The sequence below is a fragment of the Pyrus communis genome, chromosome 10, assembly GCF_963583255.1.
Source record: "Pyrus communis chromosome 10, drPyrComm1.1, whole genome shotgun sequence".
Lineage (NCBI taxonomy): Eukaryota > Viridiplantae > Streptophyta > Magnoliopsida > Rosales > Rosaceae > Pyrus > Pyrus communis.
The window spans coordinates 21044980-21117068 of NC_084812.1; the positions used below are offsets into that span (position 1 = coordinate 21044980).

General features: G+C 37.0%; 5 protein-coding genes across 6 annotated transcripts; 2 read left to right on the forward strand and 3 right to left on the reverse strand.

The window, feature by feature from the left end:
• Positions 1-14693: 14693 nt before the first annotated feature.
• LOC137747981 (uncharacterized) lies at positions 14694-15512 on the reverse strand. Its single transcript, XM_068488100.1, has 2 exons — positions 15213-15512; positions 14694-15122 (listed from the first exon to the last, which is right to left on the reverse strand). The coding sequence occupies exons 1-2, from the start codon at positions 15510-15512 to the stop codon at positions 14694-14696; spliced, it is 729 nt and encodes a 242-aa protein (XP_068344201.1).
• Positions 15513-15666: 154 nt separating this feature from the next.
• On the forward strand, positions 15667-28663 carry LOC137747982 (uncharacterized). Its single transcript, XM_068488101.1, has 8 exons — positions 15667-15850; positions 24504-24542; positions 24658-25352; positions 25734-26456; positions 26824-26961; positions 27318-27800; positions 27927-27995; positions 28119-28663. The coding sequence occupies exons 1-8, from the start codon at positions 15667-15669 to the stop codon at positions 28521-28523; spliced, it is 2736 nt and encodes a 911-aa protein (XP_068344202.1). The 3' UTR covers positions 28524-28663.
• An 867-nt stretch (positions 28664-29530) lies between these two features.
• On the reverse strand, positions 29531-30226 carry LOC137747983 (E3 ubiquitin-protein ligase CIP8-like). Its single transcript, XM_068488102.1, has one exon. It carries the CDS (start codon positions 30224-30226, stop codon positions 29531-29533), a length of 696 nt encoding a protein of 231 aa, XP_068344203.1.
• A 12779-nt stretch (positions 30227-43005) lies between these two features.
• LOC137748289 (protein BTR1-like) lies at positions 43006-47904 on the forward strand. Of its 2 annotated transcripts, none has more exons than XM_068488419.1 (8): positions 43006-43330; positions 43799-44037; positions 44144-44250; positions 45476-45669; positions 46617-46681; positions 47122-47217; positions 47297-47358; positions 47446-47904. In XM_068488419.1, the coding sequence occupies exons 1-8, from the start codon at positions 43243-43245 to the stop codon at positions 47540-47542; spliced, it is 948 nt and encodes a 315-aa protein (XP_068344520.1). In that variant the 5' UTR covers positions 43006-43242; the 3' UTR covers positions 47543-47904. The 2 variants fall into 2 exon arrangements, with proteins under 2 accessions (XP_068344520.1, XP_068344519.1); XM_068488418.1 differs by having other exon boundaries at positions 43008-43330; positions 46554-46681.
• A 3379-nt stretch (positions 47905-51283) lies between these two features.
• LOC137747984 (glycine-rich cell wall structural protein 2-like) lies at positions 51284-51868 on the reverse strand. Its single transcript, XM_068488104.1, has one exon. The coding sequence runs from the start codon at positions 51866-51868 to the stop codon at positions 51284-51286; it is 585 nt and encodes a 194-aa protein (XP_068344205.1).
• Positions 51869-72089: the final 20221 nt, after the last annotated feature.

Genomic DNA, 72089 nt, shown 5'->3' on the forward strand with positions numbered 1-72089 from the left:
GTTTGCTTATAGAAAAGTAACATGTCTGCCACTGGTCTATAAAATCTAAAGGTTAAGGCATGAACAAAAGAAGCGAAGATGAAGAAAAACGAATGAAGTATGTTTATAAACAACTAGCAAAGGTCGAAGGAGTTCAAGAAAAACAAGAGCTACAAGGAAAAACAAAGAAAATCCTAAAGGCTACCTAGAAGACTACACTTTAACAGCTTGGACATCCCATGACTACTCAGTCACCACACATTCAGCAGCCGTGACGCTCTTAGCAACGGTATCATCCAGCGCTTCACCCTCGGCTACCCTAGCCTGGGCACCAACTTCTTCAACTACTTCACTAATAGAAGCCTCAAAAGTAAAAGCAAGCAAGTCTTTTGGAGAAATAAAGAAGGTCTCGAAACCTCGAGCCCATCATTCTCACCCTTCAGCTGCCCATTTTCCTCAAGCAGACTAACACGGATGCACTGCAGCTCATCCATTTCATTCTTCAGACTTTTGTTGATCTTCAATACACGTTGAAGTTCCAACACTTGGGGTTCAAGCCTATCGACGATTTTCTTGAAGTAGATCACTTGATTATAAGCAACAATCAAACTCTTCATCCTTTGCATAAGCAGTGAAACAAAGCTCAGAAACTGCAAACTCAGGATCTTGAATCTGAGGTATGTAACATCCAATCTCCTTCTCTGCACTTTCATACTTAACTTGGATCGCGTTAAGCCTAGTATTCAAGTCAACGATCTTTTGACGAGTGGTCTCAAGCTGCAGAGATGTGGAGGCAGAAGTATTAGACCCATTCAAAGCAATGAGCTCAGAATCCAGCCTCTTAATCTCCTCGGCCGAGGAATAAGCTCCAGCTGCCATAGTCTTCTCTACCTCCTTGGTAGCCTTGCTATATCTATATCATAGCAAGCAAAGTAGTCCTTCTATATTGGGTCGTATGTTTCGCAAATGAACTTGGGCAAACAAACCTTTCTAACGCCATCAACAAACTTGGCACAAATGTCCATGTCTTCAAGCATATTTGGTTTCAAGAGCACACAGATCTCAGCAGCCTCCCTAGAAGTAGGCTTAGTGGATTTCTCATAGCTGCTCATATGAGCAGTCTCCTCATTCCCAGCAGGCGAATCAGTCTCAGCAGCAGAGGGAGTAGGCATTGGCCCCACTTTAACAGCAAAGTCCACCTTATCGCTCTTCATAATAACAAGTCTCTCCAAAGGTGAACCGGACTTGGCTCCCAACGGACGACTTGGTACAGACCTCGACACTGGGGGCATTATAGGACCTTTACGCTGAGCAATCTTATCAGTAATCGTACAAGCCATTCTTAACATGGCAGACACCACATGCTTAAATCTAGCAGCCTTATTTTTCTTCCCATTAGAAGAAGTCATGTCAATCACAGGCCTCTCGACAGCAGGCAGACCCTCACGAGCAACGGAGGAAGTTTTCAGTTTTTTCTTAACCAGCATCTCTTGAGCAAACAGGGAAAATCTCTTATTTCCACCTTCATTCACAGTATGCTCAATGACAACGATCAAAATAGCCAAAGTATCTGCCTCGATCCTCTTTACCTTTTCTCTTAAGAGCAATCCAGATTTCTCCTGCTGAAGATAACTAAGTAGCCAACGTTATTCATAGTACTCAGCAGTGGAACTTAAACCATACTGGTTTTTCCCTCATTTTTTTTCTCTCGGACTAGCAGGTAAAAGGCCTGCATGCCTAACATTTTAGCAGCCTATGAGGCCCGCAACCTCCTCATTTCTCCTAATCACCGCACTGGCCCGTGTTAGGTCCAAGAGCCCAAAGGACATAAGCCATGTGGCTCGCCTAGCACTGCGCCTTAGCGCCACAATCCACGGCCCCAGACACACAAGTTGCCTTTGGCTCTAGTAAAGCCGAGCAGCCTAAAGGAGTGGTCTATGCCATAACACATCATCGGCCCATGCCGAGCCGACTCTCGGCCCCTGTTAGCCGACCTGCCACACCACCCCGACGGCTGCCCCGTGACAACACTATCCAAGAAAAAGACAAGGAAAATTAAATTTTTCTTACATCGGTGCAGCACGGAGAAGACAAAGAAAGAAATGAAAGATGGTCATTTACACGGGTAAGATGTAGAAGATTGCTAGAGGAGGGGGAACAAATATCCTCTAAGCTCTCTCTCTCTCTCTTTCTTGTAGGGTAAAATAAATTGCTCTCCAAAGTTGATTTAATAACCCACTTAAGGTGGACTTAAATAGGCTTTGATAGAAATTTATTTCCCTTTCCTAGAAGGATCTAATTTCCTATTAAAGAGGGAATCTACATCAAAATAGGAAACAGTCCTCAGTTTCCAAAAGTAGGAAGATCTCTACACCTGCTGCCCTTTCCTACGAGCAGCCCAATAGGTGTGGGAGCATTTGTGGAGTAAAAAATAATCATAAGGCAACACGTGAATTTTTGGATAAAAGAGGACAAAAATACCCTTGAGGCATACCGAGACTCCTACGCATGAGTAGCGGGCAATCATCCCTCAACCAAGTCAAAAGTGCCCAAAATAGGTAAAAATTCAAAATCTATTTCATCCATCCTCATCCAATATTCTCCACAAGGTAACTCGCAAAATCTTCCATTTTTATTATATTGATTAGCTAATCAATTAGGTAATTATTCTATTAATTAGCTAATTGATTAGGTCATTATTCCATAACTCCCAAATTATGCCACTCTCCTATTTAAACATCATTCTTTTCCTCAAAGTTCACTTCCAATTCTCTTGCTAAAATTCTCTAAAATTCTAAAACACTTTCTCTCTAAATTCTAATTTTGGCATCGGAGGTTCTTCGGCCAAAGCCCCCCTCACATTCATCGTGGGCGCGTGAGGCTCTTGGCCTTGACCAAAGGTGTTAATTGTTTTGTAGGTGCAATTTTTTCCAAGATCAAGGAGGAAGAAATTTGCATCCACAATAATCTGTCGAACCATCATAAAACCTACATGAAAAAAGAAATCAAATGAAAATTAGTATAACAATAGCGTCAAAAGATAATCAACATAAATAACAAAGTAAGTTAAAAAATATTGCTTGAATAACAAAAGAAGTTGCAGTTAACACTCTGAAAATGTCACCATTGTTTTGTTCTATTAAAATAAAGGAAAACTAATGCAAATGTCACCATTGTTTTGTTCCATTAAAATAAAGGAAAACTAATGAAAATAACTTGAAAACTTTGAGTTTTAATGATAAAGACAAAATAAAGGGTAAAGTGAATAATACCGGGATTGACTTTTTAATATAAAAATATGATTTTTCGTTAAAATAAATGGTACTGAAAACTTTTCGTTAAAGTTCTTTTATAATAAATAATAATAAAAAAAATAGAGAGAAGGACTGCAACAATCTCCTAAAAAAGTGTGGGAAAAAAAATTAAAGATAAATCAAAAGACAATGATTTTGATATTTCATAGGCAAAACATAAAATCATAAAAAATGTGTGTGGAAAGCCGTAATACAAGAATAATTATTTACATGTGTCCATTAACGTATAGACAAGTTGTCCGCCGCTCAATTACTGACATACCATTCTCTAGGGTTTCAACAACGAAACTCCATTTCCAAGAAGGCCGAAAATCATTTCCTCCACCACACTTTGATCCTTGGAGTTATCCAGGCACGGACCATGTCTAAGAGAAACTTTCCGGTATAAGCTTGACAAGTAGTATTTTTCACTAATTACTTATTAACACCTATAACAACAACAATCATCAAATTTTATCTCGATACGTAAAGTAGATTGTATAAATTTTAGAACGTAATTGCGCTCTATTTTATACCATATTTTTCATTAACCTCAAATACTTTATATCAAAGTCACTTATTAACACTTGTAAAATAAAAATTAAACAAAGTTAACTCTTACAAAAAATAATAAAGAAACGGGTCACAATACCATTCCGGCAGAGGTAGATATGAGGGTGCCGTGGATCATTCATCGGGTTCCTATGTCGAAGAATTCTGGTTATTCAACCAAAAAAAAAAAAAAACAACATAGAAGACACGTGGCAGATTTTGAAAAAAACTTGCAAAGTTAAATAGCCAGCTGTCAAGATTTTATTCGTTGGAAACTCCATTGTCAGCTTATGTTCTAGGTATTTGTAAAAATTTCTCCCTTGCCCTGGGTTGGTCTTCCATGGAGAATAATTGGGTCAGAATTTGTTGCTTGTTTGGGAAACAAAATCACATCGCAATCCCACAAGGATTGTTGTTTTTTTAAGAGGGATTTAGAGGTGGGAAGGGATAAGGGATTAGAATCCTAGGTTTTGGATGGAGATTTTGGTGTCAAACTTGAAAAGAGATTATGTGAGGTTGGGTCCATGAAAAAATATTTCACTTGTTTGTTTGTTGCTGTCTAGTTATGTTCAAGGGAATATGCCATGTATCTCTGTTACCCCAACTAAAACCAGTCACTTTTCATCAGGTTGTCTTGAGGATTCTTCTTTCTTGTTTTCAAGTGGGCAGAGCCGCAGATGCATATATAATGTGCTCGGAGTGGGATAGTCTCATCTCCTAGTCTCCTCTCTTTTTATCTCTTTCTCTCGTACTTTTCCTTTTGTTTTTATCTCTTTATAAAAAGATCAATATAAGATGTTGATGTGATTTAATCGTAATCGTTTAAATAAGAAAGGAAAAAAGGGAAGAGAGGGAGGAAAGAGAATCTTACTTCCCTATAAATGATGTGCACGTGGTATTTTTTAGGAACGGTAACCTAGAAACTAGAGGAATATAGAAGGTTAACAAAAATAAAGGTTGTAAAATTCAATTGAAGTGAAATGGAAAAACACAATCCATAAAAGCGAACAATTACTGAAATAACACTACAACCAAGCAGAAAACTAAACTTATCAAAAACCTAGGCATCAACCACAAATCATACAAGTATCAAATTACAATTCGGTAAACAAAAGAACCTAACTGACTTGTAGAAGCAGTAAAAAAAAGGAACTATAAAATTCCAAAACAGAGCACCTTTCTCTATAGAGACCGAAGATAATGAAATCATCAATCTTCTATAGCAAACCACCTTCTCTCTGACAAAACCTTCAATGCTCAAATCAATAATAGGCCTTTGATTCAATGTAGAGTGTGTGTCTTGCGAGATCAGAGGCATGCTATATGTACGCATTCAATCCACTTGTCTCTTTTATTAGCATTCAAGTGGAACACTGCCAAGGAATCTTTGCCCAACAATGAGTGCAAAAACTAGGATGGAAACTGAGTTTCAATCCTATAATGTCTAGAAAAATTCAAGATCTCTTTCCATTAGACTTATCTACACGAAATTGAATCATAATAGTCGGCTATAATATACATTACTATACTCATATTCGAACATGTTTGACTTTGTCCCATCGAAGTGGTATGAGCTATGGGTTTTTCGATGTTTAAGTTAGACTTTGAGAATGACTATGAATTCAAAAGCTCGAGTTTCTTGGCAGAGGAATAATTGCTTATTTCTGGTTGAAGATCATGTCCTAATGTACTAGTAGGATTCAGCTTGAAGATGATTCAACAAGGCACAAGTGACATTTTGTAATTGGTTGGTTTAGTTCTTATAAAAAATGTTATCATGTTCAACAAGTCAATTAGTAGTTTGGCTCTGAAATGACATCGAAGATCATATAGTCTATGAGGCCCCATCATTGATTTTGCGTGGTCATTTGTGATTTGAGCTTTGTTAAGCCATCTGAGCCCAATAGTTACTTAACGAGTTATAGACCCACGAATTGGATAAGGCGTATTCAACAAGCTAGCTCAGTGGGCCTAACTTGGCGTGTGTAGAGGGAGATTTTTCGCGTTCACCTATTTTTATTTTGGCATGTTTAATTTTCACTAATTGTTACTTTTTTGTTACCATAGTATTTAATTTTTTTTATATACAACTCTAATGTTTGTGGTATATCTAAGACTGTTGGAAATGGAGGTGTAAATGTCCATAGTAATGAAATATGATCGTAGCTTTACAATGTTGTCAAAAAAAAAAAATGTCTTGATAAGATTGTTAGATTGAAAAACATGGCCAACCAAATATGATCAAGGAAGAATGAAAAACTCTCTTTATACCAAAGCACAAGTCTATTCTTGCGTCGTCCTTCTATTCCCCAATTGAAGAAAAGCTTAAATTTTTTCCACTCTCACCACTGATTCTACTGAAAGTTAAGTCATAACTAAAATTGAATGAACTAATAATTCAATTGATTTGACTACTTTTATCTTTTATATGAAGAATGGATAATGTATGACGAAGTCTCAACAAGAATTCAATTAGTCAATTTAACCCCATTGTTTATAATTTTTTTTTTCAATTATAACTAACATAACATGGATAAATAAATACGAACAAACAAGTTATTTTGAATCTCTATTTTCAAGTAAGAAAAAAAAAAAAATCAAAAGGAGCCATCCTTCGCGGGCTAAGCCGCTACTCAACATGACTTTTCTCCCAAGAGAGAACCCCATTTTCAAAAGTAGGTATTTGCATCTTTGAAAAACACTACATAAAATGTGGGAAACGTAAGGAGAAAGGGGAACGGAGGAGCTCTGTTATAAATTGGTCCGGCATATATACAGTTTCTCCTCTGATCTCTATCTGGATCTCTCTTTTGGTCTATCTTTTCTTTCCTTCCAAATGACGATTATATCTATAGATGCTTCAATCGGTTGGAATTCTTCCTTCTTATCTCATAGCTAGGACCAATAAGAGTGCTATTCAACCATCCCAAAGTGTTAACTTACACCGACTAGAAAATTGAAGATAGCTAATAATATAACAATAAACATTTAGATTTTTAGCTCAAATAAGTAATCTAATAAAATGATTATTAATCAAACGAAAATAGTTAAAGAAATTAATCACAATACTTGATATACAAATTTCATAAAGCAGTTTTAAAGAATATTGGTCTTCACGATATACCCTTCTTAAAAGAAATTTCATCCTCGAAATTTTTAAGACCTTGCTCAACATATAATTGTAGTTGAAGAAAATTATTACCTTCCACTTCGAGTGGATTGCAATTCTCTATGTATTTGTCCTTCCAACTCTAGCAATTATTCTCTTTATATAGTTTTATGCTGTAAAATTCATTGAATAATGAAAATAATTTTTTGTTTTTGAGTATATCGATATTTTTACACTAAAGAGAGGGGGAGTTTGGCTAAGTCATGTGGATGAAAATTTCTGCCTTCTTCTTCTTGGACGAAAATGCACCAGCAAAACAATTAACACCTTATATCAAGGCCAAAAGCCTTACGCGCCCACGATGAATTAGGGGGGGCTTTGGCTGAAGAACCTCCGATGCCAAAGTTAGAATTTAAGGGAGAAAGTGTTTGGAAAATTTTGGAGAATTTTAGAAGAGAATTGGACTTAGGTTTTTGGAGAAATGAGGGAGTATATATAGGGGTGTGGCCGGCCCTATTAGGAGAATTGGGACTGGCCACATTTTGTTGTTTTGTGGGATTGATTGCAAGATATTATGGAAATAATATCTTGCAATTACTTTAGGCAATTAATTAGATAATTAATTTAGGTAATTAATTCTAATTTGAAAAGAATAATTGAGAGTTACCTTGTAGGTGAAGATTTGATGAGGAGTGATGATAAGGTTTAAAATAACACTATTTTGATCACATTTGGCCTCAATTGAGCCGTTATTGTCCATTGCATGTGTGTAGGAGTCCCAATGTGCCTCAAGGGTAATTTTATCTTTTTAACCCCAAAAATCCACGTATTACCGCCATATTTTTCTTGATTATTTTTTGCTCCACAAATGCCCCCACACTTGTTGGGCTATTTGCAGGGAAGAGCAATAGGTGTAGAGATCTTCTTGTTTTAGGAAATATAAGATTGTTTCCTATTTTGATGTAGATTCCCTCTTTAATTAGAAATTAGATCCTTCAAGAAAAGGGAAATAAATTACTTCTAAAGTCTATTTAAGTCTACCTTAAGTAGATTATTAAATCAACTTCAGATAGCAATTTAATCTACCCTATAAGAGAGAGAAAGCTAGAGGATATTTGTTCCCCCACCCCTAGCAATCTTCTACACTTGCTTGTGCAAATGATCATCTTTTGTGGCTTTCCTTGTCTTCACATCGCACCAAGGTAAGAAAGAGTTGATTTTCCTTGTCTTCTTAATTTTTGGGAGCCTTGGGGCTTGAAATTTGGCTCGACGAGGGTTGAGGATGGGTGAAAAGTTGGTTGAAGAAGGCCACGGCATAGTTGACGTGGGGTTGCTTGGCATGGTAGTGGTTGGTTGGGCCAGGAATGGCTCAGCTCGGGTCGAGCTGATGGGAGCATAAAGGCGCTGAGCTGGGCTTGGCGCGGGCCATGCTGGTGAATTGGGTCTGGCCTTTGGCTCATATGAGAGAGGGAGAGATATAGGACGTGGGGTGCCAGGCCTCTTTTATTCGATTCAAACAGTGAGGCCTACGGGCCGAGAAGGTATCAGGCCAGGCCGTAGGGTTTGGTATGGTTGCTGGGCTCCTGCAGCCATGTAGTGGGGCTCCACTTAATGCCTTATTTCACCCCTACTACTTCGTGCTAGGATTCACTTTCCCCATGCCTCATTTCTTCCAAGAAGTACTTTGCTCTATGAAGTGCAACCATGCTCAATGTTCTCTGAATACGGTCCATGTGATGGTGGGGTTCCTCAATCTAAGCCAATTATTTGACTTGGACTTGGTTGTCAATGAATTTTGGTACTTCTTTGACATTGGCCATATTGAAGGTGTTCGGCAACTGCGATCTCGCCACAGGCTCTTTGACCACTCGAGCAAAGGAGACCATGACTGGGCCAATGAAACTTTGGAGATTAGCGGAGAATGGGAGTCTAATTCCTTCCCTGAGTTGCGTGTTCCAACAGTTTTCATCTCTAGTAAGTAGACTGCTCAGTCCCTCGGCTGCTTTGTACTTTTGCTAAGCTGTTCTCTGATTTATTGATCATCTTCCTCTGCTCTTGTAGACATGGAATTCGGCTCGACTCCTAAGACTTCTCCAGATATGAAGAAGATGCATATTGTACTAGGCATTCCTTCTGAGTACTATGAACGTCATTGGCTGCTTAGTCCTCTTCGTTAGGAGAAAGGTGGGTTGCCTCCGAGAGAGGAGACAAAGCGAATCAAGGCTGAGGCGTTGGCACGTCTGATCATTGTAGTGGAGTTTACTGTGAATAAAGGAGGAAAGATGAGATATTCCCCGCCTGCTTAAGAGATGCTGGCTGAGAAAAAGCCAAATACTTATTCTGCTACTCGCAAGGGTTTGTTGGCAGCCCTCAGGCTTGTGATTGACGGGACTTCTTTTAAAGGTGAGAAAAATGAGGCTCCTAGATTTATGCCAATGACGTCTGCAATTCCAAAAGTGGCTGATTCGATTTCTGATAAGATTGCTCAGTGTAGAAGTTCCGCCGTGCCTTTAGTGCTGAAATTTATTCCAAAACGTCTGTCGAGGGCTAAGTTTGGTTCACCTTTGGAGAGACTTACTACCATGAAGAGAGATAAGGTGGACCCTGTTGCTAAAGTGGCGCCAAAACCTACTCCCCTCACTGCTGAGACTGATTCCCTTGCTGAGAAGAATGAGACTGCTCATGTGGGCAATTGTGAGAAATCCACTAAGCCTGTTTCTGGGGAGGCTGCTGAGATTTATGCGCTCTTAAAACCAAGTTTGCTTGAAGACATGGATGCGTGTGCCAAGTTTGTCGATAACGTTAAAAGGATTGTCTGCCCAAGTTCCTTCGTGAAGTATACGACCGAGTATAGGAGGGCTGTTTTGCTTGCTATGATGCAGAAAACGGCGATTCTGGCAGTCGAGTCTATGCCCTTTGACCAAAAGGATACTAAGGCTGCCAATGGGGTGGCAAAGACTATAGCAATTGAAGCCTATTCCTCAGCCGAGAAGATCAAGAGGTTGGAATTTGAGCTTGCCGCTTTGAAGAGGTCTAATATCTCTGCACCCACTTCTCTGCAGCTTGAGACCGCTTGCCAAGAGATAATGGATTTGAAGACTAGGCTTGACGTGATCCAAGTTAAGTATGAAGGTGCAGAAAATGAGATCGAGTGTTACATACCTCAGATTCAAGACCTTAAGTATGTTGTCTCTAAGCTCTACTCTGCTGCTTACGCAAAGGATGAAAAACTGATCACTGCTTATAATCAAGTGATCCACTTTAAGAAGGTCGTTGATAGGCTTGAACATCAAGTGTTAGAACTTCAGGGTGCTTTGAAGATTAACAACGGTCTGAAGAAGGAAGTGGAAGAGTTGCAGCGCGTCTATGCTGGTCTGCTGGAGGAGAATGAACAATTTAATGGTAATAAGGTTGGGTTTGAGGCTTTGCTTGCTCAGAGTCAAGTCGATTTCTATAAGCTGGGTTATGCAGATCATCTCTTTGGGAGGCCATCTGACTTTGAGTTTGCTGGTAAAGACTTCGAGACCTTATCTATTTCTCTAGAAAACTTGCTCGTCTTTGCTTTCTAGGCTTCCATTGGTGAAGTAGTCGAAGGAGTTAGTGCCCAGGCTGGAGCAGCTAGGGGTGAAGCGTCTGATGGTGCCCCTACTAAGAGTGTCACGGTTGTTGAAGGTGTGGCAATCGAGTAGCTGTGAGGTGTCCAAGCTGCTGAAGAGTAGTCTTCTAGGTAGTTATTAGGATTTTCTTCATTTTTCTTGTTGCTTTTTGTTTTGCTTGAAATTCTTCGGTCTTTGCCAGTTGTTTATCGATTTTGCTAGAAAATTTAATAAATTTGCTTCCTTCGTTCTTGCCCAACCTTAGATTTTTTAGACCAATGGTAGACATGCTACTTTTTATAAGCAAACAGGCCTACGTAGCCTATGCAATCATAGGTGTTGGTGTAGAACTTTTGTAAGGTCATTAGCCATATGGTTGTTAGCTAGACGCCTTACTTACAGAAGCAAATGAGTTCGCGTGACCACTTGGCTGTTAATCTTGGCTTTCTTCAATCTTTTGAGCTGTGTGGCTTGCATCACAATATACTTTTTGTAACCAATTTTGTGGGTTGCGTAGCAAGTATCACAACACTTTAGGAATTGGTGTAGATCATTTTGTGTTTTGGCAGAAATAAAGGCAATGGATGAAGCTTCGTATATATGTGCTAACTTGTTTAACCTTTCATAGAAACGTGCGGTTGTATAAGTTTAACACGACTTAATGCTCGAAGGGAAAACCGTAGGCAATATTCTGGAAACCGTATGCTACCTTAGTGCAGTCGGTAACAACTTTAGGCTTCTAGAGTAACCGTCCATAGAGCGTACTATATAATGTGCCTCATCCATCTCTTGGGCCCGGTTTCCTGCGGATTAGGCCAGGAAACCCAAAATCCTTCAGTTAGCTAGACCTTGAAAAAAGACCATTGTGGCTACTTCTAGGAATTCCGGCGCAAGCCATCGTGCACCTAGTTATACCATGGTAGCCTGGCTTAACCACGTCTAGATATTTGGAGTGTAAGTTTATCCTCCCGCCTTGGAGAGCAGACCCATGTGGGTGTTGGGGAATTAGTTTACCCTATCGCACTAGAGAACATGGTTGGTCCCTTAAGGGTTGCAATTTCTGTGATGAGTCTCTAAGGAAGGTGTGATCTTCTTTTGAAGTGCATAAGTGATCAGTTGTTGTAAGCATGTGGTTGAGCCAAGTTGTAAATTACTTCTGTATTCCTCACTGAACAACGAGTGAAACGAACGAAAATTTAGCTGTAAAGTAGAGACTGCATAACAATTGGATAATCCTTGGCTCGCAAGGTGGTGCCTGTTGAGCTGATTGAGTCTTCAAACTTTGGTGTAGTAGGAAGTCACACATGGTACTTCCTCAGATTGTAGGCGTTCCAGCTTTTCGATCTTTTTATCATTCATGGTGTCAATGGTGTAACTTCCCTTACCATCTATTTTGCTGATCTTGTATAGACCTTCCCAAAAGGGATCCATCTTTTTGGAGCCTTCTCTGCAGGCAGTGATGAAGGCTTTTCTTAAGACTAAATCTTCGGTTTGGAACTGCCGGATTTTGGCCTTTTTGTTGTAGTTGGAAAGCAGTTGCTGCTGATAGGCTGTGATGTGGGTGATGGTCTGCTTGCGTTTCTCTTTTGCCAGATCTAAGCTTGTGGCCATCTTTTTACTGTTCAGCTCGACATTTGCCAGTAGAGTGCTGATACTTGGCATAATGACATTGGGATGAATGATTTCTTCAAAACCAAATGCCAAAGAGAAAGAAGTCTCATCAGTTTCTCTTTGTTTGGTTGTGCAATATCCCCATATACATCCGGGGAATTCGTCTGGCCACTTTCCCTTCTTGTCGGAGAGGGATTTCTTGAGGTAGTCGAGAATCGTCTAGTTGAATGCTTCAGCCTGCCTAATACCTTGAGGATATCTTGGTGTGGACATGTGTTGCTTAATGCCATACTTTTGGAAGAATTTCGCCAAATATGTGCCTATGAATTGCGGATCATTATCTATGATGATGGATTAAAGGATGCCAAATTAGCAAATGATGTTCCTCCATATAAAGCGCTCTATGTCTGTCTGAGTCGTGATCGTCATGGGCTTATCCATTTGGTGAAGTAATCGGTTGCAACGATCATCATGCCTCTGCCCTTAGTAGAGGGCGACAATGGCCCTACCAAGTCAATTGCCATTGCATGAATGACCAATGACTTGTCTGCGGATGTAGTTTACTGGCAGACAGTGTTGGTATCGGCTTGTAACGTTGGTAATAGTCATACTTTTGTACTAATTCCTTATCATCTTGGTGCGTGGTAGGCCAATAATAGCTTGTGTTAAGAGTCTTATGTGCTAAGGATCGGCCTCCGGAGTGATTTCCACAAACGCTTTCGTGGATTGAGCTTAGAACCTTTAGGTCGTCGGGACGCGTTAGGTAGCGGAAGTGTAGTATGGTGTAGGATCTTCAAATGAAAATGCCGTTTCACATGTAGTAGCAAGCCACCTTTATTTGGAGTCTTCTAGACTTCAATCTTTTCGTGGGGAATGTGTCATTAACCAGGTAATCTATAATGGAACTTTGCTAGTTTGGAGTTATATTAACTTATGACACATTGGTTGCTGGCTTTGCCTTTATGCTTGGCTTGTCTCGGTATTCCACCAGAATATAACGTTTAAGTTGGTGGTTAAGGCTGAAGCCTAGACTGGCTAGTGCATCTGTGTGGGTTTTGTCTGCCCGCGAAACGTAAGTGAGGTTATAAGTCTGAAATGCCTTAAGTTATTTTCGTACCTTTTCTAGGTATTGCGCAATCTTTGGGTGTTTTTCCGTGTATTCCCGAGTAGTCTGGCTGGTGATTAGCGGAGAATCGGAATGAATTGCAAGCTTTTTTGCCGCCAAGTCTTTTGCCATTCGGAGGCCTACTAGAAGCGCCCCGTACTCCACTTCGTTGTTAGACACCTTAAAGCCTAAAGTGATCGCCTGCTTAAGCATCGAACCGTTTGGGGTGACAAGGACCACGCCTGCTCTCAAACCTTTGTAGTTGGATACGCGTTGACATACAAATGCCAAAAGTCTCCATCAGGTGGAGCATACATGGCTAAGGTGTGCTTGGCTGCCTCCGAGACGTTGTTGAGCTACTCTGTTGCATTACCTAGGGCTTGGGCCTTTATTTCTGTGCAAGGTTGAAAAGCTAAACTTTATTGGCCAAGTTCCAACCCCTATTTCATCACCCGTTGAGAAGCGTCTGGACCATGTAGGATTGATCGTAAAGGATATTGAGTAATGTCGATGACTGTATGAGCTTGAAATTATGGTCTGAGCTTCCGAGCCCCAACAACTAGCGCCAAAATTAATTTCTCAATATTTGGATATCTAGTTTCCGCATCAAGAATACCTTTAAAAGTGTAGAATACCGGTAGTTGGGCTTCCATCTCTTCTCATATGAGGACAGAGCTTACTGTTACTTCTGAGACTGCCAAATAGATGTATAAGTCTTCCACTACTGCCTGCTTGGATAGTAAGGGAGGTGATGTGAGGTACTTCTTCAGGTATTGGAAAGCTCTTTCACACTCGTCATCTTATTTGTCTCGTTGTGCCCTCTTAATGGCCTTGAAAAAGGGTTTGCATCAATCAGTTGACCATAAGAGAAAGCTGTTAAGGGCGGCTGGTCGTTCAATCAAGCTTTAGATTTCCTTCAAGGTGGTTGGAGATTTCATCTCTATGATTGCTTGGATTTGCTTGGGATGTGCTTCGATTCTTTGTTGGGTTACTGGGTACCTTAAGAATTTGCCTGAAGATACTCCAAACGTGCATTTGGCGGGATTAAGCTTCATCTTGTACTTTCTAAGGATGTTGAAAGTTTCCACTAAGTTGCCGATGTGGTCTGACTGCTGCTTGCCTTTTACCATGATGTCGTCGACATTAAGCTCCATGGTTACTCCAATTTGCTTCTTGAACATCATATTCACCAATCTTTGGTAAGTGGCTCCCATGTTCTTGAGGCCAAAGGGCATGACATTTTAGGAATAGGTGCTTTGCTAGATCATGAATGCGGTTTTCTCTTTGTCAGGCTCGTACATGGCTATTTAGTTGTAGCCGGAGTATGCGTCCAAGAAATTGAGCAGCTGGTTCCCAAAAGTCAAATCTACTAAAACATCAATTCGGGGAAGTGGATAAGGATCATTTAGGCATGCTTTGTTGAGGTCAGTGTAATCTACGCAAACCCTTCATTTGCCTTTCTCTTTATTCTTCACTAGCACGACAATGGCAAACCATGTTGAGTGCGCTACCTTTTCTATGAATCCGGCCTTCAATAGCTTGTCAATTTCTGCTTTGATGATCGCTACTCTCTCGGGTGCGAAATGTCTTCTCTTTTGGATTACCAGTTTGGCAGCGGGGTTGATGTGCAACTTATGACAAGCTATCTTGGGGTCAATGCCAGGCATATCAGAAGGTGACCACACAAAGACATCATGATTCTCCTTATGGAAAGTCGTGAGTTCCTCATTTTCTTCTGGTCTCAGACGTGAGCCAATTTTAGTCGTCTTATCACATTGATGGGGATCAAGAATGATGTGCTCGGCATCCTCTTTGGGTTTCCATCCCGTCTCGTCTGTCGGCACGTTGGTTTGGACACCATATTTTTGATCTGTTTGCTATAATTGTTATTTGGTAGCTTCGTCATCCTCTTAGACCTTGGTTGCCTCTACGGGGGTAAACTTCTTCTTTTTTTATTCCGTCAATACTTGCACAGTGCATCGTCGAGATGCGGCCTGGTCAGACTTTATTTCTCTGACTCCTTCTCCCGGGATGCGGAACCAGAGTTTTTGATACTTGATAGAAGTGACGGCGTCCGGTTTTATTAGCCAATGTCTCCATAGAATACCATTGTAAGGAGATAGGTCGCTTACTCTTATGAACGTCTGCTTTGAGACAATTGGTAGTGTTTTCACATCAAGTATGATGTGGCCAATAACAGTCGAGATATGTCTGTTGAATCCGGTGCGTACCTTCGCTCGGCGTATGATTGTGCTTTCCAAGCCCATCTTCTGAATTACTAAGAGTTGAAGTAGGTTGATTGTACTTCCATTGTCCATCATCATTCTATTAACTATGGCATGGGCTAGTTGAACATATACTAGTAATGCATCGTCTTGAGGGAAATCTACGCATTCAGCATCCTATTTTGTGAAACCAACAATGGGTCCAGGTTGGGTATTAGCTGCCTGGACTTGTGAGACTAATAGTGCCTGCTGGATCTTCTTCTTCTTAGAATTATTGGTGGCCCTCAAGTGCTCAGATTCGGCGAAGATGCCATTGATCAAAATCATATTGTTGGACGGTTCTTCGTCGATGTTCACGTTCCTTCTAAGCTGCGTAACTGGTTTGTCCAAGTATCTGTCGACTTTGCCTTCCTTTATGAGCTTCTTTAGGTAATTCTTCCAAGTGTAGCAGTCGTCGGTTGTGTGATCGGAACCTTGGTGGAATGTGCAGTACTTGGTGTGGTCTAACTTGGAAGTATCTTATTTTGATTGTTTTGGCAGCTCGAAGGATTTGGTGGATCGGGATTGAGAACTTAGAGTAACTCTTAGGTGTTAGGCCTCATTTAGTTAGGGATCGGTCCCTACGCTTGGCCTCCTGCCTATTCTTATTGTTGTACTGTTTTCCATCCTCTTTCTTTTGAGCTACTACCGATTCTTTCCGAGGCTGCTCAGGTGTCTTGTTTGCTCGTCGAGCCTTGTCCCAAAGTGTATGCTTATCTGCCAGAGTGAAAGAGTCTGCCAGAGCTAGATCTTATTTCATAATCAACTCTCTGAATAGCAGGTGGTCTGCTGGGAGTTATTTTTGGAAGGTTGTACTTGTTATCCAGTCGTCCCATTCGACTATATTCGCCTTCTTTGCTTTGAGCATCTTCACATAGTCGCAGAACAACTCTTTTGGGTTCTTCTTCATGTTAAACAAGTGGTCCAACTTCTTGACGAGTAATATTTGGTGAAAACCAAAGAAAAATCATCGAAACTCTAGATGAATGGTGGCGGCAAGGTGTGGAACCAATCTTGTGCCTCACCTTGCAAAGTGGTAGTGAATATCTAGCACATAAGGCATCATTGTTCCGACAAAGGACCATCGTGCTTCGGTAGTGCTTTAAGCGTTTCTCCGGATCTCTATCTCATTTGAAAGATGTGAAATGTGGTATACTGAACTTGCGTGGAGGCTCTGCCTGCTTGATCTCGTCTATGAAGGAGAACCTGTTCATATTGGTCATATCTCAACGTAATGGCTCATCAGTAACCTCGTTGCGTTGGAAGTCACCCAATCGCTCGGTCAAAAGCCTTTCTACTTCTTCATGATTTTGCCTTGTTGGGGGTAGTGGAGCTCTCGGCTGCCTCCGATCTTGACCTGCTGGTATAGGCTGTTTTTCTATATGTTCAGCTCATCTATGCCGCGGCTGCAGTGCATGTGGTACATCGTTAGCAGACGAGTGAATTTCTTGCAAGCTACCAGTTGTACTTGAGTTGGATTGAATGATTGCTCTTCTTCGTCCGCTGTGCTACTTACTCCGATGTGAGATGGATAATGCTCTTTGCGGGCCTAGCTATAAATGAACACTTTACCTGGAAGGTTGCTTATGTATATCATCGGAGTGTGGCCCCAACCACGAGTATATGCTTGCCTGTGGGCCTAACCGAGAATGCACGCTCCTTTGCACGCTAAGATGAGAGTATACGCTATCTCGAGGGCCTAGTTGGGAGTGTACACTGCCAGAATGCTCGGTTCGTGGCTAGTTGAGTAGCTGCTTACCGGGACACTACTGGAGAGATTCTTCGTCTGCCCTTGTCCTACTTCGGGACACCTCGTCAGGGGTGCATTGCATCTCAGTCCACTATAAGAGTTGATTCACCAAGGTCGTCTGCTATGCGAGGGCGCTCGTCAACTCTATAACTTGTCGAGACAAGTGTTGCTCTCCATTTGGGTTGAAAGAGTTTGGACGAAATGCGTCTCCTTGAGTAACGGAAGTGTAGTGGACTCCAGGTGTGAGATTTGAGTTGAGAAATGTCAAATCTGCAGAGAAATAGGGTGAAAATGCCCCCGGTTCAATCGTCGGCCTAGAAATATGAAGCTGGGACGGTTGAACCGGTCTTGGACCGGTTTGGGCTGCTTGGGGTACCACGGGAGTGGGCTGGATTGCCTGAGGCGCACGTGGGTACAAGGCTTGGGCTCGGCTCGGGTGTGCGTTGAGCTTGCACCAGGTCATAGCTTGGCCCAGTTTGTCCCGGGCTTGGGCCCGTGTGACTTGGAAAGGCGTGAGGCATTGGGCCGTTTTTAGCATAGCTTGGGCCTACACTTCTTGGGTTGTGCGCTGTGCTTGCTACCCACCATGGGCTATGAGTTTGCCAAATGTTGCCATGGTGATGGCTACCGTGATGACTGCCACGGTGGTATCCCATGGGGGTGGTGCCGCTTCACTTATCATCTCGTTGAGCCTTGTAGACCGCCGTGGTCCTAATTCTTGAATGTTGGAATTTTTGTTCGTCATGGTTTTCGGATCTCTTGCCATTGTACTTTTCTTTTACGTTTATTCAAATTTCCGCATTCTTCTTCTTGGACGAAAATGCACCTGCAAAACAATTAACACCTTAGGTCAAGGCCAAGAGCCTCATGCACCCACGATGAATGAGGGGCTTTGGCCGAAGAACCTCTGATGCCAAAGTTAGAATTTGAGGGAGAAAGTATTTGGAGAAATTTGGAGAATTTTAGAAGAGAATTGGACTTAGGTTTTTGGAGAAATGAAATGGTATATATAGGGGTGTGGCCAGCCCTATTAGGAGAATTGGGACCGGCCACATTTGGTTGTTTTGTGGGATTGATTGCAAGATTATGAAAATAAAATCTTGCAATTACTTTAGGCAATTAATCAATTAATTAGATAACTAATTAATTAATTTAGGTAATTAATCCCAATTTGAAAAGAATAATTGAGAGTTACCTTGTGGGTGAAGATTTGATAAGTAGTGATGAGAAGGTTTAAAAGAATACTATTTTGATCACCTTTGACCTCGATTGAGCTGTTATTGTTTGTTGCATGCGCGTGGGAGTCCCGGTGTGCCTCAAGGGTAATTTTGTCTTTTTAACCCAAAAGTTCATGTGTCACCTCCATATTTTTCTTAATTATTTTTGGCTCCACAGGCCACACAATGGGCATCCTAATTTAGAATCGAATTCACCATCTACGAGATTTCAATCTAAGACCTCTCAATTCCAAGCGAAGAAGAATACCACTAGACCGTATTACTGAGTTGTAATAAAAATAATTAACTATATACCAAAACATATATTTTCTTTTCTAGTAATAACACAAAGTAGCTTGACGTTCGAATAAAATCATAGATCACATCTTTTTCTTTTTCGAAACGAGTAAATGAAAATTTTGAAATGAAACACAAAATTTGCATTTAGAACAAAATAGTTTTCTTCCGCACTAACAAAATGATTTTCGAAAACCACTTATTCGCTCAATTACCACGAAACCAAAAGCTCAATCCCAAGGCTCAACTCACATTCCTGACACTAGTTGGTTCGAACAACAATTTCAGGAAAAACACTTGTAACTAAAGGCCAATCTAATCAAATCCCGACACCCACTAATTGGGATTTGAGTGAATCCAATTTTAAAACGAAATAGTACTACAAATTGTATCCCTAGCTTCATGGTACAACAACATTCAGCTTTGTGAGTCATCACTCCACCTACTATTTTTATCTCTTATTCTCATCACATGTCATTTGTGATTTCGTCTTACTCATCAGATAACCTGAAGCAATATAGGAATGAAGTTCAATGAACCCATCACAAAACCAACAATTGTGTAGGGATAGAGTTCAATAAATTCATCACACAATCAGAAGTCAGTGTAGGAATGAAATTTAATATACTCATCACACAATCCGAAATTGTGTGGGCCAATGAGATTCTTGGGCAAACTCATCACACAACCAATTGTATAGGAATGGAGTTCAACTAAACCCATCATACAACCAAAAGTTGTGTAGGAATGAAGTTCAGTAGACTCATCACATAACCAGACGATATATATGTAGGAATGAGAATCAATTGGTTCATCATACAACCCTAAGTTGTATAGGAATGAATAACCGTCAATAATGCCATGCACGTGTAGGAATGTGAATTCCACTTAACCGTTACTTTTCCGTGTACAAGTAAGTCACAAGTGAATTTGTTTTTTCTTTAGAATTTGATTGAATGAATTGATAGAGATAGTGTATTAGTAATTGTACACTTAAGATGTTGACACTTTGTCGAAATATAGATAGGCAGTTGGTTTTCTCTAAGTAATCTCTGCAATACTGTTCTTACAAGTTCATAGTATATACATTAAACATGAATGACTACTTCGGTAATATAAACTTCGGCTTTAAATCTCTAACTAAAAGAGTCTCTTGTTTCCAAGACAAAATTAACTGAAAACTTTACAACAATTTCCAACTTAAGAAGTTTCCAAAACAAAGCAAACATAAGTTCAGTAGTCTTACTCATCTGCTTGAACAAAACAGAAAACCATTTAGTTCGCAACCAACTCTGTAAAATTCATGACAATTCAATGAAAACATACATAACAGTATGTGATCATGATTGGGAATTTCTTACTCCGACTAATTGGTTATATCACAAATAACAAACATCACAAAAGTACGAGTAAATTTCGATTTAAAATAGGGAACTTTAATGAAAAGCTCCCGGTACTGTTCACTTGAACGAAAAACTACATTTTTACATTAAAAAATCAATCATAATACTATTCACTTTACCATTTATTTTGTCCTTATCATTAAAACTCAAAGTTTTCAAATCATTTTCATTAGTTTTCCTTTTAAAATAACCAGTGAAACAAAAAGACAACCTTTCTGGCTACCCATGATACTACCCATAACTAGAATACTAATCTCTCACACTAAGGAATTCAAAGCGATACTACAAGGAAAGCACAAAAAAGCCAAGTTGTATAGATCAAGGCTTTAGCTCCTCCAATTCCCATCAACTACTTAATTGGTATCACAACCTTCTCCTAAGGGTGTCTAATAAGTGAGCTCTGATACCATTTTGTCACGCTCTAAATCCGGGATCGGTGAAAAATCTTGAACCCAAATTCAAGTGCGTGAGCTAAAAATTTAAATAAATGAAGAGAAATTGAAGCATAATCGAAATAAATTAAATCAATTCTTTACATGGATAAAATAAATATGTAAAAACTGAACAATCGATTAAACACATACCAATTATTAAGCTAATTGGTGCCCTAGAAATTTAGAGCTGTCAGATAATGAAAAAAAAAAGGGAAAAGGTTTGAATGACTACGAAGGAGTAGATGGGGTGCAGCAATGACAACCATGGGAGATGGAAGGAGGTTTAAAGAGAGAGAAGGAGCTTTGCCCGATAGAGATGATGGACTGATTAGGTTTTTATTTTATATTTTTAAGTTTGATTAAGTTGGGTTTTGAAAGTAAGGGCGCACTACTAAGAAATCATTTATTAGTATCACTGTGATAACCGATAAGAAACATATATTACTGTCGGATATTAAGCAAAATCCGATAGAAAATGGACGCAGTGGCGAATATAATAAGCGACAGAATTGCCAGCGTCAGGAAATGAATTTTCCGACAGAAAATACTCTAAAACCGACAGAACTTGTGTCGAATATAATCGACAGAGAATTTATTAATAATGAATAAATAAGAGCATTCTCTGTCAGATAAAAATGACATCAAATATATTAATAATAAAAAATATATAAAAAGGACAATTTAAATAAACATAAACGAAACTAATAATTGAATAAATAATACTAAAAATAAAACATATATTCATATATATTAACAAGTGTTTGTTTAATCTACCGTTTTGACGCGATATGCATTTTACGAAACTTTTTTCAACAATCCAACCATCAAACTTATTTGTACACACTCCAAGATTGCATATGTAAAAAATCGTAAAAAACAAACATTTAGAGATTATGTAACGGAATAAAAGTTTTCGACGGCTATAAACGAAAAATCACAATTTAAAGGTTATTTTAGCTCCAATTTTAATGATTTTTTACAACTACACTCCTTGACCCTATAAGAATGCAATGAATAAATTTCAATTTAAAATATTTACACTAGTGGATACCACAAAATCTTATTTTATACTTAATAAAAGTATAACATTAACTCTTAAGTGTTTATTTAATCTACCATTTTGACGCGATACACATTCTACGAAACTTTTTTCAACGATCCAACCATCAAACTTGTTTGTACACACTCCGAGACTGCATATGGAAAAAATCACAAAAAAACAAACATTCAGATATTAGGTAACAGAACAAAAATTTTCAACGGTTATAAACGAAAAATCACAATTTAACGGTTATTTTAGCTCCGATTTTGATGATTTTTTTTTACAGCTACACTCTTCGACCCTATAAGAATGCATTAAATGAATTTAATCTTCAATTTAAAATATTTACACTGGTGGATAAAATCTTATTTTATAATTGATGGGGAAGTATAACATTAACTCTAACTGTTTGTTTAATCTACTGTTTTGATGTGATACGCTTTCTACGAAACGTTTTTCAATGATCCAATTGTTAAACTTGTTTGTACACACTTCGAGATTGCATAGGTAAAAAAATCGCAAAAAACAAACATTCAAAGATTAGGTAATGGAACAAAATTGTTTTCGATGGTTATAAACGAAAAATCACAATTTAACGGTTATTTTAGCTCCAATTTTGATGATTTTTTATAGCTACACTCCTCGACCCTATAAGAATGCAATGAATGAATTCGATCTTCAATTTAAAATATTTACACTAGTGGATAAATCTTATTTTATACTTAATGGAAGTATAACCTTAACTCTTAAGTGTTTGTTAAATCTATTAATTTGATAGGATATGCATTCTACGAAACTAGTTTCAACGATCTAACTGTCAAATATGTTTGTATATACTCGGAGATAGCATGTGTAAAAAATTGCAAAAAAAAAAAAAAAAAAAAAAAAAAAAACATTCAGAGATAAGGTAACGGGATCCAAAATTTCGACGATTATAAAACAATAAAATCAATATTTGTTTAATATAATATTTTTTAAGAAAGTTTAATCAAAAGTAATGGTTTAAAAAAATATTATAATATTTTGACACAATTTGTGTCGGATATAACCGCCATAATTAGTATAAAAAATTTGAAAAAATTTGTGTCGGTTATAACCACCAGAGTTAGTATAAAAAATTCAAAAATAATTAATAGATTTGACACATTACTTGCTCATGTCGGATATATTCCCCAAAATTTGTTAAAATTATTTAAAAAAATGTATCTAATGGAGTTACATTATTCTTGTTGGATATAACCGACAATAATACTTTATTTTCTGACACTTTTTAAACATGTTGTTGGAAAACATTTTATCCAACAGTAACCGTATAAAACTGCCACCACTAATCGACACAATAATCCAATTTTGTAGTAGTGGCGGTTTCAGAAACAAAATGGGTGTAAAAAGTAAGGATAAAATTGTCACTTGCCAAAATAGTTGACCAGGATTTTAATTTTGGTTATTTATTTATTTAAGGGGATATTAATTTTTGTTGTAGTTAGCTCGGATACAAAACCCTTTTCCCAAGTTATGTAGAAGTCGAACACAAAAAGGAGACCTGTATCTTTATATAAAGGGTTCGCGCATGAGAGAAAATATACCCAAATCCCTAGCTCTCTCTCTTCGACCTTGAAGAAGGACGAAACCCAAGGTTAATTGGCTCTTCTTGTTACTGTGAGTGCTGAATTCCCTTTAGTTATCCTACACACATAAGTTCTTATATATACCGTAATCTATATTTTTATGCAGATAGCATACATATATTTCATGTTGAGTGGTATGCTAGCCAAATACATCACGTTTCTTTTCTAATTGATTTTGATTACCATATATTCGGTATTCAAATTTTTGTTCTTGTTAGGGTTGAGAAACATGAGATAATCGTAATCAGAGAGTCGAAGTTGAGATTTTTAAGGACATCAAGTCAGTGAGTTTGGATGCTATTTTATTTTTTATGATATTTGATATCTGAATGTGTTGTTATCGTATTTGAAATCACTGAATCTGGAGGAGAATGGTTTAAAATTAAACTGGTGTCTTACCACCAGAAACTAACTTGACTTTGCTTTGACTAGTTTTTTAAACCCACTGGACCTCCGTTTGTCTGGTCCGGTAACCCTAGCGAGAAACCCTAGCTATCTACTGGACGAGGTTTTTCAGTGTTTCTTTTAAAGTATAAATCTGTGATATTATAATTAATCTTTCTTTCCCTAGTGTTACTGGGAATATGAGGGATGGATTGAGAGACACCTTCCACTTGTATGGGATTTTGCTATTTTACCTGATATAGCTTTTTTATGTACGAGTTATAAATAATGATCTTCAGTAGATGTTAAACTTTTTCCATGTTAAGAAATCGTATGATTTAAAGAGTTATTGCCGTTGTTTGCATTAAGTTTCATCGTGATTCGGTTGGGGCATAAAACGAGCCAAGCAAGAGAATGCCTATTATGGCATGGGTACGCTGTCATCATGGTGTCTCATGCCAATAATACAATGTCATGTTTTAGTCTTTTCCCACGTAACATTATATGATTGGCCCGGAATGCCACAATGATGATGTAGGTGTGACATTAAGTTATTCTCTCTAACCAGGAGTTCCTCTGGGGCATATCTATCTCAAGTGTATTTCCACCTCTATCTGTTTGATACTACATATAATACATAATCAAATACGTATTACATTTTAAACCCAGTTGTTTAATTCTCAGATTTTGGTGAAGTACCATTTACATGATATGCAGTAATTTTTAGTATGAATGCATCTATGTTTGCATAAAAGCGTACATATGTATGTTTGTATATATCAAGAACTGGTGTAAGTGGTTTCATTAGTTGGACTGTTTCAATTTCTTCTGCATTGTAGGATTGAAGACGTATCGCAGTTCGGCAGATATGGACTTTGGTGAGTAACATTTTCTTAAGTAATTAGGTTTCTGATTACCCATGTTGTCTTTGCCTTTGAAAAGGGCAGGAAAGATAATTAGCTTATTTTGTTTTTCATGTTATGTTGTCAATAGTGTACTTTAAAGACCAGCAGAACTTGAAAAAGCTTGAGAAAATTGAGAAGTTTGAAGCTCAACAGACCGTGGAACTGAAGAAAATTATTGTGCAGCGTGATGCTGAAAACAAAGAGCTTGCCCAACATCTCGAGATAACAGAGGATCAAATTAATGAACTCGAGAAACATCTTGCGCAGACTGTAGCTGATAAGGAGACACTTAAGAACAAACTTCTTGGACTGCAGAATGAAGCTCAAATGAACAAACAGCTTAGAATGAAAGTGCTTGAGCTGCAAAATGTAGCTGATCAAAACAAAAAACTGAAGAACGATCTTGAGAAAAAGCTTGAGCAGAGCGAATCTCGGAAGAAAGAGCTTAGTGAAGAACTTCAGAAGATTAAGGATAAAAAGGAAGAGCTTGAGGAAATTCTCGACATAAATGAGGCTGAAATGGAAGAGCTTGAGGAAGCTCTCGATAAAATCAAGACTGAAAAGGAAGATCTTGAGGCTGAAAAGGAAGCTCTTGAAGACGAGCTTGCGCAGATCGAGGTTGATAAGAAGGCATTTAACAAGAAAGTGCTTGATTTGCAGAGTGACGTTGATCAAAACAAAGAGCACCTGAATGATCTTGAGAAAATGATTGAACAGTGTGGAGCTCAGAAGAAAGAGCTTAAAGAAGAGCTCGAGGAGAGTGAGGTGCAACTGCAACACACGGTATTCTTCTTTTTCTCAACTTTAAACCAATTTACGTTTTTTGGTCTTCTTTAGATTGGCTTCATAATAAATTTGATTGTCATCTCTGTATAGGATTATTTTTTTCTTTCAATAAATTAACTTGGGTCCTTGATTAGATATTGATTCTTTGATCAGATATACTATTGTGATTATCTAAGTAGGTTTAAAATTGTACTTGAAAAATCGCACACATTTTAGTCAACCTACTGTGTGTGTGTTACATATATGTATATGTACGTATATGTATTATTTATATACGTATCATGTAACATACATAATCAAAGGACCTACAATTTTATGTTTAACATTATATTCAAACAAATACCCAATTAAGAAGCTTGTTTTTCTTGGTGAATGCAGAAGAATGAGCTTGGGAAAGTGATTGAACAGAAGGATGCTGAAAAGGTAGCTCTTATGCAAAAGCTTGGGAAAACGGAAGCCAGTAAGGTCGAGCTTATGATAATTATTGCGCTGCGGGATGCTGAAAAGAAAGATCTTACCAAACATCTGGATAACACAGAGGCTCAAATTGATGAATTAGAGAAAGATCTTGAGCAGACTGAAGCTGATAAGGAGGCACTTAGGGAAAAAGTTCTTCAGCTGCAGAATGAAGCTAAGATGAACAAACAGCTTAGAATGAAAGTGCTTGAGCTGCAAAATGTGGCTGATCAAAACAAAAAACTTAAGAACGATCTTGAGAAAAAGCTTGAGCAGAGCGAATCTCAGAAGGAGGAACTTAGGGAAGCACTTGAGGAGATTGAGGCTGAAAAGGAAGCTCTTCAGGCTGAAAAGGAAGGTCTTGAGGAAGATCTTGAGAAAATTGAGGCTGAAAAGGAAGATCTCGAGGCAATTGAGGCTGAAAAGGAAGATCTTGAGGCTGAAAAGGAAGCTCTTGAAGACGAGATTGTGCAGATCAAGGCTGACAAGAAGGCACTTAACAAGAAAGTGCTTGAGTTGCAGACTGAGATTGATCAAAACAAAGAGCATCAGAATGATCTTGAGAAAAAGATTGAACAGAGTGAAGCTCAAAAGAAAGAGCTTAAAGGAGAGCTTGAGGAGAATGAAACCCAACTGCAACAAATGGTATTTTTCTTTTCTCAACTTTAAACCAATTTACGTTTTTGATCTTTTTAAGATTGTTATCATAGTAAATTTTATTTTTCATCCCCGGTTAAGATTTTTTTTTCTTCTTTTAAATTAACTTGGGTGCTATATTAGATTTTGATTCTTTGATCGTGTATGCTATTGTGAATATCTAAGTAGAATTAGAATTGCATCTGTGAAATCATATATTTGGTCAACCTACTGTGTGTGTGTATTATATACACATATTTATATGTATGTATGTGTCATATAACGTAATTGATCAAAGGACCTACAATTTGTATCTTAACATTATATTCAAAACAGTATACCTAATTAAGAAGGTTGTTTTGCTTGGTGAATGCAGAAGAATGAGCTTGAGAAAGTGATCGAACAGAAGGATGCTGAAAAGGAAGCTCTTATGATAAAGCTTAGGCAAACTGAAGCTGGAAAGGGCGAGCTTAAGAAATCCCTTGAACGTTTTGGGATGGAACTGCAAGAGCTGGTATCGTTTTTCTTCTCAAGTTAACATCAATTTAATTACACAAGTCTATTTTGGGATTAAAATTAATAATAGATTCCTTAGGCATGATTTCTTTTTCCATTAAACCTAAGAGTTGGATTAGGATTTTGATTATGGTCATAAGTGTATTTTAGTATGCATCCAGTATTGATCATAATAACGGACCTAATCCAGGACCTACAATTTTATTGGAGGATGAAAATCTAATACCCCTTCAAATAATGACTTGTCTCTGCCATAAACTAGAACTGTAGAACATTATCATGAGTCATGAGGCTTGATATTCGATTAGATTAACAATTCTTCACCGGACAATTGTCCGACTTGTTGAATTTCAGACGAAAATGAGCGAGGAGAAATCACATAGGTTCATCACGCTTGAGAATGATTTTCAGAAAAGGTTGGAGCAAAGTGAAAGTCAGAAGAAAGAGCTTGAGAAAATGGTTGAGGACGGTAATTCTCAAAATGAAGATCTTATGAAAGAGCTTGAGAAGATTCAAGCTGAAAAGATTAACCTCAATATAGCGCTTGAGCAGAAAAGTAGAGCTTACAAAGATGGATCCTTTCTTTTTAGGAAGAAACAACTTGAGAACATAGAGCTTACCAAGAAAATGGCTGAGCTAGAGAGGGAAGCTGATCTAAACAAAGAGCTTAAAATTAATTTTGAGAGAGAGCTTGAGCGTAATGAATGTCAGCAGAAAGAGCTTGAGCAGACTAGAGCTGAAAAGCTAGAGCTTACGTTTCAGGTTGAACAGACTAAAACTGAAAAGATAAATCTTATGAAAGCTCTTGCACAGATGGAGATGCAACTGCATGAAATGGTACTTTTCTTACTCTCAAAGTATAGCTTAATTAACGTAGTTTTATTTGTAACTATTATTTAATCGGAGTTTTGTGGACTAAAAGAGTTATATAGTGGCGCTAATGTACTGGCTTTATTCTTTCAGAATGGGACGGTTGTTTTAGAGCAACAGAAGGCTGATGAGTTGGCGGCGTCTTTGGCCAAAGAACGAAAGGTTTGTTTAATAAATTTCCTATTTTATTTGTGACTGGGAACATTTCGATTCATGAACCATGAATCGTATACGCATTACATAACCTATAATTATTTTTCTTATTTATTTTTTGTGATTGATTAGAAACGGAAGAGTTATCGGAAAAAGCTCCAGTCTGCCAACAGTGAATTGGAAAAGAAGCTTGATGGTGTACAGAAGAAGTCTGCCGGCAGTGAATTGGAAAAGAAGCTTGATGATGTACAGGAGTCTGCCAACAGTGAATTGGAAAAGAAGCTTGTTGATGTACAGGAGTCTTCCAGCAATGAATTGGAAAAGAAGCTTGATGATGTACAGGAGGAGTCTTCCAGCAATGAATTTGAAAAGAAGCTTGATGATGTACAGGAGTCTGCCGGCAGTGAATTGGAAAAGAAGCTTGATGATGTACAGAAGGAGTCTGGCAGCACTGAATTGGAAAAGAAGGTTGATGATGAACAGAAGGAAAGCTCAGATGAGCTCGAAGTTTCTGATGATGATTGGCTTAAAGTTTAAGTTGCTTTATTTGACTTAAGTTCGGTTGCCATAGATTTAAACGTTTAACTTGGTTTAATTTGTTTAAAGTACATCATATGTATGTAACTTGCCTAAATCTTTTTGCGGTTGGAACAAACGATTGATTATATATGCTTTTTACCGGTAAATAACTATTTGTGGATTTTCAAGTCATATGGTTTTTTTTTTTTTTTTTTTTCTCCTTTCTCGTGTCTGCTTTCCCGTTTCTTCCTTACCCCTTTCATTTTCTCGATCTCTTTTTATTATTTTATGTCTCTGAAGATTGCAATGTTTGTTTTAATGTTAAGTATCTTTTACAATTTTTTGTTATCAGAGTAATTTCATGTAGATTCCAACCACTTGAGGCGTATTCTCCACTGAACCCTAATAAGTTTGCTTTCTTCTACAGTTGGTGTTTGTTACTATATATTTTTTTAATATATATGATATTTTCTAGATAGAGGTGGGAGGTTGGCTAAGCCTCATAATGGGCTAACCATAATAATTTGGTTTGCATTTGCTTTTGATGAGAATCAAACTTAAGACCTTTCACTTACAGGTGAAGAGGAATACCATTAGACATTAATACTAAATAGCGGCGCTTGTACCATTTTGACTGATAAAAATGACACTATCTAAACATTAAAAGAAACAACTATTATATATAGGAACTAATCACTTTGAGGAGGGCTGGACTAGCTAGGGCTAAATTGGTACTATTGTAGTATCAGAAGTGGTTTTTGCATGCAAAATGGTAGATAAGTGATAGCAGTAAAATTATTTAATTAAATTAACTAATGAACATACAAATTCGACCCCAATATTCATAAAAATCTCAGTCTTTCTATCATCACAGCAGTCAAGAATTTTATTGTACCACAAACATTGAAACATAATTAAGTTCAAAAAGACCAAAATGCATAGCAAATTGGGAAGAACAATAACCAGATTAATCATTAACAAAACAGATCAAATTCGACTTATTATTACGACAATAATTTCTGTCATCATCCATCAGCAGGCATGGAGTACCTACACAACGGGCAATTCCTGCTTCTCTGCAGCCACTCCACAATACAATCTCCATGGTAAAGATGTGAGCACGGCATCCGAGTTGCTTCTGAGCCAACCATCATCTCCTCCCTGCAAATAGAACACATTGTTGTGGCATTGACTGTCGTCCTCTCCAACTCCTCAATGGACGATTTACTTGCCGGTACAAATTGAGGCTCAGCACCACCATCCTCTACGTCCATGTTGATGTCCCCAATATCTGACAAGTATGTCCGATAAACACTGACTTCGACGTACACCCCCATATGAAAAACCTCTCGACCTGGAAAATAAGTATCATTTTCCAGGGCCCAGGAGTAGGCTTCATACAATATTTCAGCTATTATGGGTGGATGAGCTTGGAGAGGAATATGAAGGCCCGAAAGAGTGTTGGATATGAGAAGACCCATGTCACTCTCTGGATCAAATTGTAGTTCCATTGTGGCATCATTCACGCTCAAGTGTTCTTCTATTGCTGCGTCCTCTTCTTCCACTTCCTCCGAAACCCTAGGCTGGTGGCGTCTGATTGTTGCCTTGATATACATCACAAAATGCATGCTTCGTTCGTTGTCTTCAAACTCATCAATTCCATGAACCCATGTATCACAATAAGGCTCACCCACCACTAATTCCCTTCCGTGATTGGCCATGGCCAAAGGACATATGGTTTTTCTTCTTGCCCTAGAATTTGATTTGAAATGATATAGAAATCGATTGAGGACTTAATCTGCATTTTTCGAACCTTCCTATACTGTGTACGAGCATTGATGATTTGCATTTCTGTATATTCAATAAAAATTAATCATTTTCCCAGTTTTTGGATGAGGTGGGATGTCATAGAGCAAACAAAAAGGGAAAAAACTCCTCCCCCTTTTGTCGTTTTTCCCTTTTTTCATTTCATCTTTGTGCTAAGTTTTCAAATACAAATTTCTATGCATGACAGCAAGGAATTCGTCTGGGCGTACGTTTTTTTTTTTTTTTTTTTTTTTTTTTCTTTTCATGTATCGACTACGTGCATTCGGACTTATGTGCAGAGTTTAACGTATGTTTAGTCGCCTGTTGTTGGTGGTTGGGGTTTCGTAACATGGAGGCTTTTGATATGCTTGGAAATAGGGTTGGCTGCTTTCTTAAGTTCGTAACCTTCAACATCCATTGCTGCTAGAGTGGTATGGGTACAGGCTCGTTATCTTTTACTCCTGCCATAAATTTTTACGTTTAAGTCTCCGATGGGTTGTAATCTGTTGGATCTGGGCAAATTTGTTGTCATGTACTGGAAGGGGTTTTGCTTTGGAGTAGTGGGGATAGCAAGAGGTGCAGATGTACCAATATTGCTGCAGGCGATCGCCAACTTTTTTTAGGTTATGTTGGGGTGAAGAATTTCCAAGCCATTACAAATTGAGGTTAATAAGCAACAGATTACAAAATGTTAGATAAGACAGATTAAAAATATTTTTCTCATGCCCCTTGTAATATTAATATTCATATGGTGCATCTCTAATCCCTCCTCATTTTGTAATTCATCCCTTATTAAATTGACTTCGATATATTCCTTGAGATTGTCCATCATCAAAACATAGCATTAAAAGTGTGCTCTCCTCTATGTACATATACAATTTGATGGTAAAGTGGTTGAGCTAACTTAACAGCAACATTCGGTATGTGAGTGGAGGAATCGCAAGATGAATAGATAGCAGTTTAAATGGTCTGATAAATAGGGATATCATCATACAATGAGCAGTGGCACAGTCAGAATTTTATAACAATAGGCCGAGTCATAATAAATAAGTGGCCAAAAATTGATTGTACTTCCATTTTTATTGTGCATCATATGTTCTCATATTTCAAGAATGTCATATAAATATTCCAAAAGAAAGTCTTTTTATACACCAAGATCATGAGTTAAACACACGGCAAAGAAGAATAGAGGAGATCTTTCGTCAAAGGTGGAAAGTGATTTTCACAATCTCAATGAAGAATAGGTAGCAAGTTGTACACTCTTACTTAGTTCTTAGAATATTCAAATGAAAATAACACTAGGCTCAAATAAATTATAGAGGATTAGCTCATGTATTGTGTTTAATTGAGAATTTATTTGGAGCTTGAGAAGAAGAAAGACAGAAAAATTAAAGAAGAAAATAGAAGGAAGAAATAGTTGTTTCTATAAAGGGGAGATCGATATGAGATGATCTATCTGGTCATAACTACATTGAGATTAGGGTTTATCTAAGTAAAAGAGATGAACAATTTTAGAGAGAGAAATCAAAGAACTCTGAAATTGTAGTATATTCTCATTAACCGACATTAAGCTTTACAAATGGTATTTATAGTTTTCTACATATAGCTTTTCTCATAAGCTAACTTAGCTTACAATTTAAGCAACCATTGTCTAAATGACAAGTGTACATAGATCCTAAAGACAAGTGGCACACTAATCAACCTTGAGTTATTAACCCCCTCAAGCTTAACTTGAGATACCAAGATTAAGATTGGAATAGTGTTGAACAAATCTACAAGCTGCTAAATGTACTGAACCTATAGATCCCCATTTTGAACTTTCTCACGAACAAAATGGAAGTCAATGTCTAGATGCTTTATACGGGAATGAAAGACATGATTCATACTAAGCACAAGGGAAGATATATTATTACAATGAATAAGAGGAGGAGAAGGAACAAAGACATGCAAATCCCTTAAAATATTTTAGAGCCAACTCACATCTACAGCACAGTGAGCCAACGCTTTATACTTAGCTTCAGTGGAACTTCTGGAAATTAAAGGCTGTTTTTTAGACTACCAAGATATAGGGTTGGGACCAAAAAATACAACATAACTAGTCTAAGATAGTCGTGTACTTATATTGGCTACCCAATCGGAATCTGAGTAGGCAGACAATTGTGTATCAGGAGAAGGCTGAAAATTAATACCACAATGTAATATACCCTGGATATATCTGAGAATTCGCTTGACCAAGAACAAATGAGATTCAGTAGGATGACTCATATACTGACAAACAACATTGACAACATGTGATATATCATGCCTAGTAAATGTAAGGTACTGAAGAACACTTACAAGACTTCTATAGAAAGTTGGATCCTCCAAAGGAAGGCCTTCAGTAGTACAAACTTGAGTATGAGGTTTGGAAGAAGTTGAAGCTGGTTTACAAATGTCTATCCCTGCTTTCTTGAGTAGCTCTTTGGCATACTTGGTTTGATTTACAAACAAAGTACCATTGTCTCGATATTGGATATAAAGACCAAGATAATAAGTAAGAGCTCCAATGTCTTTAAGATCAAACAACTCCCCAAGCTGATCAATTGTATGTTGAACCTGAGATGCATCAGACCTAGTAATAATAATACCATCTACGTACAAGAGGAAGATAACAATATTAACACCATCTTTCACAAATAGACTAGCATCAGAAGAAGAAACTTGAAATCTCAATGAAGGAAGAACTTTTGTAAATTTGGAATGCCATGCTCTTGGAGCTTGTTTAAGCCCGTAGAGTGATTTAACCAATTCACAAACAGAATTAGGATAAAGTGGATCAATGAACCATTTTAGTTACTGCATATATATTTCCTCATGTAATTCACAAGCAGAAAAGCATTTTTGATATCCAATTGTCGAAGAGACCAACGCTGAGAAGTAGCTAAAGCCAAAAATAAGTCTAACAGTGGAGTGCCTAACCACAGGACTAAAAGTCTTCGAATAATCAAGTCCATGTTCTTGTGTAAAGCCCTAAGCAACCAACTGGGCCTTGTGCCTAAAGATAGTACCACAAGAGTTCCTGTTGACCTTATAATTCCATTTACAACCAACAATAGATCGATCAATAGAAGGAGGAACAAGAACCCAAGTACCTTGTGTTTTTAAGGCATCAAACTCCTCTTGCATAGCCTTCTACCAAACTAGATCTTTGGAAGCAACTTTATAAGTTTTTGGCTCATTACCATCTGTGATAGTTGCTAAGTAGGTGTATCCAGAGAAACTAACCTATATTCATTAATCAACAAAGATGCAAATTCAAAAGACACTTAATAAAAGAGGTAGGCACTGAGGTATCCGATACATAAGCAGAATAATCTTGCCGAGGTATAATTCCAAACCTTAATCTGGTTTGCATTGGATGAATATGTGATGCATTAATCTCAGAAGCATTACATACAACGATAGATGAAGTAAGGGATGATTCAATTGGTAAGAGTACCTGGAGTTGATATGAATCTTGGACAAGTAACAAGGAATAAGACTGTGAAGGAGTAGCATTGAAATGAGCTATTGTGTTGACAGAAGCATGTGAAAGATTTGAAGAGATAGATTGAAGTGAGGAAGTCGAAGACACTACATGTGTCATTAACAACCTAGTATATGCATTGATGGCTGTCTCTGGCACAATAACAACCTTTAATCTGGCAGGAAAACATGTCTCATCATGTACTACATGCCTGGATAAAATGGACCTTTTGGTAGGAATGTGGTAACAGATAACACCTTTATAACCCAAGGCATATCCCAGAAATAAGCAAACACTAGATCTAGCTTAAAGCTTATTATTGTTGTAAGGTCTCAGATAGAGATAAACAGCAGAGCCAAATACTTTCAAATGACTTAAGGAAGGTTGTCTATGATATAACATAAAGTAAAGTGACTATATATGTAAAGACTTGGATGACATTCTATTGATAAGGTATATTGAATGAGCATAAGCATGATACCAAAAAGCTTGACCCAAACCTGCCACTGATAGTAAAGTAATAGCTGTCTCAACAATGTGCATATTTCTCCTTTCTACGAAGCTATTTTGTTATGGATTGTAAGGACAAGAAATCCAATGAACTACTCATTTTGAATTCAAGAATTTTTCAAATTGTTTGCTAACAAATTCACCTCCACCATCATATTGCAAATACTTAATCATAGTACCAAAATGAACTGAAACAAAAGTATGAAACTTCAAAAATATACTAAAAACATCTTATTTATTGCATAAGGGGAAAATCCATACAAATTTGGTACTATCATCCACAAAAATGACATAGTACCGATATCCTTCAATGGATTTTACAGGATAAGGGCCTATATATCAGTATGTATCTTTTCAAAAGGTTCTAAACTCCTAGTAGCTTCATCAGAAAATGGAAGTCTAGATATTTTACCATCTATACAATCTGAACAAATCTGATAATGATTATCCTTGACATGACTAATTTGAGACCTATGTAACATAACAGACAATACTTCATTAGTAAGATGGCCCAACCTCTGGTGCCACAGAGAAGACTTGATGACTTGACCCACAAAAGCTGAAGAACATGACTTTTGTACTGAATTCTGACCACTTTTGAGCACAGGAATTCGAAATATCTCATTTTACTTACTCCTTCCTTTGTAAAATATCTCTTTTGTTACCTTGTCTTGCACAAAAAACATTGAATCATCACAAACAAACCATCAAGTATTATCTTTACATAATTGTTTAACTGATAATAAGTCATTAGCTAATTGTGGAACATGAAGCACCTTATTTAATTGAAGTGCATGAGAATGAGTATGAATCACAGTGGAACCAATGTGTTTGATTGGCAAACTTTGGCCATTCCCAATCTTGATCTTATCAAACCCTTCAAAAGGAACAACTTGATTAAGATTATGAACATCAAAGGTCATATGATGTAAGGCGCCAGTGTCAAGAATCCATGCTTCGCCAGTTTGATAAAGAGCAACATTTTGAGCAAACATAGCAGTCACAGAAGTAGATGGTGGAAAAGAAGTAGAAGCATACCCTTGATATTTAGAAAACGATGGTGGATAGACAGATTCCTGCATAATATTTAGAGAAGCAGGTGGTGCAGTGCCTTATATGCATAATTCTAGTGCAATATGACCATGTTTCCCACAAATTTGACACTCTGTAATGTTACAGAGAAGTAAGATTCCTGTAATAGCAATTAGGTGCAGTGTGACCATGCCTTTGATAAATCTAACACTCAGGCTACATATGAAAATTAGAATATGTATTACTAGACCAACTTCCTTACTTATACCCACAATAAGAACCTTTGCCTTGATTATAATTGGATTTGTAACCACCATTACCTATCTGAGTGTTGCCATAGTTGGATCTATTAGAAAATGAAGATTGCAAATTGCCTTAAGAAAATGAAGGTTGCATGCTGCCTTGAGAAGATGCACTATTATAGCTAGAGCGAGATTAACCAACAAACTTACAACCATAACCATAAGAAAGAAAAGGAGATGGCATAGGTAGTTGTATAGGTTGAGAAGGCATATAAGGTGTAGAAAAATATGGTCCAGGAGTTATATAACCCACAATGGCAGAAGAGACACCATCATGGGAACTGGAATTGGAAGAAGAACCTGGACTATTGTAACTACTTGAATTAGTCCCTTGGACAAACATAACAGCCATATAATGAGGAAGACCAACAATTGAGCTCTAAATTCAACAATGGAGCTCTAAATTCCTTTAAAGAAATGGTTGTCACTTGAGCTAGAATAACAGTATGAATAATAACATACTCACGAGGAAGACCAACAAGAGCAACAATGATCATATCATTGTTAGACACATACTTCCCAAAAGCAATTAACTAATCTTTTATAGAGTTCAACCTGGACAAAAACTTATCAATATAATCTGCCCTTTTTTGCAAATTTTGAAATTCAATCTTAAGCATATTAATTATGGATTTAAAGATAGTAGCAAATCTATCTTCCAGTGTAGACCATGCCTCATTAGTAGTTTTACATCCCAATACATGTTCAATCGCATCATCAGATAAAGTGGTAATCAATAAACTCAAAAGAGCTAAATCAACAGTTTCCCATTCTTGAAAAGTAGAAGTGATTTCATTAGTGACCCCAGTCTCAGTGTTAAGAACAAATTTAGGTGTACAGACTAAAGTTACATCAAAATGATCAAACAACTTATACCCTCTCAGTACAGACTTAAACTAAAAAGCCTATTTGGAATAGTTGGAATCATTTAGGCGAATTGTTAACATGCCAAGAACACTCTCAATCTTCACTAGAGTAATCATGATGAAACTTAGAACAACACAGGCAACAAAAAATGGCATTAGGCCTTCAAGCAACAAATATCAGCTTCCTAATTTTGGTATTTGACTTCGGTCTTTACCCAAATTCACAACCCAAATTGGCAAATCATATACAAAAAAATGGCATCAGCTTTAACTGATTAATCATAACAACCAATCACAACACAAGTAATCAGAATTTCATGGCATCGACCTTTATATAGCAGAATTTATCACAAAACAATCAGAGTGAAAAATTGGATAACCGAAAGATAACACACCAAAGAATCATAGCAACCCTACTCAGACGTGAAAAGAAAAAAGCATGCCCCCAAATTTCCACCACCAGATCTTGAACTTATTACTTGAATACGCACAACAATTCTCATAGTGGACCAAAGAAACCTCAAATCAAGAGATTAGTAACCCCACAAAGGAATCATTGGCTATGATACCATCATAACTACACTGAGATTAAGGTTTATCTGAGTAAGAGAGATGAACAATTTTCGAGAGAGAAGGCAAAGAACTTTGAAATTGTAGTATATTCTCATTAACTGACTATTAAGCTTTACAAATGGTATTTATAGTTTTCTACAGATAGCTTCTCTTATAAGCTAACTTAGCTTACAATTTAATTAAGCAACTATTGTCTAAATGACAAGTGTACATAGATCGTAAAGACAAATGGCGCACTAATCAACCTTCAGTTATTATCTGGGAGTGGATCAGCTAGGAAAAAAGAAAAAACTAAAATCGCCTACAATATTACTTTTCTAAACTAATTATAGGGATGAAGACCAAAAATCAAAGGGGAAATAATTGAGTTATTGGGGGTCAAGTGCATCTAATGTACCCATTGTAGCTCCGCTATTGATGGTGAACAACTTAAAACCCTGGAGCTCAGCTTGTATTAGCACCTTATTGCTAGGTTTAGCTGGAACGACACTATGGGTTTAGTTGGTGCCGTGATATGACTCTCAAATGTTCGAAGGATGTAGAGTGGAGCGGCGATATGATTTTACCATTTTATTTTGTTTTGTCTAATAATTTTCAAGAATTGTCTTGGATTTTGGTTTTGATTTCTCTATTTGTGAGAGTTTGGTAGTTTGATTGCTTTCTATAGGAGAGTTGCTTGATTTTAATTACTGTTTAATTTGGTATTATACCTTATTTGATTTATGTGTGAAGGGTGGAGCGTTTGATTTGGGGTTTACTTCACTTGGTTTTGATTTCTCTATTTATGAGAGTTTGGTAGTTTGATTGCTCTCTATAGGAGAGTTGCTTAATTTTAATTACTGTTTAATTTGGTATTATACCTTCGTTGATTTATGTGTGAAGGGTGGAGCGTTTGATTTGGAGTTTACTTCACTTGGTTTTGATTTCTCTATTTATGAGAGTTTGGTAGTTTGATTGCTCTCTATAGGAGAGTTGCTTGATTTTAATTACTGTTTAGTTTGGTATTATACCTTCTTTGATTTATGTGTGAAGGGTGGAGCGTTTGATTTGGGGTTTACTTCACTTAGTGTTTTGGAATCGTGGCGGTGTCCATGGGCATCGTACTTCGTGTCCCAATATAAGATTAGAGATTTTTTTTTTTCCTCACACAACCCTCGTGTAACTAGAAGTTTAATGGTTTTATTGATCTTTGTATTCCGGTTCACGATGAGTTCGGATAAGTGCTTGAAATCTACTTATTACTTTGATTAGTGATGCTTTATTATAATATTTTTAGATCTAGTTCGCAACCCTTTACTGAGTTATTTATGAATAGAATTGCCATCCCTAGAGCTCAAATTGTGATGCTTTTTTTTCAATAAATAAAATATTGTACTTTTCTTTAAAAACAACAGGAATTATGCTCTTTTCTAAAAACTGCTATCCAACAAAAACCTTAAGTTTAAATTGATTGTCATCTAAAAAAAAGAGTAACCTCCCATTATAAGTTTACAACTTGTGCCACAACATTTTATGACCGTTTCTCATAAAACCCATAATTAGATTCTATTTCATTTTTATTGGATTTATTTTCTTCTTTTTCTTAGATTTCTTTCTATTTATGAAAATTTAATTAAAACATCCTTTTTAGGAAAATGCTGGCCATACTATATTTTAATTTTGGCTTAAATGTCAAAATGGTTCATGTGTTCTAGTCATTGGGTTAATTTAGTTTTTGTATTTTTAATTTGACCAATTTGGTTATTGTGTTTATCTCTGTTAACCAATTAAGGACATTCCATCCAATCTTTGTTAAAAAATCCATAAATTTGTTATAAACTTATTTATAAAATTATCTATTTCACTTAAAATATTTAAAAATGAAATAAAATTAAAAATTAAAAGAAAAATTACACTCCTCCCAACTCCCCAACCTCTTTCCTAACGTTCTCTCTTCTCCCAATTTTCTTGCACCCCACCCTCTTTTTTCTATTTCACAACCTTAATAATTTTTTAGATTAGATGTTTTATCTATTATATATGTTATTTCTCATTGATGTGCATTTTTTTTTTGTAATTTTGAATTTAAGTAAAGAGAAAAGGTAATATATGGCACTCTTAATTGCAGTCAGTTTCTCGATTACACATTCAAAGGTGAGGTGGTTGGGGTTAATTTTCTTGAGACTACAATGATGGAACTCGTGCAGTGACAGGGTGTCAAACTGGATCTAGAGACAGGTTCATCAAGTTGCTTGCGTGTGTCGATAGGGTTAGGGTTTGGATTAAGGACAAGGCGGATGGCAGGGCGAGTTTGTTTATATTTTAATTAAAAAATATTTTTCTATAATAGGTTATAATAATTTTATGATTTTTTTAACATAGATTGGATGCAATGCCTTAAATAAACACAAGGACTAAATTGGCCAAATTAAAAACATGGGGACTAAATTGACCAAATAGCTATAACACATGGACCCTTTTGACATTTAAACCTTTAATTTTCAATCAAATAAAGCTCCAATTTTTAGGAATTTTCTTTTCTTTTTTTAGTTTTATTCAAATGAAAAAAAAATCCAAAAAAGATTATGTGTTCAAACACTACAACTTGAAAAATTAACATTTTCAACTTAATTGTAAAAGACATCCCAACAAAGAGCAAATATATCACAAAATATGCATAAACCTTCTTCAATGACCAATCCCAACATAACCTCCAAAACGGATCTAAACACAAAGCTTACATGCTTTGCAGAGAATCATCCAAACTAACACAATAAAATTCATGATTCGCCACGAAACTAACACGGGTCATTAATATATAGATCAACTGCAAACCGACATAATATAACAAATCTATACCAAAAGCACATTTCAGAAAACTCCCTCATAGCTAGAAAACAAAACTAGCCTATAGTTGCCATATAAATTTTTTTTTGTAAGTGAGACTGTATAACACAACAAACTCGTAGACTCGTAGTGAGTTTATGAAATTATTACAATGGCAAACAATACTTGAATCAAATGAGCACTCTAAATTAAAAGTTGTAGCTATAATAGCAAAAGCACAATTGTCTACCATGGGGAGCTGCTATTGTTGTCGATCATGGGATAGACATCACTAACAAAGTAAAAAACAACAAACCTTAATATCATAAACCAAGTGAAATGAAAACTTAGAATATAGGTGAAGAAGAATGAACTAGAAGAAAAAGAAAAGAAAAGAAGGTGTAAGAGAGAGGAAGGTGAAGATTGCCACCAAACCAAAAGCCAAAGTCATTGATGAAATAGTTATGGGGGTGAACAAAAATGCTTCCTACAAAACGTGCTAATAATAACATTTTTGTTCTAATTATGCACTCAACTATTACGTGTGGAGGCACATGCATAAATTTGTTTGGCGGTTTCAATATATACATTTTCTTTCATACAAAAAAAGCCTTTTCCCGAGAAAGGTATTAAATATCTGTAGTTTCAGAAATATTAGTAGTCCCTAAATACAAAAAAACTAATGCAACTAATGAAAAATTGTCAATATCAGTAAATGTTCAATAAAAACAACAAAAATTGTAAGAAAATGTGGAAATTATGAATGAACTATAGAATATGACTATTTTGTCAATTATCTATTACTATCACTAATTAAGAAACTTCACTCTCCAATGTGTTCGAGTGTTTTAATTTTAAGTTGAGTCTATTGTATGCTAACACGAAAACCCTATTTACATAGTCATATGCAAATCAATACAACCAAAACCAGAGAACGTTAATTTCATTCTAAAAAATGGTAAACCTTAACCCCTAATACATGTTAGTTTAAATTGTAATGTTTCTTACTTGCATTAGAAGACCTTGTGATGAAGTATAGGCATTGTCTTCTATTTTCTTGGATTCAAAGTAGGTTCTAACTCTCTCAATACAACAAACTTATTTTCAATTTGAACCCTGACATTTGAGAAGAGGGACCAAACCTTAATTTATATTTTGCAACTGCTTCCTCCTATCATGGAAGCAATCAACGTCGGTTAAAGAGGCTGTAACTACCTTTTTATCCAAATTTTGAGTTAATTATGTGACATCCCACATCACCCAGGGGAGTGATCCTTAAATGTATATTCTCATCCCTACCTAGCACGATGCCTTTTGGGAGCTCACTGGCTTCGGGTTCTGTTGGAACTTCGAAGTTAAGCGAGAAGGGGGCTTGAGCAATCCCATGATGGGTGACCCACTGGGAAGTTGCTCGTGAGTTCCCAAAAACAAAACCGTGAGGGCGTGGTCGGGGCCCAAAGCGGACAATATCGTGCTACGGTGGAGTGGGGCCCGGGAAGTGGTCCTGCCCGGGCCGGGATGTGACAAATTAACTTTTTCTACATTTGGCTTATCTGATTTTAACCTTCAATTATAATATAACTCTATTTACTTATATTGTTGCAACAACATATTAATTTGATAAAGTTCACAGCTAAAAAAAACTTTTACATTCTCATATATGAATGAAATTCAGTCATTTCACATTGTATCAATATAAGTATAAAGTGATTGCTGAGTTATATTAACAAAATGAATTTTACAATTAATCACATTGATCTATTTATTGAACATTAGAAAAACCGAATACTACAAGGAGGTATCAATATTCCAAATTACAAACTAATCAAACCAAAATGTAAATGTTGTATTTGAGAGAACAATAGTTGGGAGTTAATAGTATGCTAGCAAATTTCTGACTAAGAGACTATAAGCATCATTATTACATGATCATCACAATATAAACAACATAATTAGAAAATGTGCTGCACTTAATAAGTATGTTACTCTTACAAGTATTTTTACTAACAAAAGTAAGATTGCAATTGAATCAAACTGAGGGTGTAGCTAAAAATAAGCCTAACTCTTATAAGAAGTGTAACTCTTTAGTCAAGGTTGTAGCTCTTTGTACATTTATTGTATCCAGTTCATATATTAAAGTGACATATCTTTTCATTGTCAACCAATAACTCTTCTTCTTAGAGTCACGCCTTTTGGCAAATAGGCACATTTTTCATGTGAAAGCCCCTCCACAGAGATCATTTATCCCTTCACGGTCCATATAAACTCCTGACAACCACTAATTCATATCACCAGGGCCTTCCATACTTGACAAATGCTATTGAGACTTTCTCAAAGTGAGACTCTCTATGGATTCTCTGTCACATCATGCTTTTGGCACAATTCTCGTGCCAACGTTATAAAATATTGTGCAAAAAAAGTGAGATGACAAATAGTCCATAAAGAGTGTCACTTTGAGAGAGTTGCAATTTGAGAGGGAAAAAAAATTAACATTACAAAAGTATTGCAAGTAATTTTGTCACCTTTTTTTTTATTATCATATAATAAATTTGTTAGATTAAGAAGCCGATAAATTTCAAATCCAAACTGTAGTGTAAAGAATATTCACCACTGTAATAAAGATCAATTTATAATAATTTTATTATGAAAATGGCACGAACACTAAAAACACTGTACGAATGCCAGATTTCTTAAAAAGCGACTTACAACAGTTTTGTCACATTAAATCAGGGAAAATTAAAGTGAGAATAAAAATATCTTGAGTAAATACTTGGGAATGCAAACCAAAACGTGTGGGAGGGCGGTGGGCATTAAAACCTATCCCTTCCAACTATCATAATCGTAGGCGGAAAAAAACGTGGGTCCTGAGTTTGACCATGGCTGAGATCATGCCCCTTCATCACGCATACCAGCTCACTAAAGTCGACGACATCAACAGCCATAAATTAATCCATCCGATCTGAAAAGGGAAAAGAGTTGAAAATTACAAAACAGGACTGGGAGGCGGTTCTGACGGCCACAATAGAACGAAGACGAGGAGAGAGAAAGAGAGAGAAAAAGAGGGAGAGAGAAAGAGAGAGAGAGAGAGAGAGAGAGAGAGGGGTCAGGTGGGCAGAAGTAGGCAGAAGATTAAAGAGAGAGAGAGAGAGGTTCCCTTCCCCCAACATCTCACAGCGAAAACCAAAACACTCACAAATCTCACACTTCGCTTTCTCTCAAGAATTTCATCAAACACCCTTGTCTGCAAAGTTCAAACCCATTTCCAATTCTGCGAATGTTCTAGAGTCTCTCTCTCTCTCTCTCTTCCTCTATATCTTATTCTCTGAAGGAAGAAGACAATGGAGTCCACCGAGGCCTCCTACATGTCGTCACCGGAGGCCCCGCGGAGGCGCTTATCGCCGCCGCCGCCCAAATCACCGGGCTCCGGTATCTCTCTCACTCTCTCTTTCTCTGATCTGATCCACTTTCTCTCTCTGCTGTCCATGTATTGTATTATGTGATGTGTGTATTTAGTGGCGATTTCTGTTGTTTTTGTGTTCTAATTGTTTGGCGGAGTGGTACAATGATGAAAACGTCAGCTTCCTTGAAGTTAATTCCGTTTGCTTTCTGTAAAATGAAACCCCAACCCTAACCTAAGCCCGACATTTGGTTTGTTTGCTGAGAAAATCGTAGGGGATTCCAATTGAATGAAAATAGGGTTGCAAATCACGTTTGAATTTGAATAATTTCGTGTTCTGAAGTGATGCGGAGGTGAGGGAGTTTCGTGTAATTGTTGGTTACGGCATAAATAGGATTTTGTTGCAAGTGTCCTAAGAGTGAAAGCTCAACCAGGATCTGATTTCCGTATGTCCTAAATGCATTCGGTTTTAATCTTTTATTTTTTTCTTGTTTCAGATTCTGTGGAGAAGCCTACATATGTTAGGTTTCTGGTATCAAATGCTGCAGCTGGTTCTGTTATTGGAAAGGGTGGTGCAACAATCACTGATTTTCAATCGCAGTCTGGAGCAAGAATTCAGTTGTCACGCAATCATGAGTTTTTCCCTGGAACAACTGATAGGATTATTATGATCTCTGGAACAATTAATGAAATAGTCAAGGCTGTGGACCTTGTTCTTGCTAAGTTACTGAGTGAGGTACTTTTTCTGATGCAGCTTCACACACACTATATATGTTTCTACAACATTAGTAGAGTAAACTAGATATTTCTGGTGCTAATTATGCTTTTCCTGCCTCGGTCAGCTTCATTCTGAAGAAACTGAAGAAGTGGAACCGAGAACAAAGCTGAGATTAGTTGTTCCAAATAGTTCATGTGGTGGCATAATTGGGAAAGGAGGGTCTACCATAAAGTAAGAACACAACGTTACGGATTTTTTAATAGCATAACTCATTCTTGCCATGCTTATAGAACATGGTGATGAAATAAAATATCTTCTCTTAATCATGAAAATCTGAGTTCTTGTTGTGAGACTAAATACCTATTTTTGTTCCCTTCAGTAATAGTAACAAAATAAAGTGACATTCCCTGGTGTTTGTACTTCTCTGAAGTACGAGTTCATTTAGAACATGCTCATATATTGCATCTTTACTTCACTACGGATATGGCTAGGATACTTGAAAAAACCTAGAAATACAAGAATTGGCTGGTATAAACAAATTTCGATTTGCAGAGTTTTCTGCTGTCAGAAACTATTAGAGAATCAGCAAGGTTTTAGCTAAAGTAGTGGATCTACAATAATATAATTGTTCTGATGTGAATTTTTTTTGGGGGGAGTCAGTTCCTTAATTTTGGGTTTCTGCTACTAACATAAATCAATGAGTGAACCGGACTTCGTAATTAAATAAAATCTCGGATTTGGAAAATGATGTGCGTTGATCTGGAGGTGACATGATGGCTGGTGGGCTATTGTATCAAAGAAAGTTGTAGCTGAATGTCTACTGACAAAATTGATTACTTATATGATTGCATAGACTGAAGATGCATGGCTCGAGATGGAGAGGCGTTTTTATACATAGAATTGTTCTGCTTGAGGCTGGTTCATACGTCCTATTTGGAGTCCTGTCATAACTGAATTTTTTTTCAAATGATAAACACTCATTTATCACATTCAGCTTTTAAAATATGAAGGATGTCATGACCTAACTAGAAATTTATAGAAGTTGAGTAGACAGGTAGCAGAGATACACAGTTTGCTAGAATAGAAGATATATGTTATTTTATAAGGATACTTTCATTTATGAAAAGAAAAGCAATGCATGCAGTAACTAGGATTCTGCATCGGCAGTTCTATTAGGTGGAGGTTTTTGGTAATTAATTTCTCCTTCCTGTTATGTTGTCATTTGTTTGTTTCATGAGATAGTTGGGTGTATGCTTCTCTTTACATGAGAAAAGCCATGGCCCATGCTTATGCCCTGTTGCTGAGTGAGATAATATAGATATTTGCAGTCTTTTGGTGCTTAGATATTCAGATAAACTTTCATGCTGTTCAATTTTATATTAGGGTCCTCATTTTTATGTATGTCACACAACAAAAATATATAAAGTTGCTAACAATTAAGATTTCCATCGACCAGGTCATTTATTGAAGAATCACAAGCTGGAATTAAAATATCACCACAAGACAATAATTACTTTGGATTGAATGATCGACTGGTGACAGTAACAGGAAGTCTGGATGAACAGATGCGAGCAGTTGATTTAATTGTTGCTAAGCTATCTGAAGACTCACATTATGCTCAGTCTATGAATGCCCCATTTTCATATCCAGGTGTGTCCGCTTATGATTGTTATCCTTAATTTATTGCCTTTTCAAAATAAATAAATAAATAAAAATAGAAAGTTCTTCATTTATAGAGAACTTAGTGTTGGTGTGCAAAATATTTTACGGCGTAGAACATATTAGACAAAATGAACTGTTAAAAGCACATGTACAATTTTTAAGTGTGCTATCACTTAGAAAACCAATTGTGTAGAAAAGTCATTTCCTGCCATTTTCCATTGCGTATAATATTGAAGTGAATTTGAAAAGCTGAAACGGAAAATAAGAGAGATCAATTTCTATCAATGTATTTTGATATAAAGCAAATTGTTACAGAGTAGAACGAAAGAGAAGTTATTTTAATTTTTGAGAAAAGGTTCTAAACTCCCTTAAGAAGTTATTTTAATTTTTGAGAAAAGGTTCTAAACTCCCTTAAGTTGATATTCTTGTGTGTGAAATAGAATGGCATATGTGCATATATTTGATTCATCTAATTAGACCACATTTAAATATTTGATTGTTATTGGGGGCATCAAATAAATTTGGACTCAAGGACCTGGATCCAAATATCCCTTTATTTATTTTCTGGGAAATTGATGGGAACAACCTGGGCTTGCACCAGGACAAGCCCTTGGGAAGTAGAGGATTTTAGGAGTGAGATGTCCCTGTAGGATCTGCTTCTGGACATTCTGCATCTGTAACATTTTTTGACAAAACGGATAATCAGATGAAATTCTTTTAATTTTAAAATTTTGGTGGTTGTAAATAGTGGTTCATGATGACCATTTGTTTCATAGTATGATTGCATTGTTTCTTATAATTTCCTAAATTGAAGTATTTACAATTATGGTGAGATTTGAATCCTAGTAAGTTCTTTCCAACTGAACATATAGGTGTTTCCTTCTCGGGTTTTCATGCTATTCCATATACATATGTGCTTCCTTCTGTTGCAACAGCAGCGTACAATGCAATGAGTTATGGACCACCAAACGGGACTGGAGGAAAGTTTCAGAATGCTAAGGTTCATCCTTACACACTTAAGATATTATCTTATTTAAATTAACAAACGTCCAGGGACTTGTATAATTTGAATAGATATGCTTAGTCAATGTTCATTTCTAGACTTGTTTGTGTTGGCCTGGGATAGTATTTCTGAATTCGCATTGAGATATTATGTGGGACAGTGGATGTGCTTGAAATTATGACTTGTCAAATGGTTCTTTTGGGGCCTGTTAGTCCGTTTGGAAGTAGATAATGGTGTATGAACCTTATTTCCGTAGTGGTTTAAACACGCAAGGGAATGGTAACATGTCATTTGATTGCAGGTGCATAATTGTCATGCTATCCATGTATCGTCTCATCATCAGTTTTAGTAATCAAAAGACATCCGAGTCAAATTAAAAGTTGATTCACTCTTTAACTTCTTGATTTTTTATTGACAACAAACATTTTGTTTTCCAGGAGGATCAAAGCAACTCGGTCACAATTGGTGTTGCAGATGAGCATATCGGGTTGGTTCTTGGTCGTGGTGGAAGGACCATAACAGAGATTAGTCAGGTTTTATAAGTACCAACTTAATATCTTCTAGCTTCATAACATCCGCACAAACTCTAACCAGAGCACTTTGCTTTGGCAGGGTAGTGGAGCCAAGATAAAGATATCTGATAGGGGTGACTTCATGTCTGGAACTACCGACAGGTATTAAAAATCTTAGCGTCGTTAATCTTCTGCCCCATGCGACCATCTCTAAATCTCACCTTTCCAATCATGTGTCTTGTTCTACAGGAAGGTGACAATTACGGGTTCACAGAGGGCAATCCGTGCCGCTGAGTCCATGATTATGCACAAAGTATCCTATGCTTCCGAGAGGGCAATGGATTAGCTTTCCAAGTATCCCAACTCGTTCTCTCAGAGAATCTCTTGGCGGACAGAGCTGCTTGAATCAACTCATTCTCACAGTATGATAATTTGGTTCAGAAAATCTGAATGCTGTGGTAGGAAGCAAGAACGGGAGAAAAATTTCTTTTTGTCTGGAGAGCAATTTACAGGGACTTATCTTTTTTGTTTTTGAAGAGGGAAAATGTTGGAGAAAGCGATTATTTATTGACTTTAAATAGAGTGAATAGCTTTATTTCTTTATTTATGCAGTTTGTAACTTCTGAATTTGTAGGTGCCGTCTCAATGTACGTTTGTAGCTTTATTTCCATGCAAATCAAGTTTTATAATGGAAAATTTGTTCTCATGCGTCTCCGGTTAAAGCCCTCCCGCTCTCCTTAGTGATATTGCTTGTCGTCGACCCCGATTTATGTATTTTTTTTTACATGGACTCATGTGATTTTCGTACTTGGTTTGACCATTCGGGAATGCTGTAATTTTATTTCTTTAAATAATTGGGACTTGGCAAGGAACCTTTGATTGTAAGAACTAGGACTAGGTCAAAATGTTGTTGGTACGGTTACCCACTCTTTATTTTCCTTTGGGTGAAAATTTTTTTAGGGGGAGTGGAGGCGGTCATGGTATACAACAAATCTCTTTGAGGATTTATAGATGTAACTTTTTTTGTTTTTGTTTTTGCAGATCGCTCATTAAGAGGGATTGCTAGTAACGAAACTCGAACCTAAGCCTTAGTCTAGCAAAGAGAACAATTATTACCAACTCAATTAACTCTCGTTGGCTATGGTTACCCCCTTGGGAGAACTGAAATCAATTAATATTCTAATTCTTAACTTCCTATGTGTTTACTAAAACGTACAGAACAAATTAAAAAAAAAAAAAAAAAAAAAAAAGGACAACTGTGATTTTCTGTTAAATTAGTAATCTAACAATTTTTTTTTTTTTTGAACAAATGATAATATTTACACTAATTATGATTTTCTGTTAAATTAGTAATCTAATAATTTTTATTTTTTGAACAAACGATGATATTTACACTAAAGGGGTGGGGAAGAAGGATAAGTCTCACAATGGGTAAACACTAATATGATTCAAATTCATATTTGGCGAGAATTGAACCTAGGACCTCTCACTTACAAGTAAAGAAGAATACAATTAGACGGTAGTACTAAGTAACAATTAGTAATCTAATATTTGAAGATCATGAATAAAATCAATTAGAGAGGAGTAGTCGATTTGATTTACTTTTCTTTATTTGTTTCATGATTTCTTACTTTTCTTATTTCTATTGGGTAAACATGTCATTATATTATTTTACAAGGAGTAAAAAGGTGCAAAGGCTCTTAGGAGGTACACCTTAATTAATGAGTTAGATTGTACACCTAAATTAGTAAATTCGTTTACCAGCGTCAAGCGCGGTCTTGTTCGTTTTTATGTTTTGGATTTACCAACAAATTATCTCTGTATATAAAGCCAATACTGTTGTGAAGAGGGTTTTTGGGGGTCACAAGCTCACCAAAAAAAAGTGGATAGAAATTCATTCCAAACAAAAATGTCTAAAAGCAATCCAAAATAATGCATTAAATAATATAGGAGTATTTTCTTCATATAAATATTGTTTTTGTTATTTTAATAATTACTTCTTTTTGTATAGTTTTTTTTTTAATTTATTTTATAATTAGTATCTCATAATAGGTTAGTAATAATGTGATTCAATCAGTTGTTTATTAAATTTTATTTTAATATTTTTAAACACAATCAAAATATCTTAAGATGCGCGTAGTGCTGGTTATAAAAAAAAAAGGTATTTTGCATGCACATAATAATGTAATTCAATTAGTTGTCAAATGATTGTTTTTTTTTCCGAACAAACGATATTATCCACACTAAGGGAGAGGGAGTGTTCTTAGCCTCATAATGGGCTAGCAATAATATGATTTAATTAGTTATTTATTAAATATTATTTTCTTTATTTTTAAATACGTTCAAAACATTTTATGAGGCGCGTAGTGCTAGTTATAAAACGGGTTTTTCGCATGTGCATAATAATGTGATTTGATTAGTTGTCAAATGAATTTTTTTTTTTTTTTCCGAACAAATGATATTATCTACACTAAGGAGAAGGGGGTGAGCTTAGCCTCACATTAGGTTAGCAATAATATGATTCAATCGGTTGTTTATCAAATATTATTTTCTCTATTTTTAGACACTATCAAAACATCTTAAGAGCCGTGTACCACCAGTGATAAAAATGGTCTTCCACATGCATACAATAATGTGATTTAATCAGTTGTGTTATTTTCTCTATTTTAAACACTTAAGAGGCACGTAGTGCCAATTATAAAAAACGGCATTTTCGCACGCTCATAATAATGTAATTCAATTAGTTGTCAAATGATCGTTTTTTTTTTTTTTTTTTTTTTTTTAATAAACGATGTTTTCTAAAGTAAGGGGGAGGGTGGTGGGTTTAGTTTCACAATGGTTTAGTAATAATATAATTCGATCAATTGTTTATTAAATATTATTTTCTCTATTCTTAATGTAAATTCAAGAATGTAGATGGAAATTGAAAGACCAATTTTATTATGTGAATTCAGTTGCTTTGATTGGTTTATGAGGAGTTTCTTCTAGCATATTCAAATATTATTCATTTACTTCAAATATTTGACTTTCTTTTTGTCATAAAAAATTATTGAAGCAATCAACACATATAAATAGATTTAAAACCTGTAAGTCGAGCGTAGCACGCTGTGGTTCAAAAAATGTCTTATGCATGCACATAAGCGCATGCATGAAGGCTAGTTCTCAATTATTCAAGCTATAGGGTAAGAGTTAGGTCGAGACAAAAATTGACCTCGTAACATGCAAGTTTTTCTAGTGTCTATCTAGTGAAGAAGGTGCACAAACTAGTGATCGATATACGAACCGAATCCCCTCCTGAGCTTAGGAGGTTGAGCCTCCTGAGCAAATCACACGAGCTGTTGAGATTTGATCCAACGGCTACAAACAAGGGGCCCTCTAAAAGTTATAATAATTGCAGCTGTTAAATCAAATCTCAACGGTCCATGTGATTTGCTCAGGAGGCTCAACCTCCTAAGTTCAAGAGGGGATCCGGTTCCGTTGATTTATTTGATTTAACCATGCATCGAAGAATGTGCACAAACTATTGATTGATTTATTCGGTTTTGCCATGCATCAAAGAATCAAATGGTCTCAAAACCTAACAAAACGTGTCTGTTTAGTTGACTCAGCATTTTGGTTCTTAAAACATATGCAGTGTGACATTATGTATCTCAATGTTATAAAACCATTTGTCTTACTTTTTCTTGTGTAACATTGTTTGCTTGGATATCATATGTTTTAGAGAATTTTGTTTAATGACAAATAATATTTTAACTTGAGACGTAATGCGTTAAAAATGAAGGCTTAGGACAGCCTATTCACCCGGCCAAATGTAGTATTATTCTTAAACAACAGTAATATTCAAGATAAGTAGAATCCGGTCTATAGAGTTTATCAAAAGAAATTTAGCTTTTTATTAATATTATGGTAAGAGTAACTATGAAATACCATGTTGTTCAATATTGAAGAGTGACATGCACGTATGCAACATCCACCACCACGTATGCACAAGTGATGGTCAAACTGAGCATGTTATTTTAGTTACGAACGGGCAAAGGTGATAAGCTATTTAATAATGGAATAATTCTTGTAATTAATATGATCATGTTCATGGTGAATCACCTCCACCTCCTTTACCATATCCGGACCCATAACCCGATCCGTAACCAGAGCCACTACCACCACCATGGCTGCCTCCACCGCCACCACCATGGCCGCCTCCACCGCCACCACCGCCGCCTTTACCACCTCCGCTACCGTAGCCACTTCCACTTCCATAACCGGATCCATAACCTGACCCACTTCCTCCACTCGAGCCTCCACCACCTCCACCACCGCCGCCTCCCCCACCTCCACCTCCTCCTTTGCCACCACCAGACCCATAACCAGAGCCACCACCGGACCCATATCCAGACCCATAACCACCTTTTTCACCATATCCACCGCCACCGCCCCCTCCTTCACCTCCACCGCCTCCGCTTCCGCCTTCAGTACCATACTTTGACCCACTCCCATACCCATGTCCCGAACCATGCCCAGACCCAAACCCAGAAGCTGAACCGCCCCCTCCACCACCTCCGCCACCGCCACCACCACCGATACCCCTTATGGCCTTTGGTGATCTAGCAGCAAAGGAGAGCTCCACAAGGAGCAAAACCAAGAACGCAGCACCAATGACCCTAGTGCCGGCCATACTCAAACTTCAAAAACGTAATGTGGGTTGGTTAAGATCGTTCTTGAGATCAATGTGACAATATAAGTGTAATGTGTTGATTGAGACTTGTGAGTGAAGTATAACTTGAGAAACCAAATACTTTCTGAGTACACAAGGTTAAGGTGAGGTCTCTACATATAGGCATCAGAAAGCTAAGGGCACTATCCCAACTTTGTTGACATTAATATTCTAGTACCATTGGTGTTGGTGGTAGGTGTGGCGGTGGTGGTAATGTGGGTGATGTCTTGTTCTTGTTCTTGTCCTCATGCAATTCCTTGCTGTTGAGTACAGATATACTTAGATAAATGGGACCATGCCAATAAGATGCACTCACACTCCAATTCTGTGCTGGACCGATGTATGAATGCCACAATGAGTGCATGAATTTCCCATTGTAGTTTTAGTGAATTAATTTGTGGTGAATGTGTTTTACATATGCCTTCTTAAGAAACATTTTCACTTGAGAGATAATGGTTGGTCCTATTTAATGTTCGTTACCAATCACAATGAGCAAAGCGTAATGGTAGGGAAACTAAAATTTTAAACCGAATTTGTAAATCAAATGATGTGCCACCAATAGAGAATAAACATGTTAATCAAAACTAATAATTCAATCATCAACAACCACATCATTTGATTTATAAATTTAGTTTAAAATTTTGGTTTCCTTAGCATTACCGGCCCACGAGGAAAATATACGACACCTTATATATACCCCCTGGGAATTCTAGCCATGCAATTGTTTTGAAAAAAAAAAAAAAGAAAAAAAGAAAGAAAAAAAAGATATAGATTATGAACACCACTGTTGGCATAATTTTTAAATCCAACTGATTAATGTGATGGTGTACTTAGATTATTTATGCCGAATACTTGATTAATGTGATGGTTTATCCTTTAATATAAGTAGATTATTATCAGACCACGGAATCAACTAATTAACTTGGGTGTAAAGGCAGTTCAACTCACTTTGACTGTAAAGATGACAGACGAAGCAAAATCAACTAATTTGTGGGCATGCAATTGAACATACAAGCAAATTGATCAAAAAGGCCAATCAACCTCCATTCTTGAAAAACAACCAAACACCAACAATTTTCATTATATAATACAACCCCATTACTAATTTTGATTTTTAGTTCATTGATTCAAAATAAATAACAGCTCAACATTTTTTTTTAGTTGGGAGATAGCGTTAGCAGGTTAGAAGTTAATTGTTAGGGGGAAGAGGAGTGGGTGGGAATCGAACTTGCACCAAGATGCATATGCCTGAATGTTTTCCACCATTGTGGTAAATTGCCCTTTGCAATAACAGCTCTACATATTTGTCAAGAAGATAACATAATTTTGCCAGACTTTCCTCTTATACAAAGGGAATCACTAACAAACAATAAAGCAATCGTAAACCCTAAAAAATAATAGAAAAGTTATCATAATTCGTATGCTTACCAAATAAGAAAGCAATTATGCATAACTGTACGTAATGGGTCGAATTGTACTCGGGCCATACCAACTACTTAACAATTCAGTTGGCATGGCTTGTCATCAATTCTCAAATAACAGTACTTGAATCCTTGGCATTAGTTAAATAACTAACAAATTAACAGAAGAACAAGAATTAATAGAGGCGAACGCGTATCAAGGTTTCTCAGACAGTCGTAATTGACTTTGTTTTCCAAGCTAGCAATTACAACAAGAATCACGCTTTTGGAAGATACTGAAAATCTCAGGCCACAAAATCCCACTACCAGACTCTTTCACCTACCTAAAACACGATCCCTTCTTAAATCGATGGATTTGACATTTCATGTGTTAGTGGGGAGCGACTTTGTACTCTTTCTTCAAATGTACGCTTGACAAATGCCTAATTTCTACATATATACATATATTCAATCATATATGCTTCCCTGTGTCTACATTGCGTGAGTGACCATTTAGAGATTAGCTTGCATGCACTTTGGCTCCCTCAATCATATCAATGTAGGCGTGCCCATCCTACTTACCGAAATAGCATGGGATCTAATTATCCTTTATGTTATGTGCATATGTTCAAAGCAAAAATAGGCCTCAGTCATATCAATGTAGGCGTGCCCATCCTCTCTCTCTCTCTCTCTCTCTCTCTCTCTCTCTAGTAAAATAGGCCTCCAACACCTTATCACCACGCTCCCGTTACTACACTACAGAATTGAAGGATTTGGAGAATGATCTTCTACAACCAACATTCAAGGGCTTTCATTGTTTTTTCAATCAGGGTTCTTCTAAAACATGAATCAATATTTTATAAACCTTGATAGCATGCAAACATTCACTATGATGCAAGAACCTCAAATTTATCTGTGCTTCATATATTACGTATATTGCTCATATATATATATATTGATTGGTCATACATACGCAATACTTTATTTGGTTAATTTGCTATGCAATATTATGTTTTGTAATATTATTCAATATTGTTATGGTGAATTGTGTGAGTACAAAAAAAAAAAAAAAAAAAAAAAAATAGAAGCAAAAACAAGGGTTTTAGAAATCTAATTGTGAGTCGAGCCCCGCCATGAGCCGTATCGTGTTGAAATAAGAGTAGATTCTTTCTTTAATCTCCCCAAGAGCTTCTTATACTTTGAAGAAGTATTACAGAGTCCAGGCCAAGGTGACTGTTTACCAAAAAATTAGTCTCGACAATGTCGTAAGACCATGTATGGGGGTTGACACCTGCCTAGTGCGGAAGGTCAAGGAAGTTGGTGATCTTCTTGTTTCACTACAAAGAAAGAGATAGAGAATTCGTGCTAGAAAAGGACAAGGAAATTAGGACTCATTTACTACGTTTTATTCTTGTCTTGGCCTACCGAATGAAGATGTACCCTAGTTATTGAAGAGCCGCCTTTCTCTTTCTTTTAGTTCCAACAGCTGTAGAAGAGGGTCTTGGGTTTATTTCGAGGTGGTAGACTAATGTGGAAAAGAAGTCACTTAAGGAAACATCTGGTGAATTTGCGACACTCCAATCTCCAACACCAATGGATGTACCGAAGCCAATGTTTCTGAGCAAAGACCACTCAAGGAAGTCCCGGACTCTTTTTGTTGGAAATAATTCATCAAGTGCCAAGCCGCACCTCAAAACGATGCCGTTTAAGGCGTCAGGGTCAGCAGCCCACTTTCTAGTTGGCCCCACTGCTGATGGTTCCTGCCCATATTGGGCTTCCTGTTCGGCCCGGTGCTGGGCTCCCGCCACCTCAGCCCAACCGAGCCTTTTTTTGGGTGCAAAATTTAACCGCTAACCCAATGTTTTGGGCTTTCCACTTGTTGGGCCCGCAGCCATCCAGCCCCAATATGGTCTGAATTAATTTAGTGGCCCGCAATCTATAAATTTGACAAAAAAAAAAAACTTATTTTAGCCCGCAGTTCACTCATATAAATTACAACCAATCTTTTATTTTTTCCTTTGTACTGTTGACATCCTTTCATAGTCCATTCGGTCCCGAAGTAACCAAAATTCACAACACTAGGTTGTATGTTGTATTATGTGTTCTTGCTAGTACCATTTTATGAATGGAAATGTCACGCCCCTAATCCCAGGTCGGTAATAAAAAATTGAACCCGAATCTGAAACGTGAGTTGAAAACTAAATAAAAAAAAGGAAATTGAAACAGGTTGAAAAATAAATTTATTTTTATAAAAATAATTCATGATTATTAAACAAATCAAGAATTCTTAACAATTCTCTAGTAAATAGATGAACGAACATTCTATTCTCACATATAATCCAATCTCATCTTCCCTACCCTTTTAATGTCTAATTTGTAAACCTGCATAGCAATAAAAAGATGATCAACCTCAACAACTCAGTAGGGACATAACCTTACCACAATAAATTAATAATATTAATTTAAGTGTCATGGCATGCAAGTGACCCTTTATCACAGTGGTGGAAATGTATTATGTCCTTGCATGATGATATGGGTTCAAACTTTGTCAGTAAATCCATATCACTACTACAATAAACTGACTTCACGTACTTTAGAAAGCTTCTTAATCGTCATGTATTCCTTCCAATCTCTTTTCTATTCTAATACACACACACACACACACACACACACACACACACACACGCCAAGACTAACGTATGCCATTCAATCCTAACTCAAGTGCTTATTTTGGTTTTGAATCGAAATTACGATGAGCTTCTCCTATTTATACTAGGCGGTTAGCAAACTTAATAACCAAGTTAAAATATTAATAAAATATAGAAACTTAAGAACCGGTTCTTATCCTAATGGTAATGAGGTGTCAATTGCATGGGAAAAGCACAAGACACGTACACCTATGTAGCTTCACATAGTCACTTTGTAGAGTGCTCACTACGCACTTGTGTCTTCTCACAAATGACCACCTCCTGCTTAAATTTCACGAGTCACATACACACATGTCCTTTGTAAGTAAATTCAAAGCCATCTCCTTTTTGGTCTTGTCCACTTGGCTAAGCTATAAAGCTTAGTCATGCAATAGCAAGCATGAAATCACTTAGTTTGCAACATTCACAACGCCTAACATGGTTGAAATGTACTAAACATCTACAATTCACTCTAATATCTCCAAATAATATTATAAAATAATGGTTGAAATGTACTAAACATTTACAATTCACTCTAATATCTCCAAATTATATTATAAAAATATGGGATCTCATAGGAAAGTTCAACTATATTGAACCTGAAATTTCGAATTAGTGCCTCTAAAATATGAAATTTTCATAAAACAATACACCCATGTAAAACCCGAAGCTTGTCATGCAAATTAAACAAACCCATGTCTTAGAACCCGAATATTCTAACTTTGATGCTTATGGAGGTTTTTATTTCTCATAACACCAACCACAATCTTGTTGGTTTTCATTCAAACCTAAGATTTCTCACTTACAAATGAATACGATTTTGATTTTTAGAGTCAAGTGGTTCACACACTGCTAATCACACAAATATTGTCCCAACTCAACTACATGCTGACACATGTTGAGTTTTATTATAAAATGTCTCAGTGTTATAGCGTGGAAGCACGTAGTAATGCATATGTCAAGTTTCTAATGTGAGACTGTATTATTCAATAAATATCATTAGATCGTAATACTAATTAACGAAAAATGACGTTTTGTTGGGTTGACCAACTTATATAATATTACTTGTTCTTTGAATTTTTTGGACTCATGGTACATTGAAAATATAATGATTATGACACATGAGTAAATATTACTGAAAATATGACTTTAGCCCTTGAAACTCAAGTTTCTTTACATAAAACTAGACATAGTATTTTTACCTGAATAAAACCCAATGACTAGGCTCCACATAAGCAAATTCATTAATTATGTTTGCCTTTACACATTTTGCATTTTTTAGATGCCTAAAACACCCCAACTTACGGTTTTAATGTATACATTTAATTCTATGCAAATTTGAAGGGAGGGATTAATGAAAAAAATGCATTAATGTTTAAAATCATTGCATATTAATATATCATACAAATTGTATATTAATGCTTCTGGCAAAAAAACAAAAGAGCACTAATGTTATACTTTCCTTAAGATTTCGTAATTGTTTTTCAAATTTGCATAAAATTAGACAATTTTAATTTAATCTTGTCATTTTCTTACCAAATGAAAATATGAAAAGGCACTATAAAATTTGGCCAGTAATAATACATGCAAAATAATTTACTTATAAAATAAAAGAAATGTTATTTGATTCAAAATAAATTTATCTATATTTTATATAATAATATAGGTGAATCATTGCACACATATATATTAGTAGTAAAATGTGCCCAATATATATGTAATAATGCATGCAAATAATTCACCTACAAATAAAGGAAATTTGGTTAAAAATAATAGATCTATTATTTTCAATTTTTTTTTCCATTTTTTTTTTACAAACATAAACATAATTTACCCATTGTTTAATCTTATAAAAAAAAAAACTAATGTATCTACTGTTTTATTTTAATGGCGATAATTTGTCTTGGTTTAGTTTTTATGAAATAATTTAGGCACTGTTTAACTTGACCAAAACTGACACACCCCGACCAAGATCAGGGCATGCTGGCCGTTACGTGAAGGTGATGTAACCATGTGCATAGTGTGGAAGCTAAGAATAATAATAAAAGTACGAATAAATAAAAACCAAGTTATACACTAAGTAGATAACATACACGTGCAAGCGTAAGTGTGAAAAACAATATTCAGAGCACGGAAAACCTAGTGCAGTCCTGGAGAAACAAACACTAAATAAACACACCCAAAGGTAGTCCTACAGTGGTGATAATCTGTCAGATATACCATGAATCCCTTCGAGAGCCACCAACAGAGCTATCCAGACTAGAACCTGGAGGGGCGCAAAACAGAAAGCGTGAGTGGGCAAAAACAAAGCTTTTCAAAATCATTTCAATAACAAAAGTTCTAACCCCTCGTCGTAAAACCTGTATAGTTTTCCAGAAAATAGAATATGCACATATATATAAATCATGCTTAGAAATATGCCATGTCGAATGCCTCTACATAGAAATGCAAGTATTTAGGTAATGTCAAATCAATGCCATGAAATCTGTCAGTCGGAGTCACCTAACGTGACCTGTACGGCTGAATCTAGAGCTCAAATCTCCACTCAGTAACTGTACCTGCACACGAGTCGGAACCACCTAAAGTGGTCTGTATGACAGGATTGGGTGTAAATAAATACGCTCAAGTGCTACGATCACGTGAAGACTGGGCGAATAATCGTGGGTCACCTACGAGTCGGAACCACCTATAGTGGTCTGTACGACAGGACTGTGCACTTAACTTGGATCCAAGATGAGCGTGTGGTACGGGAAGTGAACATCACATGAAAGACTGTGCCCTACACGGGGCGGGAGCACTAACACCGGGGTTGCAGGTTATGAGCTCTCTATGCATTTCAAATCATTACTAAACACAAACATAAACCATAACTTACCTGGCACTTACCTGTGCGTCAGCAGCACCAAACATATATATATATATGCAACTAATAATGCATAATTAAATAGGCAAATGCAAAGCATGGCATTTAAAACATTTAAACGCTTCATTTCACTTTCTGGGAAAAACACAAGTATATAGGTATATATGGAAAACCAAAAGCCCACTCACTGGTATGTAGAAGGGTTGTAACCCCCTTGCCTCGAGTGACTGCGCTCGTCCTCGGGATAGGTCTCACCTATATGTGAAACAACTATAAAAACGTTAATTTTAAAGCACATAAACAACATTACGAAATAACTTCTCATACAATGCTCAAATGGGGTGTGTGAATACACCAACGTGATCTACTTAACCTCACGAACATTCCCATATTTTTAAAATAACTTTCTGACGCCTCACGTGCCCCCACGCGCCGGCCAAGGCATGGCCACACGCGTTGCCCACGTGCCTGGCACACTGACGGCGTCAGTTAACGTTGTCAGGAATATTCCGTTAACTTTAACAGATTCCGCTAAAGTTAACCTAACGCCGTTAGGAATATTCCGTCCAAACTGACAGAATATTCTGTGGTCTTCTCCGGCCAACCTCAGGCGCCGTCACCATCGCCGGAAAACCGGGAAAATTTCTAAACTTAATATCTCACTCGTTTTTCACCCAAATTTCACCAAATTGGTACCAAAATGAAGCTTACAACTAGAGGAACAAATCCTTACCACTTTCAAGCACTAAAACCAACGGAATCTCACTGGAAAAACTCCACCAACTCCGACCAAACCTGCAACTCACGATCCCGACGTCCAAAACCTTCAAACGAACCACCCCGAGCTTCCTAAGGACCTCTCCAAGCTTCCTACAAGCCTAAAATTCCCAAAATCACGACATGTTACGTGTGCATAAACAGTACTCCGAAATGAACCTCTCAGGTTTGACGTGAAAATGAAGGTTCCCTTACCTGAAATGGGTATGGTTGAACTCCTAAGAACCTCACGAGCACAAAGGTATGGTTTTCTTCCACGATCCGTAACGTTTTCGAGCACTTTGGTTCATGTCCGTACAAGGAAGAAAGGAAAGGGAGAGAGAGACAGGGATACGGGATAGGGAAAGGATGAGAATGAGTGTGGGTGTGTGTGTGTGGTCCAAAAGCAGCCAACCAACTTCCAAAAACGACCACACAACGAAACAAAAATACTAGGGGCAAAACTGTCATTTCACCCCTACGGTACGAATAACCCGGGACGGGCTGTCACAAAAACAATGTAACTACTATTTTAATTTACCTTCAAAATAAATGCTATTTGATTCAAAATTAATTTACTTATATTTTACATATAAATATAGATAAATTATTTTTAACACGCATATATAATAACAAATAAAAAATGTCTAATGTATGTAATAATCTGTGACAACCAGTCCCTAATTTTACGTTTTTATTTATTTTAATCAAGGGAATTGACAAAAATGCCCTAGAGACAAGGACTTTGACTTCCGTTAACCATCGTTTAGAGAAACGTATGACTTCTTTTAGCGTATTTAAGTAGTACTCGTTGGTACGAACTCATAGGTGAAAGTCGTTTGCGAGTCCGGATTATAACGGTATAGTTACAAACGTTGGAAGCTGGTTACTTAAAGTTAGTTAATTGGTTAAGGAGGACCAATTAGATAAAAGGTAGAAAAAGGGTAGTAGCCCAATCAGAAATCAGAAGAAAAAAAAAAAGGAATAAAACTCCTAGCTTTCCTGTGCACGCCACCACCACGACCACCCAACTTCCAAGGCCAATTCCGGCCAACTCCGATGGAATTTCTCGACGCTACCACTACCATCTTGAAGCTCTCTTTCCCTTCTACAAAATCCACCCAACAACCACCTTGATTAACCTTTGTATGTGGCGGCTTGAGGCCACGAAAGTTGACAGTTCTCACAGTGCTCTAGCTACCCTTTTTTATTTTTCCCGCAAAATGGCAAAGCGATGGCCGATGCCACCACTTGGGCTTTGTAGCCCATCATCCTAGGAACAAAACCTAACCAACCTTGACCCCATTGGACCACCATAGACGACAAATTGACGCCGAGAAACTTTAAGCACCCACTGGCTTTGTGGGCAAAATTGATCATCTTCCATCCACTTTTGGACTTCATGACAGGTATGAAAGTTGTTCCTCTCTTTGTGGGCAAAATTGACCATCTTCATTTCTGTGAAATTTGAGAATTTTTAGAAATAGTGGAATTTTCCTGCAAACCGTGGCGACGTGTGGGCCAAGACTCCACCTGACCTTCCTAGGCTAATTTTGAAGTCCCGATTCCATATTTGACATCTGTTTAGTGAAATTATGATGTTTAATATAGTTTCATAGTTGACCACCTAGTTGGCCATTAAGAGGTCCTTACATGAATTGACGATCCTACCGTTGGATTGTCACCAAATTTTTAATACATTATGGTATGTAATATTTGAGGATATTAGAAACTTACGGATTGGAAATCTGACGAACGGATCTTCCCAAATTGGATTTGTAAGCTTGTAAAATAAAACATTGACCGCCACTTGAATTGGCAATTGGTGGAAATCCAACCGTTGAATCATAATGAAACTTTAGTAGTATGTTCTAGAAGTATAATGTGGATCTTTAGAAGTTTCGGATTGGAAATCCGAGATGCGGGTCTTCCGGATTGAGTTACGTAGGGTTGTGGACCCTACCGTTGATCTTTGACCGAAGGTTGACTTTTGGTCAATGGATCTCAAATCATTTTAGAACATCCTTGGGATGTGTTTTATGTAAATTACGGGTTCTATGGATAAGAGTTCTGAGACGTGACTGAATAATTATTCTAGGTGATGATCATTCGTGACGTCTCGATATTTGTGCTTGGGAGTTGTAGCGTAGACCTAAGGTGAATGGGTCTTTTCCCTTCTATCGTGTGTGTGTGTGTGTGTGTGTGTGTGTGTGTGTGTAAGATTGACATCTCCACAAACGTTTATAAATTGAATATTTCATATAATTTCTGTGAATGCTTTGGAGGACTAGTACAAACTACAAATGGCTATATAAGATTGACATCTCCACAAACGTTTATAAATTGAATATTTCATATAATTTTTGTGAATGCTTTGGAGGACTAGTACAAACTACGAATGACTTGATCCCTGTTTAGGGTACGTAGGCAGTCTAACAAGACATTAGATGCAGCCATATAATAAATGAGACTACATAATTGAGACAATAGCCTTGTTTGGGGGATTGAGCAACGTGAGGGACATTGGTGGAAAATGTGAGATTTAACCCTATGATTTGGTGGTTAAATGTTGGTCATAAATCAATGTGTGAAGAATCAAGAAATTGAAGTAAGGAAACGTAAGTAATGATAGTTAATTAAACTAATGTCTAGTTGGGCTTATCACCGAAAATTATTCCCGAAAATAAATAGTTTGGAAGTGGGGCGTTATAGATTATGCATCTCATGCCATGTTATATTTATATATTTGGAAACACTATGTTATGGTTGAGTTTTAGATTGCATCATGACATATCCATATGTATATTATCTGCACATAATTACTGTAAATGCTTTGAAGTGTGAAGAGGAACACAGGACGAACAGGTAAGTTCAGGTGAGTTTATGGTGTTACGTGAAATGATCGAGTTATGGTATGACTATATTTATGTTTTAGGCAACTCCGACATTGTCGTACAGGTTGCAATCATAGGCAACTTCGGCACTGTCGTATAAGTTGCCCATGAGTTGTACATGTTATGTTGAGATGCATTGAGAGCTCATAAATCTGCACCCCGGTGTTAGTGCTCCCGCCCGTGGGCAGGGCACAGTCCTTCATGTGATGTTCACCTCCCACACCCTACGCTTACCTTGGACCCAAGGTAGGTGCACAGTCCTGTCGTACAGACCATAATAGGTGGTTCCGACTCGTAGGTGACCCGCGATTATTCGCACAGTCTTCATGTGATCGTAGAACTTGAGCGTATTTATTTACACCCAGTCCTGTCGTACAGACCACTTTAGGTGGTTCCGACTCGTGTGCAGGTATACTTATTGAGCTATTGATTTAGTCGTACAAGTCATTATAGGTGACTCCGACTTATGTGCTAGCATTAATTGATGAGATATGGATAAGTCGTACAGGTCACTATAGGTGACTTCGACTTATATGCTAGCATTGATTGATGAGATATGGATAAGTCGTACTGGTCACTATAGGTGACTCGGACTTATGTGCTAGCATTGATTGATGAGATATGGATAAGTCGTATAGGTCATTATAGGTGACTTCGACTTATGTGCTAGCATTGGTTGATGAGATATAGGTGCAGTTGTACAGGGCACCATAGGTGATTCCGACTTGCATGCTAGTATGGGTTATTAAGTACATAATTATTTATATTGCTAATGAGATGTTAAGTAGTGGTATATTTCTGGATTTACTTTTAGTATACATTTGATTTCATACTTCTAAATAGTATAATCTTCTGGAAATTATACAGGTGTTACGGTGAGGGGTTACTGCCTTTGGTAATTGAAATTGGGTTGAAAAGTTTTGCTTCACTCATCCACATTTTCTATTTTTGCACCCCTCCAGGTTCTAGCAGCAGAGTTTCGTATCAACGAGGATTCATGGCACTTTTTAGTACAGATGTTTTTTATGATGGTATAATCATTATCTTACCTTATTGTACTATACCTATACTCTGTATCACACGTGAAATGGTTCCAGACCCGTTCATCGCTCACTCGTGTACTTACGCACTTTTAGATTTTAATTTATTCACATTTCTTACATTATCACACTTTATGGCTCTGTCACCTTCCAGATGTTGGCCAGCATGGCTCGATTCGAGGTCCTAGTGGACATTTCAGGTCGGGGTGTGTCATAATCTATGTAAAATAATTTACCTACAACATAAAATATTAATTGGTTTGTTATTTTATCAAACAATATTATTTGATGGAAAATAACTGATTGTACAAAGGATTTTCTTTTTTCATACGAAAAATGTGCCATAATTGTTTATGAATATGGATAAATTAATATATATATATATATATATATATATATATATATATATATATGTTACTAATATTTATGATACAAGAAAGGTAAAATTTCCATATGGGGTTAATTGCTAATCATAATTAGGGTGAGTAATAATATTTATTGACATAATTCGGGTTTTGTGGCATAAGTTGTAAATATGTTGTAATAATTGGTTATATATTTGTCTACATGGTATTTTATTTGAATTCCGGGTTTTATTTTAATGTTTAATATTATGTGGGTTTTTGTTTGGAAAATAGGAGTTTCAGGGGTCTTTCTCTAAAGAACCTAAATATTATATATATATATTTATATATGAAGTTAGTGCACTCATTTGAAAGATTTGGATCCTCTATGAGGCAACTGGTCGGGATCCTCTTGACTAGTGTTAATGAACCGTTAAATTTTTATCCAACATCTACAAACAGGGGGCCCTCTAACACTGGTTAGGAGGATTCCAACCAGTTGCCTCGGAGAGGATCCAAATCCCTCATTTGAAGGATGCAAAATAGACAGTGAATAACTGGTCGAGAAGCGGTGGTTCATGGCGGGGGTTTCACTTGCGCATACGATGGGCACAATTCCCTTGGTGCAACTTTGAATCCTGTGACTACCTCGGTGAGTGAAGCATCTATTCCTGTGCATTGTCCCAGTCACCATCTTGTTGGTCATTGCATGACTTCCTCTGTGGAAACCATGACCAATGCAAAATCCAAAGGGTCTATGACTAGTCTTCTCCAAGCTATACACAACATTGGGACCTCTGACAATTTGGGGAATCCATCCTTGTCGAATCACGTGGGGAAACCACTTTCCTACTCCTCTGCTGTTGGGAACTCCTTGCCTTGCAATAATAGCCCTCTGCAGCTGAGGTATTGCCAACCTAGTACTGAGGGGACACGTAAGGTCGTCACTCCACCCATCTCTATTATTGTTGAAGGGGCAAAAGAGTGGGAGAATTGTCTAGTTGGCTATTTTCTTGATAAAAAATTGCCTTTTATTGTGGTTAATACTATTGCCCGTAAAATTTGGCGAAATGGTGGATTAATTGATGTTTTAGCTAATGACAAGGGTTTTTATTTTTTTAAATTCAACAATACTTTTGAGTGCTCTACAGTTTTGGAAGATGGGCCTTGGCACTTTGTTGCCAAGCCCATTATTATGCGCAAATGGCAGCCTAGGATGTTGCTTACCAAGGATACCCATTCCAAAGTACCTGCTTGGGTCAAATTCTATAATATTCCCTTGATTATTGGAGTTCTGAGGGCCTTAATCATATCGCTACAGCAATTGGGAAACCATTCTTTGCTGACTCTTAAACGGAATAAAAAAAGAGAATTTCTTTTGCAAGAATTTGTGTGGAGCTTGATGCGAATGGTGAGTTGATCGACTTATTTGATCTCAATATGTTGCCGTTGGATAGTTCTGGTGATGCAATTATTGTGGAAATTCGAGTTGAGTATCAATGGAGGCCTCAAATTTGCTCTAAGTGCAAGGTGTTTGGGCATTCAGATTCTTCGTGCCCGCAAAACAGTTCCCCTACTCAACTAACTAAGGCGGTGGCCAAGGACTTTGTGAAAAATGCTCTGGCATGGGTTCATATCAGTACAGATTTGTCTAATGGCATTACTCCATAATTTTCTTTTGTTTCTTCTGGTCCCAATTTCACTACAGAAAAGACTCCTTCCATAAGAATTAAACCGGTCGCTGAGTTGTATACCAGTATTTCTCCAACCCAAACCATTGGAACAGATATCCATCATCAGCATTCCCTTAACCCTAATAGCCCTGTGTCAACCTCCACTGGGTTGGTTGTCACTACCAGCAATGTTTTTCATGCGTTGGTTGAAGACGATGGTTTATCTGATCAAGAGTTTGCTAATACTGCAACCCCTGATGTATTTCTTTGGCCTAAAAAACTATAAGGGAAAAATATTGATGAGGTTCCTATGCCTAAAATTCAATCTTATGCCATGAAGTCGAAGAGTAAGAAGCGTGGCAAGAATGGGAAATCTTATAATGCCCATGTGTCTTCTACCTTTCATGTTGGAATATTCGGGGCCTCAATTCTAGTCCTAAGCAATCTGAGGTCAAGATGCTTATTTCTTGCCATAAGTTGGACTACTTGTGCTTGGTTGAAACTAAAGTGAGAGATAATAATTTTTCTGTTGTGTCGTAGTTTGTGTTTGGTGATTGGAATGTTGTTAACAACTATGTACATAATATTAGGGCAGGATTTGGGTTGCTTGGAACCCAGCTATTCTTAGAGTTTCTGTAATCTCCTGCTCTGATGAGGTTATTCACTGCAAGATGAATATTGTAGATCTGAAACTGGACCTCTTTGCTTCTTTTGTTTATGGATCCAATGATGACATTGCTCGTAGGGATCTCTGGTATAATTTGGTTGCTCAATCCATAATGGTTTCTAATATTCCTTGGATTATTTTGGGAGACTTCAACGTGACTTGGTTTACAAATGAGGTTGTGGGGGGAGTGCAAGGGATATCTTCTGCTATAAACGAGTTTGACTTATGCATCAATAATGCCGATTTTGTTGATCTTGTTTTCACAGGTGTTCAGTTCATTTGGTGCAATAAGAGAGACAATGAAAGCATTGCTAAAAAGCTCAATAGAGTTCTTGTTAATGAAAAATGGCTCCTCCAATATCCTAATAGCTACACTGAGTTCCTTCCTCCGGGCATTTTTGATCATGCTTGTGCTTTAGTTCGACTAGGCCTTAATTTTAAGGTTCAACATGTTCCTTTCAAGTTATTCAACTTCCTTGCTGATCGGGAGGACTTCCTCAGCATTGTTCATGATGTGTGGCACTCTCTTGTTCGTGGTACCTTCCAGTGTCATGTTTGCTATAAATTGAAAATGGTTAGGCATAAGTTAAAACGATTGAATCACTCTGATGACCAAGATGTTACCATTAAGGCTAGAGAGGCCAAGCATGCTCTGGATTGCTACCAGCGTGATCTTGATGCTAATGTTTTTGATCTTTAGTTGAGGGAGCAAGAGAAACTTCTTCTTAAATCATACTTTGATGAGATTCTTGCTGAAGAAAGTTTCTTTAGATAGAAAGCTCGTGTGCAAGGGCTTAAATCTGGGGATAGAAGCTCGTCCTACTTCTTCAAGGTCATGACTAAGAGAAGGAACATAAACAAGATTGTTTCTATTTCAAGAAGTGAGGTACCATTGCTACTAGTAACTGCAACATTAAAAATGAAGCAACCACTTTTTTTAAATCCTTGTTGGGTCAGTCCATTGAGGGTAATCACCATCGGTTACAGGTTCTCAGTAATCTTATCAAGAATCCACTTTCTTGTGAAATGGTGAATCTCTTATGTTGTGAGGTTACTAAAGATGAAATAAAAGATGTGTGCTTCTCTATGAATCCTAACAAGGCTCCTAGTCCTGATGGTTTTAATGGAATGTTTTTTAGAAAAGCTTGGCTTGTGATTGGTGGAGACATTATACGTGATGTTTAAGAAAATTTTTTTTTTCTTCTAGAAAGCTTCACAAGGAGTTCAACACAACCATCATCACTTTAGTTCCCAAAGTCCCCAACCCATCTACCATGGGTGATTTCAGGCCTATTTCTTGTTGCAATACTATGTACAAGATCATATCCAAGGTTCTTGCTAATCGGCTCAAATCTATTCTTCCTGATATTATCAGCAAGTCCCAAACACCTTTTGTTCAAGGTAGGAGGATCAGAGACAATATTCTTTTAGTCCACGAGTTACTTAGAAACTATCACAGGGATAAGGGGTTTCCCAGGTGTGCTTTCAAAGTTGATCTTATGAAAGCTTATGATATGGTTGAATGGGACTTCATCCTTAGCGCCTTGGCGGCGTTCAACTTCCTTCCTGTCATGATCAATTGGATCCATTTTTACATCTCATCCCCCAAATTCTCCATTTATGTGAATGGTGAATTGACGGGATTCTTTACTAGTAAAAGAGGATTGAGACAAGGGGATCTTTTGTCCCCTTACCTTCTCATTACTGCTATGAAGGTGCTTTCTTTATTAGTTACCTTTAATATAAGTGCCAGCCCTTTTTTCAGATACCAATGGCGATGTGAGGCAATCCAGTTTGCTCATATTTGCTTGGATGATGACCTCTTTATGTTTTGTGGAGGGGATTATCATTCAGCTAAGATCTTGAAGGACTCTTTATACAGCTTTAATTCTTTGTCTGGTCTTAAGGCCAACCCAACTAAAAGCTCCATTTTTCTTGCAGGTGTGGATGAAGATGAGCATTCTAGAATTATGCTTCTTTTCAATTTTGCCATAGGAATGTTGCCTATTTGCTACCTTGGTGTGCCTCTCATTTCAACAAAGCTTAATTTGCAAGATTGCTCCATTTCTATTGAGCCCGTTGAGGCTAGAATTAGAGCTTGGGAGAACAAGGTCCTTTTTTTTGTTGATCGTTTACAACTTGTTCAATCTATTCTCTATAGTATGCAAGTTTTTTGGGCCTCACACCTCATGCTTCCTAAGAAAATTCTTCGCGATATTGAGTAAAGGGTCCAAAAATTCTTATGGCCTGGTAAGCTTTCTGGTCATTGTGTTGCTAAAGTTGCTTGGGATGATGTGTCTTCCTAAATATGAAGGAGGACTTAGGATTAAAAAATTGATTGACTAGAATAAAGCGCTAATGGTTAGACACATCTGGAATTTACTCATCAATGAAGACAATATTCGATCTGTCTGGGCTAGAATCTATCTTTTGAGAAATATGAACTTTTGGCAGATTAAGATCCCCCAAAATTGCTCGTGGAATTGGAGGAAGCTTCTCCGATTGAGAAATTCTGTTCGGCTCTTCTTCTTCCAACAAATTGGAGACGGTAGGGGAACATCTATTTGGTATGATAATTGGCATCTTTTAGGTCCTCTTGTTATCAATTGAGGTAGCCATATCATTGCTGAGTCCGGGCTTCCAAAACCTACTTTGGTTTGCAATATTTGGAATGGTTCTAATTGGTGCTGGCCTAATAATTCTTCTCATGAGTTGTTAGAAATTCAAATTTCCATGTCTAATATTGTGCCAAATTGTAGCTTGGGTGATATGATTCAATGGACTCCTTCATAGTCTAGCATCTACTATACTGTTTTTGCTTGAGATAAGTTTCGACAATCCAAGCCTACAGTTGGTTGGTTTAAACTTGTTTGGTATAATCAAAATATTCCCAAGATGAGCTTCATTCTTTGGTTGGCTATTAAATGCAAGATTTCTACCATGGATAGAATTTTAACTTTTGCTTTGTTGGTTCCTATCACTTGTGTACTCTGCTCTAGTGCTACGAAGTCCCATTGCCACCTCTTCTTTGAGTGTCCTTTTACCGATGGTATTTGGTCTTCGGTGCTATTCAAGTGTGGTGTCCCTTGGCTAAGGTTCCATTGGCCTCTTTTTGTCATGTGGGCTACTAGCCATTGCAAGGGAAAATCTTTATCTTCGATAGTTTTGAAGTTAAGTCTTGCTGTTACAGTGTATTATGTTTGGAAGGAGCTAAACAACTATAGATTCAAGAACTCATGTTAACCTGCTGCGGTGGTTCTCAACTCAATTAAGTCTACCATTAGACTTCGATTAAGTTATTTGAAAATCACCCATTCCGCTGCAAATGACTCTACTTTATGGCAATGGAATATAACTATGAATAGTTAGTGTTCTTTTGCTGCTATGATGCAGTGTTGTTAGTTTTGCTATCTGCTGTATCTCTTTGTTGCGTGTTTGTTTTTTCAGCTACTCTTTGCTGCTTGTATTCTATTATTCTCATCAATATATTTTAAGGAACTTTAACAAAAAACTCTCGGTACTGTTCACTTTAACGAAAAATCACATTTTTACACTAAAAAATCAATCATGGTACTATTCATTTTACCTTTTATTTTGTCTTTATCGTTAAAACTCAAAGTTTGCAAGTACTTTTCATTAGTTTTCTGAATATTTTATTTACCAAAAAAGAAAAAAAAAAAAAAAAAAAAAACTTCGTAAGCGGCTGGACCATAGTGCGCTCATTTAAAATTTCGTGTGTGATGTAAAAACACATGGCATGCCGACACCCCAAATATAGGTTTCGGGCATGGGTTGCAAGGAGCTTAAATTCCACTCAAATTGTGATTCTGCTAGACATTTTTCTATCACTTTTGTGTACTGGGCTATTTTAACGAAATATTTTAAAGGATTACTGGTGTGTCTGCTAGCTGGGAGGGCGGTAGAAGGGATGGGGTAAATTATTCTTTTAGACTTATTTTCTTCCATTGTTTCACATACTCACAAAGTACACTTGATTTTCGAGTTGAAAGAGAGAAGGTACATCCAAAATTTCACTGTTCTACCTTGTAATTAAGAGAAGATTGAAAACATACAACTCTCTGCATTATTTTTCCCTCTGAAAATGTGTCGACTCTCTACAATGGTGGCTCTCTATCATCGACGTTGAGAAACAGATATTGGAACCTGTTAAAAATAACTGTTATCTTTCGTCATTGTCCGCCATGCCAGTCATTAAACGAATTGATATTTTCATTCAATCACAGTTTGATATTAAACATAAGGCAAGGCGACTTACATTGGAGATTGATTAAGGATCTTGATAGCTTTCCCTGAAATTTGTGTTTCACGAGCAAAAGAAATTCCTTCCGCCAGTTATGTTCACCCGACCGCCGACCAAGAGAGCTGCTGCAGCATTTAAGATCTAAAATATAAAAAGTTACGGGGAAAACATATTTTGTTGCAGAAATCAAAGAAACGTACAAATGCATCAAGAATATGCCCAGGTCTTACATTCAAACCAATTACGTATAATATTAAAATTCTAAGAATAAACACTTACCAAGCCATCCTTGTGTACACCAACAACAGCGAAAGGTCCTCTTGCTGTATTCAACACTAATATGTTGAACACAGTCTTTACTTTCAGGTTTCTTCCTACGGGGCGGACAATATGCATTGCTGGATGATACTTGGGTGCCATCATAAAGCCAAGGCATGCTGCATTCACACATCTATTTACCCCTGTTTCAAGAACAATTACAATACAGAAGATACATAACTACCAATAAACCAAAACAGAAGCTTTAAGATATGCCAAGTTTATTGAATTACATGCAGCTCCTGCCCCATCATGAAGAAACATCTGCAATCTCCAAAGTAGCACCAGCCTCCCTCCCTTCCATGCTTGGTCAAATCCACCACGCATGTCATACAAGAAGATTAGTGTAAGTGAAAATACAAACATATTAAGTCCAATATAACCCTACAAATCAAAACTCATATTGCTTATGTAGCTTCACAAGCTTTAGCCCACCTGATAATAAAACCATATCCAATTATTCAGGTTTCATCACGTTTAGCCTAAAAAGAAGGCAAAAATACTAGGGACAACCCCAATAATACAAAATAATCCGCAAATTAGGGCCGGTTTATTTCGTATTAAGTACTAAATCTCATACTACACATGTGGTGATGATATGAAATATATAAAGGTGTCCATCTATGAAGTCGATCGAGTTCACTGAGCATTAACCAACTCCAACAATGTACGGATGAAAGATTACCTACTCGTCAATCATATTAAATTATAGATGTAACTAATTATTTGACATGAGGCATCACTGTCTCAATGGATATGATATTTAGCCTCACTCAAAGCTCTCAAACTTAGCAAAGTGCTATAGTGACCTCACATACATAAATTATTTACGTATGCGTAAATAATAAAAAGGGAATTAACTTGGCACTTCAATGGATGAGGAGGTATTCCTCCTTAAGATGCTTTATAACTGACTCACAAAACTTTATGTTTATAATTAGAGCTATTCATATTATTAATCACTTGTAAATATCATTTATGCAAAAAATAAATAAATACGAACTCGTTTAGTCATCAAATTGTATAAAAACAAATGGATGAATAAGTTGATGCATTGCGAGCCGTCTATGTATTTGCTAGATTTAAATGACCTTATTTTAATTGACTTTTTGCAAAAATTTACAAAGTATTTAATATATGAACAATTCTAATCATAGACACGAAATTTTGTGAATTAGTCACTAAAACTTCTTAATCTGAAGGAGCCACGTATTCCTCATTTAAAAAAAAAACAAAAAAAAAACAAAAAAAACTCGAATAAAGGCGATTGGGTTTTGAT

Coding starts and splice junctions, on each gene's coding strand:
- LOC137747984 (XM_068488104.1), bottom strand. CDS start 51,868: ATGGCCGGCACTAGGGTCATTGGTGCTGCGTTCTTGGTTTTGCTCCTT.
- LOC137747983 (XM_068488102.1), bottom strand. CDS start 30,226: ATGGCCAATCACGGAAGGGAATTAGTGGTGGGTGAGCCTTATTGTGAT.
- LOC137747981 (XM_068488100.1), bottom strand. CDS start 15,512: ATGGGCTTGGAAAGCACAATCATACGCCGAGCGAAGGTACGCACCGGA. Junction 15,123..15,212: donor CTCGACGATGCACTGTGCAA/GTATTGACGGAA, acceptor TAACAATTATAG/CAAACAGATCAAAAATATGG.
- LOC137748289 (XM_068488418.1), top strand. CDS start 43,243: ATGGAGTCCACCGAGGCCTCCTACATGTCGTCACCGGAGGCCCCGCGG. Junction 43,331..43,798: donor GCCCAAATCACCGGGCTCCG/GTATCTCTCTCA, acceptor TTCTTGTTTCAG/ATTCTGTGGAGAAGCCTACA. Junction 46,682..47,121: donor GAAAGTTTCAGAATGCTAAG/GTTCATCCTTAC, acceptor TTTGTTTTCCAG/GAGGATCAAAGCAACTCGGT.
- LOC137747982 (XM_068488101.1), top strand. CDS start 15,667: ATGGGTCCAGGTTGGGTATTAGCTGCCTGGACTTGTGAGACTAATAGT. Junction 27,801..27,926: donor AGATGCAACTGCATGAAATG/GTACTTTTCTTA, acceptor TTATTCTTTCAG/AATGGGACGGTTGTTTTAGA. Junction 27,996..28,118: donor CTTTGGCCAAAGAACGAAAG/GTTTGTTTAATA, acceptor GTGATTGATTAG/AAACGGAAGAGTTATCGGAA.